The sequence below is a fragment of the Uranotaenia lowii genome, chromosome 2, assembly GCF_029784155.1.
Source record: "Uranotaenia lowii strain MFRU-FL chromosome 2, ASM2978415v1, whole genome shotgun sequence".
Lineage (NCBI taxonomy): Eukaryota > Metazoa > Arthropoda > Insecta > Diptera > Culicidae > Uranotaenia > Uranotaenia lowii.
The window spans coordinates 191,791,635-191,863,723 of NC_073692.1; the positions used below are offsets into that span (position 1 = coordinate 191,791,635).

The 72,089-nt window shown below is 35.2% G+C and overlaps 1 protein-coding gene across 6 annotated transcripts; it reads right to left on the reverse strand.

Moving 5' to 3' along the window:
• Positions 1–7,163: 7,163 nt before the first annotated feature.
• LOC129750138 (ELAV-like protein 3) lies at positions 7,164–35,712 on the reverse strand. Of its 6 annotated transcripts, none has more exons than XM_055745379.1 (8): positions 35,017–35,712; positions 21,362–21,950; positions 9,971–10,074; positions 9,753–9,906; positions 9,536–9,574; positions 9,244–9,472; positions 8,997–9,183; positions 7,164–8,612 (listed from the first exon to the last, which is right to left on the reverse strand). In XM_055745379.1, the coding sequence occupies exons 2-8, from the start codon at positions 21,561–21,563 to the stop codon at positions 8,451–8,453; spliced, it is 1,077 nt and encodes a 358-aa protein (XP_055601354.1). In that variant the 5' UTR covers positions 21,564–21,950; positions 35,017–35,712; the 3' UTR covers positions 7,164–8,450. The 6 variants fall into 6 exon arrangements, with proteins under 6 accessions (XP_055601354.1, XP_055601352.1, XP_055601355.1 ...); XM_055745377.1 differs by having other exon boundaries at positions 9,744–9,906; XM_055745380.1 differs by having other exon boundaries at positions 9,000–9,183; positions 35,017–35,711.
• Positions 35,713–72,089: the final 36,377 nt, after the last annotated feature.

The window sequence follows — 72,089 nt, forward strand, 5'->3', positions numbered from 1 at the left end:
TGAAGAATAAGTTGTCGAAATATGGGTCGACTACAATATTATCTGAAAATTCCTACCAATAATAGGAATTGAACAAAAATAAAAATATGAGTTGAAAAGTTAACAAATTTCAGTTTTATTGCTAGTATTTCGGTTATTAGCAGTCAGGTTAATCTCAGCTTTAGAATTTTTCCTGTGCTTACATTCTACAACGTGTTAACATTTATGTACTGACGAGAACACTTCGACAACGTCAGTTTCCTCCAGTACCTCACCACCGTACAGCTTATGGCCTAAACCACCCTATTGACAAGTGTTGTGAACTTTTTAATTTAGTGTATCATTTGTTTAATATGTGCAAAGGTCGTTTTATAATAGGTTTAAGCAAAATTTCCTTTATTTTAAGTCATCAGTGTGTACGGTAATTGAACTAAAGTCGAAATAAATAACTTCATATTCTGTGCGAACGAGAGCTTTTGATCGAAAGTAACATGGGAGTCAAAAAAGATGCGGGTAGTGCTGCGCAAGCGAACGACTAACAGTAGAAATAAAATTCCGGTTTGATAACAATCTTTATTTTCTATTCAGATGATATTAAATCCCTTTGAGGAAGACAAATGAAACCCCAATTAGGCTAGGCGATTTTTAACTTGTGTGTACATTCGTGTTCGGGTATCTTACAAATTCGTTTTAATGTTTAGAATAATGTTTGTCACTTACGTTTAGTGTCCTTCAACTGTAACTGTGCCTATCCTCGCAAGAAGCAACGATCCGAACTATTAATGACTGGTCAAATAACAATCACTTTTTAGTTAGAGTGCCTATAAGAAAGGGTGACGCCAACTCTCAAAATTGGAATAGCGATGAACTGTCAGTGTCATTCCAAACGAACAAATGACCTGTCAAATTTGGTCAAATTCAGCCTGAGAAGGCTGAATTTGACAGGTCATTTGTTCGTTTGGAATGACACTGACAGTTCATCGCTATTCCAATTTTGACAGTTGGCGTCACTCTTCTTATAGGCACTCTATTTTGAGTTTGTTCGTGCAATGTTTCACTCAACCGAACTAATCGTAGTAGTCTAATCTTTACTCCTACTCTCACTCACTAGCTATTCGGTAAACTTTTCCTACACAAAATTTTCAAAACGAGATGCTGTTTTGTTTTGGTCCTTTTTGGCGCTTTTCGCACGACCAAGATGATCCATAAAACTAGTGTTACCGTTGTTGATCATGAAGATTTCAACTTTATGTTTTAGTGTTCAAATTACGGCAAATCAGTCCAATTTTGTATTTATAAACGACGTATAATTTATTCCGACGTTTCGGTGTTTATTGACATCATCATCAGGGATCAAAATTGTCGTTTATTACTTGTTTTTTTTTTTGTAAAAACGTACTGTCCGGATTATTTTGTGCAGAATCAGATTCAAATTCAAAATTTTTCTCCAAAAACTTTGTATAAGAAGCACTACTGTTTTTGGAGAAAATTTTTGAATTTGAATCTGATTCTTCACAAAATAATCCGGACAGTATGTTTTTACAAAAAAAAAACAAGTAATAAACGACAACTTTGATCCCTGATGATGATGTATGTACATTAGACCGCTGCAAAAAATGACTTTTTGCTCCCATATGTATTTTCGATGCCTTTTGGGTCCCTAAGCATCAGTGTAAAATTTGAGATGATTCGGTAGATTCCTGAGTTAGCGCAACGCGTTTCAATTTTGTATGGAAATTTGTATGGAAGAAGAAATTTTTGCACATTAAATCATCCAGAAAAATCAAATAAGCTTGAAATGAAGTCGGTCTTTAATTTTTGGTTTTGACTATTCTTAAGCTTCATTTTTTGGTTACATGACAAGCAGCTAAGAATTTCATGGAAAAAGTTATAACAATTTCAAAATAAAAAATCTACATCCATAGAAACGTATTCAAAAATGGCAGACTTTGCTTGCTAGAGCTGTTAATAATTTCATGAAATGTTATGGCAAAGGTTACATTGATCAATAAATTCTCTGGCAATGCAAAGCAGTTTTTTGAGATTTTTTATTTCCATCCTACTGTTACACAGCTTTTAAACGAGCAGGTAAAAACGATATAATTAAAATAATGAATTTTGAAAACAAAAATTTTATATAATATTGAATATCTTTTCTGGGGTACAATTTGGGTTTGTGCTTTGTTTGCAAGAAATTTACTGCAAGAATCAAGGAACATTTTTCATCCACAGTTATGTTTTATGGAACTTTCAGAAAATCTCTGGCGATTTTTGAATGAAAAATTTTGTTTTCCCATACAAATTTCCATACAAAATCAAAACTCGTTGCGCTAATTCAGGACTGGATGGATCGCTTAAAAAAAAATATTGCTATTTCTGGCACAACCAAAAAAAGTTATGGGAGGTGTAAAAATTTAAGAATTTCAAGTTTCCATACAAAGCTTGCAGCGGTCTAATGTACATATGTATGTATGTATGTATGTATAGTTCCCCCATCGGTAGCAAGGTCCAGCCTGTGTCTGTGTGGCTTGGCCTTCGAATTGCTTCTAGGGCTTCCACGGCCGATGGTTTGTCGAGGGAAGGCATCCAACCAGAGCATAAATTTTTCAAACATCATAGTTGACGTGGTTGCTGATTTTTCTTCACCATCACGTTTCAGATCTCATTTGACTACTGGTCATGCTTCAAGGGACTGGAAAAGCTTGACTATCGCCATGGATTTCCATTCGCGTGACGCATGTTATTTTTCAAACGACGGTCGTCAAGCAAGATGACGGCGTCGGTTGAAAGCATTTGTGTATGATTCGAAAAATTTCGAGTATATGGATTGGGTTGCTTGTTGGACTAATTGCCAGTGTCGAAGACAAATGAAATTCAGATTTAAATAATACTACTAACATTTTGAAAGGCCAAATAAAAACCAAAAATAAAAGGAGGATCGTACAGCCACAAGGTCGATTTGTCCTTTTTAGTCCCTACGGAGTTCTCCTCGGTCGAGATAGTTGATATTTCGTTCGATTTCATCTCGGGCCTTGGCTACCCTGGACTGATCTCCAAAAACGGAAACTTAGTTGAAAACGTTTCCATTCCATTGTATGTCTATCTGAACCGAAACCGGTAACGGGTTTCAGTTTCATTAATGGCATGACTAATGATGAACGTGTCGTTTTCGGCGTCGTCTTAGATTTTTTTTAATCTAAACAATATCCCGTCACCGTCAAAAAGACGGCGATGAACTGTAGGCGACTATTATTATTCCGACGCTTCATTTGACTAGAGGTTGAGGCGAGATTGTTTGCTTGGTTACTCATTTGAAAGCGTCTGTTATGAATGCGACTGCTTTAATTTTTTCACAGTCACAGTTTTATGACTGATGACGGTGAAGTTTTTACGCTCTGCATCCAACCTTCACAGACCTAGAATGGTTGGCAATCCACTCCGCTTACAATAGTCTCTTCAGATTAACCCCAGATGCATTTCCTCTGAAATATATAATTATTTATACAATGAAACACATCTTACCTGTCGGCAACTTATGGGATTCGAACCCAAAAGTTTTCTTGCCGATACCGGGAATCGAACCCAGTACGCCTGGGTTACCAGACTCGCGTCAGCCTATTCACTAGGCCACATCAGCGCTCTAACTTTGATCCCTGATGATGATGTCAACGAACACCGAAACGTCGGAATAAATTAAACGTCGTTTATAAATACAAAATTGGACTGATTTGCCGTAATTTAAACACTACCTTTCGCTTTCAGTGGGTAGCTAGTATCGATCCGAGATATTAACCAAACAGTAGCGCTACAAAGTGCTCCATACAAGAGTTTAGAGAATTTGGGAAGCTTTTAGGAACAGGCATATAATTAAAAGGGAATTAGCGCCTAATAATTATCGGGCAAAATTTTGTCATGAAAAGGTACTTGCAAGACACGTCAATAAAAATACATTCGATTTTTTTACAAAAATTTTCGAAAAATGTGCAAAAAGCTCTCACATAGGAGCAGACATTCCAGAAGTGCACTTTTCATTAATGAAATACCACTCTTAAATGAATCTGTAAAAAATCTACAGTACCGTTCATAATTGTATAGAAATTGGAAGCGAGCGCACTGTCAATTCGACTGTGAGCTTTCATAACTTTTTACTCTGATGATATTTTTCGATCATTTTTTTGCGTTAGATAGATCAACTATCACACTATTATATCACTAAATTTTAGCTTTCTGGAGTTCGTGTGGCCTGAGAAACAGTAATTCTACGAAAATAGGACTTTTTGGACTTTTCTCATTCAAACTGCAATATTTCTGAAACTACGCAACATTTTGTATTGAAATTTTGCACAGTAATTGTTGAAATATGAAGCTAGCATGTCTGAAGTTTTCGAAAAGTTCTATTGATGAGATCAAAAGTTACGCGAGGTGCAATATTTCAGGCATGAACCTTGAAATGCGATTTCTATAGATTTTTGGACGATTCATGAGAACAATATCATTTCCTCCACCAATCAGACAAAAAATGTCTGGCAAAAGCAATGAAGAAAAGAAAAAATGGAATAAATGATCCATTTGTGTTTTGAAATCAGAATCTCGCGATATTGTTGTGATTTTCCGGTTGAAAAAGATTTACTGGTTGTTAAACAGAGAATTTGATTTTCCTATGAAAACATTCGTCCATAATTTTATAGAAATCGCATTTCAAGGTTCATGCCTGAAATATTGCACCTCGCGTAACTTTTGATCACATCAATAGAACTTTTCGAAAACTGCAGACATGCTAGTTTTACATTTCAACAATCACTCTGCAAAATTTCAATAAAAAATGAAGCGTAATTTTAGAGATATTGCAGTTTGAATGAGAAAAGTCCAAAAAGTCCGATTTTTGTAGAATTACTGTTTCTCAGGCCACACGAACTCCAGAAAGCTAAAATTTTGTGTTATAATAGTGTGATAGTTGATCTATCTAACGCAAAAATGGTCGAAAAATATCATCAGAGTAAAAAGTTATGGAAGTTCAAAGTCGAAGTGACAGTGCGCTCGCTTCCAATTTCTATACATTTATGAACGGTACTGTATATTATATATATATTTTAAATCTTCTTCCAGTACAAAAAACAACTCAAACACTCCATTGATTCCAGAAAAAAAACATTAAATTTGTTACTTTTGTTAACAGAAAACAGGATAAAATTCCAGTTTTTTCAACCCGGTTTTTTCCTTGTTAGAATGCTTTCCAAAACAGAACTTTCGTAAATTTAGCTTACAAATATCTCCTACTATTTTTTTTGAATGAATGTTTTTGTGAAAATATCACATTTTCATTCAAAAACTTTTAAAATACTAAGGTGTGTTTCCAATCGCAAGAAAAACACCAGTTTTTGAAGCTCAATTTATCGCTTAGTAGCTATCAATATTTTTTTATTCCCAGGCACAATTTTCCCGTGTGTTTGGATAACGTGCCGCTATCGAGTCAACCCTCTTCTGAAAAAACCGTAGAAAAATGAGTTTTAAATTCATCGAAAATTTACACTCTTTTGTTTTCCTTTTTTCCTAACTACAAAACGTCAAACATTTACCTGGCATCGCGGATGATGAGTGAGAAGGTTGTTGTTATAGGGGAGGTGCGTCAATCTACACCGTCGTGACAGGTAGTAAGAAAAAGGCTTAGACCAAGCCCACCAATGGTTGCTAAACCTCGAATCGAGTACATTCAGCAACATATCCATCAACCCATCATCGCACCAACAGTCGCTAACTTGATTCGAGAAATAACAATCGACCAGTAGGTTGTTACAGGATGCGTTTATGTAGCAACTCGGTAGCAACGCAGCCGGTCGTCGCTAGCAGAAAATAAACAAATACAAATATCTGGATGGCAACAATAGGGGTGAAAATCAGTATGTAAAAAAAAACGCAACTGATCAAAACATCTAAAATACCGACCGAAAACGCAACGCCCGGTGGGCTTGGTCTTATAAGACTTTTTATATCATCGGCGTACAGAAGTTTAGTCGAGTTAAAAAAGATAGCTTTGTCGTTTATAAAAAGCACAAAGATAAGCGGTCCTAGTTGACTACCTTGTGGAACATCAGATGGCATGTCGAATACTGTAGAAGGTGTTCTTTGGATGTTTAGCTTTGGCGTTTTAGTTGGCCATTTTATTATCCATGAAGGAAAACCGTCGTGTTCAAGCTTTGTTACTTACTGTACTTTGTCGGAGACCCTTGCTAAATCAATATATACATATATGTATATATTGAATCCACTTGCATTGTTTTTACATGTTGCGGTGTGCAATTTAGTTACATAGCACATCAGTTTTGTCAGCGTCGATCTTTTTTTTACAATTCCGTGCTTGTATTTGGTGAGTATCGGTTTGACTGCTAACAGCCTTTCATATATCAGAGACTTGAGCACTTTGGAAAAGCAGCACAGGGTTGATATGGGCCGGAAGTTCTCTACATGATGAGAGTTTCCAGATTTAGGAATTGGAGAAGCACTTTTTCAGTGGTTGAGAAAAGCACAATCATAAATTAATCGGTTGAAAATCATTCGTAGCGGTACGGCAAGAGATGCTGCGGCAGCCTAATGTTGTAGGTAGGTAGAAATTCGAAGTAAGCGTGAAATCCGAAGTTTAGTACGCTTAAAGTGGCTCCAGAGAGTAGTCCTACATTAGGATAGTAAGTGTCAAAAGAAAAACTAATGCATTTCAATAAACGTTTATTTGTTTATTAATAATTTGTTTGCGTTGATTGACTTGTCAATTTATTAAAAACATGCTTACCTACATAAACCTACTAAACTCTCTGGAGCCACATTTAAATGTAAAATTTTGTTCGCTATGATTTAGTTTACTGAAATGGTTTGTTTGATAAAAACAAACGAAAATACTTTAAATTTATGAACTCAAATTTTTAATGTAACAAATGATTTTCAATGTGGTTACAGTACCGTTTGTTGAATATCCTGATCCTTATTTAACCTGATGCCTGTCCTAAACAGTTCTATCCTTGATCCACCAAATTTTATTTCACCGTTCAAGCTTCCCATTAAATTTTAAAGAACATTAATCCTTAATGCCTGAAAACTTATGAAAAAATGAACAAATAAAAAATAATTTGAAGAAAAAAGGCGGTAAGAAGTAAAACACTAGATATTTGAAAACATAACGACACTTGGAATAATAAAAACAAAACGCTCGTAGCCCGACTTTCTGTCCTTTATTTGCCTTTCAATGAATAGTGTGTGTACAAGAACGTAAACGATACATCCTACACGATAACGATAATGGTAATTTTATAATCAAGTATAAAGGGGTTGTTGTTGTCATAATAAATTATGGTAGAATAAGAACGATAATAATAGTTGAATAATTAAGTAAGACATCAAAAGTGCAGAATAAACTTAGGTTGACACAAAGTGAATCGTACAAAACAAAGCGTACTTAGCGGCGCATCTACGTTCTTATAATCGATACAAATAAGTCAGCTCAAGCATAAATACAATGGTTAATTAAAACATGACGTTTTGTAACTTTGATAAAGACTAGAATTGGTTCGATCAATTGCAACCTATTTTTGGTTTGTTCCTTGACTTAGATGTACTCAGGTTCATTTTTTCTTTATTATTTGGTATATAAATGAACTTTTACAAAATCAAACTTAAACTAAAACCGAACAATGGATAGACTGCTATCCAAAGTATTAGTAAATCAAACAAATAAGAAAACAAGATACAAGACAAAGAAATCCTCGAAAAACAATCCGCGAAACGAAACGAAACCAAAACCTAATCCTAACAAACTCAACGAACGCAAAACTACCTAACTGTGGGAAAACAAAAACTCCGAAGAACGTTGATTGAATATACTATCAAAAATTAAAAAGCACTATCATCGGCTTTGCTAAAAATCGGTCGTCAATCCTTTGTTGTATACTGTTTAGGCGTGCATAGAGTAAGAAAAAACTTAACACCTCTCGGGCTTCTCATGCATCTCCACTGGCTTGATTCGTACATTTAAAATAGGTTTATAAAAAATCTGTCCTTAGCAAAAAAATATTTCAAAAAACAGTTTCGTTCCCGCTTTTTTTAATCTAAATGGATCCTCTTCTGGTTAACTGGTTCGTTTTTTAAGAAAACGTTTCGTAATCAGATGCGGAGTCTTGTTGGCGAATACAATCGCTCTTTGTTTGTATCGTTATTTTTTCGAAAAAGTTGGAATTGCGTTTACTTTCATCGTATGATCACTTTTTGCTTGAAGGATCTTGTTTGTTTCTATGTTCTTGGATGATTTCTTCTCTTTTCTCCTATCAACTGTTTCCCATCCTACTTTCTAAGATCCGAATACTGAGACAAAGTTGTTATCAAACTTAACCAATAGTAGTAGTAAATATCCCTCTCCTCACATATAAAATGGCGGCTTCCTCTTCCTTGGTATCGTTCGTTGTCTTTGAGGAATCCGATGTCGCGATTTACGAGTTTTTCGATTTGTTCGTTTTGAAGCTAACCTGCAGGACCCGGTTGCCGAGGGTGTAGCCGTTGAGCGATTGGATGGCTACCACGGCCTCGTCGTAGTTGGTCATCGTCACAAAGCCGAAGCCTTTGCACTTATTAGTCTGAAGGTCCTTAATCACCTATGGAATATGAAAAAAAATAATTTGGTTAAGCAACAAACATAAAAATATTTGAATATGTACAGCGAGTTTTAAGTTTCAATTTAATGTTACACAAAAATTGATCAAATAAAGGCACATTTGGATGATCAAGTAATTTAGTTTTTATAATTTTTATAGTTTTTATGTGCAAAAAAGTTAAGCTGGTAAAGCCATAAAATTATTTCATGCTTTGATAAGAAATGTCAATTTTTTAGCACATTATTATAAAATCTGAATAGCGGGATGTTTTGATTATCTTGGAATCACAAACTCCAGATTGTACAGATATCGAGAAAACAATAACCACTTTTAACGTTTTTTTTTCAATTTTTAAGACCAACTTCTTAACCAAAGATAACATACTACCTTAACCGATTGAACGGCCCCGAATGGTCCGAACAGCTGCCACAGAACGTTCTCCTCCGTTTCCGGCGCCAGATTGTAGACGAAGATGCACCATCCCGACCCATTGGCGATGGCGTTTGTCGGAATCATAGCATTGGCCAGCAGATCCCCCGTTAGCGGCGAGTACCTGTAATTCGGAACAGCACTGACCCCGACATGAAAAACATTAGCACGGGATCTACTTCTTTTTGGACCATGAACATACCTATAACGTCCCGTTGGATGATGAATCGGTCCCGGAAACCGTCTTGCCGCTTGAGGACCCAAATACGCCGCCAGGGGAAGCACCGTTTTCGTCGAGCTCGGATTGTTGGCAAACTTAACAGTAATCGGTTCGGAAGAACCCTTTGGAATCGTACCGTTCAGTTCTTTGATGGCCTTCTCGGCTTCGATTCGTTGATCGAACCGAATGAATCCAACACCTTTGGAAAGTCCTGGAAGAGAGAAACAAGGAAACTTTTAGTAAGGATGCTTAGTGTTGTCTTACGTTTACCTACCAGGTGAAGTGTCTCCAGATGGTGACGAGTAAGGCAGAGCTACAAAATACAAACGAAAAACGAATAAACCAATATTCAAAACCATAGAGTAATAAAACGAAAATCAAATCATGAACTAAGACTATAACTTAACCGTTAAGATTCAACGTAGCAGGAAAACAACGAATAATCTAAACTAAAAGCAAAACCGAAATAAATTATTACTAACTTTCCTCACCTGTTATGTTGTCGCACAGAATGCGGGAAGTGATAATTCGACCAAAGGGACTAAACAGTGATTCCAGATCCGCCTGTAACATATTCTTCGGTAGACCGGATACATACAAGTTGGCACCCTTGATGGCTTCGGAACTTGGTCGGGCAAATGATACCTGGAATTGCGATAAACCTTTATACATTCAATCCAAACAAACTTATTGATATTGTTTAAACAACCTTAATCTGCTTGTTTTGCAATCTTAGGCCGTTGAGGGTGTTAATCGCTTTGCTGGCATCTTCCACTCGCTGGTAGTTCACGAAACCATAACCTAGGCTTTGACCTACGAAAGATAAGAGATAATAGAGAGTTTGTAAAGTCAATACAAGAATGAGATAAAGTTTTGAAAATACAAAATTCTGTTGCTTAGCAAGCGAAACTCAGCTCAAGTATAAATTCACCCTAGTTTTCTCCATAGAAGTAAAATAAAATAAGAATGTTTTACAGCAGAAAGAACCTATTTCTCTTCATGCTACCATCAATGGAATAGAACAAGACCAAACTGAGTAGGTAGTAATAGAAGATTATTTTTGTATTAGGTATTTATAAGACTGAATTGGAAAGTTGGATAAAATAATATGGTGAGGATGAGATGACCTGTTTCATCAGTTTTTAAAACCCATGTATTGGATGATACCCTCCTTCATACCTAATGATTCCTTTTTATAGGATACCAGCTTTTAAGTATGTAGTCTGAATGAAATTAGTGGGATTTATTCACGTAGCGAGACTCACGAGATCTCATTTCGTCGTGCTGCGCTTACTCCAGGAAAAACTTCTGAAAAGAAACATATAAGTTCAAATGAGCTGCGAAAACCTATCACAGCTTACCACAGTCAACATTTGAGGCCTTCAGGGGTTACTTTTTTTTTTTTTTTTTTGTTTCGATTATAGTCGTTTTAACATCTGCATGTCATTCGCGACTTATATCAACGATGAAGTTGGCGGACAAATCATTGAAAAACTTATCCGGTACAACTGTGATCGATGTTTACTCTTGGGCTCGAACTCATGGACATCGGCTCAGAAAGCAACTGACAGGCCAACTGAGCTATATCACAAGCCCTCAAGCCCTGAAGTCACTATTAAGAGAAGAAATTTGGCAAGTCACGTGACTCTCTAAATCATCCTCAGAGCAAGTTCACTGGTGTTGGAAAAAAGTGGTAGAAATTTTGACATTTTGAAAATTTTACCATGCAAAAATGTTTTCAAGATCTTGGGGCGTTGTATTTTTTTACAACACTGTTTCTTTTTCAGCCGTATGTGATAGAAATATTGCTATTTTTGCATCACAGCATGCGAAAATACATCACGTGTTGTAAAAAAAACTAGAAGGCCACAGATCTTGAAAATGTTTTTACATGGCAAAATTTTCAAAATGTGCCGTAAGTGTCATAATTTCTACCACTTTTTCCCAACACCAGTGAACTTGCTCTCAGTCAGTTCTATTGGAACTGATTCTTTTACATATTGAATTGGTTGTTGGACAAAAGTGGGATCGAAGGAGTCAACGACAGGGAAATGACGTTTTTTCCAGCTCCAATTTTCTTAAGTTAGTTTGAAAAGATAAAATATTACAAAAATTAAGTGTTATTATCGATCAAGCGGCCTGGGGCTGGTAGTTGTTCCCTCCTGCCGGTTGAAGTCTTGCGGTACAGCATTGGCCATTTCTGCACACCATGTAAAAACTGTGTTCCGAGGGTCCTTTCAAGCCTGATTCAAATATGTTCTTGGAGCAATACTGAGAAGTCCTCAAACTACGTATTCAGTATTTTATCTACTTGTACATCTGTAGCTTTATCTATTGAAAAGGATCTCTTTTTTGTTTTGATTTCTTCTTCTTCTTCATTCTACTGCTGGACCGCCTGCTGTTTGGGCCGCAGTCCAAGTGGGGGAAGGGCCAGTGGTAAAGACTATGACCTGTTTTCATTGATTTTACGGATTAAAGGTCGATATTTGCTTTGCGTACAAAATCTGCGATTTGCTTGTAGAGCGTGATGTTTTTTGATTTGAAGAGGTCCTGTATATTTGCATATTTGCCATCAAAGTCGTACTGTGATCTCAAAGCTGTGAACGTGGGACATTCCATTATTACATGGTTAGCGGTTTCTGGTTTAGAGCAGTTGTCACAGTTTGCATCGTAAACAATTTTCATCCTTGCTAACCAGTATTTTGAAAAATCGTGAGTGGCCATCAAACGATTTAGGAGACGAATATCACGCCCGTTCATCTCTTGTCCTATAAACCAAGGTGTTTTTGAAAACACAGGTTGGAGGGAATGGAAAAATTTTCCTTTGTCCTCAGAATATGAGTTGTACCAACTTTTTGTTTTTTCGTCCAAGGTGCGTTTAAAGAAAATCATGCTATCTTTCAACATAAGGTAGTTTTCGTATATGTTAGCCGAATGAAGACCGTGCTTGGCCAGACCATCTGCGATTTCATTGCCACTAATAGAAACGTGACTGGGGATCCACTGTATAGCAACTTGATATAGGGAACAGATACGAAGGATTTCAATCAAAATTTTTTCGTCTTCTTTTGATTCCTGAGCCGTATGCAGCATAATACATGACGCCTTGGAGTCGGTATAGATAACAGAACGGACCAACGATCTTTCTTCAACCTCACGTTTGGCTTCTCTAATAGCGATTAATTCCGCCGAAGTGATACTCGTTTCTTTACTCAGTGCCATGGACAGACGATATCTTGCTGATTCAAAATACACGCCTATGGAGCACTTTGAGCCATCCTTGGAAGCATCCGTGAATATCCGCCCTCTTCCAATATTTCTGTCATTCATGACAAACAAGGCTAGTTGTTTTGCCTTTGCCGGGTTCGTGTTTTGTTTAGCCGTTAATAGTCCTTCCAATTCCGGGAAAATTTCAACAGGTTGCAATATTTCTGAGCGAATAACGGGTTGAATACGATTGAAGACTTCTTTATGGGTCCAGTACGTCTGTTCTAAATACGAGAACTTTCTCCAGCGATCGCTATCTTCTGGTAACTGAACAATTTTTAACTGATCAGCTACCACATTGTTTCGAGAAAAATGTCTGCATATTTCCTTGCAGGCCACGAACTCTTGGCGCAGAGCTACGGGCTCTTGGCCACTGAGAGCGATGATTATGTTTCTTGGAGTGGATTTCGTTAGTCCAGTAACCTTTTTCAGGCACTGATTGTTGAGTACAGCCATTGTGTTACGGTTTGTGATACTGGAATTGTTATATACGGAGCTGTTCATTTCCATAGTGGATCTAAAGAGTGCCATGTGTATTTTGAGCATTGATTGGGGGTGGGCGCCATGCTTGATACCACTGAGAACCTTTACCATGTTAAGACGATCTTGTACTTGAGACCTCAGCTCTTTTGATGTGTATTCCAAAGCTCAGAAAACGGTCGAAGACTACACCCAGGTATTTATGACTTCTCACAGTTTCCAATTTGGTGCCGTTAACAGAAATGTTAAGCTCTTTAACACCAAGCTGAAATAGTAGCGCTTTCGTTTTATCCGGGTTGATGGAAAAGTTCAGTGACTCTGCTATATTATTAAACGTACTTAGATAAGTCTGTCCCAGATCGTTGAGAGCATCGATATTTTTTGCCCGAATCAGGATGCCAAAATCGTCAGCGTATTGTACCAATGCAACTTCCGTATTAATATTCCTGTGCAAATCGATGGTGTAGATGTTAAACAGAGTGGGAAACAAAACATCACCTTGCGGGAGTCCGTTGTTTATAGTTTTCATTATGGTTTTGCTATTTGTGTGAAGGATAATTTGCCGATTGCTCAAGAAGGAAATTGTCCATTGAAATATTATTTTTTTTTTTATTTATATAGTATTCCGTCTCACGACATAACTTGACGAACATATTTCCTAAAATTCACTCGGTCCATGGCAACCGTTCTCCAATTCCTCGGGCACCCCACGTTCGCCAGATCACGCTCCACTTGGTCTAACCACCTCGCTCGTTGCGCCCCCACTCGTCTTGTTCATACCGGATTCGTAGCGAACACCTGTTTTGCAGGACAGTCGTCCGGCATTCTCGCAACATGTCCCGCCCAGCGTATCCGGCCAGCTTTCACCACCTTCTGGATACTGGGTTCGCCGTAGAGTCGCGCGAGCTCGTGGTTCATCCTTCGCCTCCACACTCCGTTCTCCTGTAAGCCGCCAAAGATGGTTCTTAACACTCGTCGCTCGAATACCCCGAGTGTACGCAAATCCTCCTCGAGCAATATCCATGTCTCGTGCCCGTAGAGAACAACCGGTCTAATGAGCGTCATATACAGGTTACACTTCGTGCGAGGGCTAAGTCTTCTCGACCGCTGTTGCTTGTGGAGTCCATAGTAGGCACGACTTCCGCTAATAATTCGCCTCCGAATCTCACGGCTGGTGTCATTGTCTGCGGTCACCAGTGAGCCGAGATAGACAAAGTCTTCGACTATCTCCAGCTCGTCGCCGTCGATCGTGACCTTGTTATTACTGGACAAGCGGGTTCGGTCGGTCTCGGATCCGCAGGCCAGCATGTACTTCGTCTTGGACGTATTAATCATCAACCCAATCCTTCCTGCTTCGCGTTTCAATTTGCGGTAGATGTCTTCCACCGCCGCAGATGATCTGCCGACTATATCAATGTCATCGGCAAAGCAGATAAGTTGACTGGATCTGTTGAAAATCGTGCCCCGCATTTCGCCCACCGCTCGTCGAATAACATCTTCTAGCGCCACGTTGAACATCATGCAGAATAGACCATCACCTTGTCGAAACCCCCTGCGCGATTCGAATGAACTCGACAATTCACACGAAATCCGCACACAGCACTGCGTTCCATCCATCCTCGCCTTGATCAGTCTGATCAGCTTCCCGGAAAAGCCGTTCTCGTCCATTATTTCCCATAGCTCGTTACGGTCGATCGTGTCGTATACGGCTTTGAAGTCGATGAATAGATGGTGCGTAGGGACTTGGTGTTTCCGGCATTTTTGGAGAATTTGCCGTAATGTGAATATCTGGTCCGTCGTAGACCGTCCCTCCATGAAGCCGGCCTGATGACTTCCCACGAATCTGTTTGCTTGTGGCGTTAGGCGGCGGAGTAGGATTCGGGACAACACTTTGTAGGCGGCATTGAGGACAGTGATCGCTCGGTAGTTCTCACAGTCCAATTTGTCGGCCTTCTTGTAGATAGGGCATATTACCCCCTCCTTCCACTCCTCCGGTAGCTGTTCTATGTCCCAGATCCGGACTATCAACCTATCAATCAGCTGCGATACCATCCTTCCCAGCCGACTTGTTTCTATTCAGCTGGCGAATGGCTTCCTTAACTTCACTCATCGTTGGGATTGGCTCCTCTACGTCGTTGGCTACGCCGGCGATTCACCTTCCCCCACCGTCTTTATCTCCTGCATGTGCGCCGTTCAGGTATTCATCGAAATGCTGCTTCCACCTTTTGATCACCTCACGATTGTCCCTCAGGATGCCCCCGTCCTTCAGACACCCAATCAAACTTTAATAATATTTGGTGGTGCTGTTGCTATTTTTTTTACCAACACCACTGTAGTTGGTATCGGTTCTCAAAATTAGATAAGCTTTTGTAGAATTTTTGCCTGTTGATTCAAACATATTAGCAACATATTAAATTTAAGCTTTTGGAAACAATGTTTTATCTATAGGTAAAAGATGCACAGACTTCAAACCTTAAATAACAATTCTGGTGCAAAAAAGCTAACAAATAACGATAGCATATAGGTTAGGGCCGTAGGAAGAACCACCTCATGGGGGGGCTTCGGTGATTTATTTTTTCTATGATATTTTTGCCTTAACCATGAATGAATTTTAAAAAATATATTTTTGGTATTTATTTGATTATTCATATTTAAATTCGTCTTTTAAATTAGTAGATTTTTGTATTACATAGTTACTTGTAAAAATACGTCCTAGAATCTTTAAAATGGTAAACTAAATTTGTATCATGAAGTCATTAGTAACTTAAAAGGGTAGCAACTTTCATTGGTGGTTATAGGCTTTGGATAAGCTCAAGAGTCTGGTTGATTAAGGCTTATGATTCGCCTTTTTTTTTTGAAAAAAAAAACAATTATTCTATGCTCATAGTTATTAAATAGCTAAATATTTACACCAACTCAACAACAACATGTTTGAACAAATTCAAACATTTCAACTATCTATGAAAATAAATTAATTTTCAAAAAGAAAAAGTAATAGCTGAAACTTTTGCGGTTCAAACACTGAATCTTGCAAACTTGATTTGGAATTAGACTTTTGAAAAAAAAAAAACGGCGATATTTATAGAGTCCATCATAAGAGCAGCTGTATCCGTGGTCTATTCTTGGGTCTAATTTATTCAAGAATTGAACCAACGAAATTAGATTCAACCCAGTGAAAAAACTGGAAATCCCACTCGTATTCCATGAACTGTCAAACAGTTTAAAACTGCGTCAAATTGGATCCAAATCTCATCAGTTTTGGAGCAATCCTTATACCAGTTCTAAAAATTTTTGAGATGAAACTGGTATAATGGAACACGGATGCGGTACCTTGGGTCGGAATTTGGGTCTAAATCGGCTATTTGGACCACGGATATAGAAGCTCTAATATCGAGGAAAAATAGCATTCCCTACATATTTTTTTATGTTTAGATTTCATGTTTCTTCATCTGCAGTATTTTGAAAATTAATTCCATAAATAAAATCCTTTGGATGATTTTTTTGATTGTAAAATCAGGTATTTTGATAAAACAACACTTGCAAATTTAAATTTAATTCTTTTTAATCTTTGTGATTCTCAGCTGAGTTGTGTATACAAACTGGCTTGGGAAAGAAATATTAAATTTTGAAATTGAATTAATGATCAAAGTTTTCAAATCTGCTATCTCTTGCGATTTGAATTCCTCAACAAAATAAACATCTAGATATTTTTATCCTGCTTGTAACTCAATAATATTAATTCTTAATTCGAATTTGGAACCTGAATTCAAGTTTAAATTTTGGACCTGTTTTCGAATTCAATAAATGAACCGAATAAAGAAATTTGTTTCCAAATCGACTCAATTATGATCAAGCATTCCAAATTGGCTGGACTTGCCCGGTTTTGCAATGAAATTTTCGATACAAGTCCGGTCCACCTTGAATTCCCGGATATTGGAGAAAATTGATAAAATTTAACTTTTTTTGTTTATTAACATTATTAGGTAAATTAAACATATACCTACATATTTCAAATTCAGTTTTCTTCCATACGTCCCAAAAAAGTTTTTTTACAAAGTTTGTTTCATCAAAATAAACCAATTTTTAACGAATCAAACGAATTGAACGCTGCAAATGTGCTTCGAAGAATAAATTTAATTTCATTTTTTTTTCAAATTTTCCTCAATTTATTTTGGATTGTGGCCTGGAATTTAACAAAAATTTGCCCAGATAATATCTGGGTTTTGGAATATTAAATTTAAATCAGGTAGGTATCGTGCAAGGTTTAAACGAAATTGACCGGAATTTCCCGGCCTGGCTACGTGCGAGAATAATGCTAGAAGGCTCAAATTTTGAACTTTTTGTTTTCAATCTGATTTCATAATTTCAATTAAGGCACACCGGGGTAAGTGCGGACGATGGCTATTAAAACAATACTGTGCACTATTTTCTCAAACTTTTAATGCAAAATGTTCAATTTACTTATAAACTATCCAATAACTGTGAAAAAGATACGATTCAGACAATAACGGATGTTACAGCGACTTTTTTGGAATTTTCTATTTTTAACTACGATGTCGAGTTGATGTGCATCTTTTTCAATTGAGTTTTTTTTTACAAAAAACTAAAATTTTGTCTAGAACCCCTGCCTGGGGTAAGTGTGGACGGCTTTAAAAAGACTCGATGTTTACACATTTCTTCAATTTTCTGTCCTTCATCCTCCATGAATTGTATTATTTAGCTATATTTAGCATTCGGATCATGAAAAATTGGGTAAAGTACTTGTTTGTTCTGTGTTTTTGATAAATTCGGATCTCTTGTGTTGCAACATAAATTACACACAATAATTAAAGATGCCTTACTAATAGTATCATGAACTGTTTTTCAAAATTTTGGACGGTTCGAGCAACAAAATAATGTTTTCAACCAAGAAAACATTTTTTTTTAAATTTTCTGAGAAATCAAAGGGAAAGTCTACCGTCCACACTTATCCCATGAAGCGGGGTAAGTGAAGACACCAGCAGTCCATTACAATTTACGTGATAACTTTTCTCGCTTTGCTTTTATCAAGCTCATCTCTTCAACGTTTGTAAACAACATGTTCTGCATCACATTGAATGTAATTTTATGAAAATTGCTCCACTGCTGATTTTTTAATGATTTGTTAAAGTTGAACTATACGAAATTTAAATATAAGGTACACCGGGGCAAGTGCAAACGATCAACTTTTCTCTGTTACAAAAAGAATAAAAAATATTTCTTCTTTTAGAAATTGTTGCTTAGGCCCAAACAAACAATCTGACATTGATAAACTTAACTTTCTTTAAATTATTCAGTAATAACACTGCACTGTTTGTTTACACACGAGTTCAAGTACGTACTAGACATAAAAAGTGTGTTTTTGTTTTGCATATTTTTTCTACACAAAAGGGCATTCGAATCCGATTTTTCGCTGAAAAGTGAGTGTTTGGGACTGATATTCAAGTGAAAGCAGAAAATTGATGATAAATTTTCAATACATCCTGGAAAAAATATTCACTCTTGACAACCCACACAGCGGGGCAAGTGCCTACGACACTACCGGGGTAAGTGCAAACGCACCTTTAAGCCATGTTACATCAGTCATTCTAGAAAATTCAACTCCAAAATGGTTCAGGATTATATTAGAATGGTCAGAAGGGGTATCCAAAGGGAAGTATTTGAAGCTGATATTCAAAATTCTGTAATGTCTTGGTAAGTGAAGGTCTTTTGCTCAAAACAACAGTCAGCAAAAATGGAGTTCCAAAAAGTAATTAATATTGCAGAAAACTGGCAAATATATCAATAAAAGTTGATAAAACGTACTGGAACATGTATTGAATTCGTTTTAGAACCGATACACTGACGCATCTGTGATTTCGTGCATACTTAGAATTTTTTTCACAAAAGTACCGTTACTTTGTACGAACATTTTTTAATATTTCACTTTCAACGGGAATTGGTTGAGAACTATGTTAGTGATGCAACGAACGATAATTGATAATTTTTGAAGATGTACATATTTTTCTAGGACATGTGAAAGTTGAACTATGGTGAAAACCGTTTGCATTTGCCCCGGTGTACCTTACATATAACGATTGAAGAATGAATTCAGGATGGTTTCTTAATTTTTTTATATATATCCGAAAATTATCGTCCGAATATTAAAAATGCATATGAGTTTCGAAAATCATGAATCAAATTTGGTAGGGAAGAGTGGGGTACCATGGGCCACTTTTTTTCTTTGCTTCATAGCTTCTTTATTATAAAAGATAAAGAGAAAAAAATAATAGAAAGGTTTTCTACATATTGAAGGTATTATTAGGCATTTTTTTATTTTTAAATCCATTAATTTCCCAAGTTTTGACTGTTTTAAAGAAATTAATTTGTTACTCAATACTAAGTTCGGCAGCCGAACTCGAATTTATCCTTTTTTTTCAAGGGTAGCTTATTTTCAGGGAATTAAAGGATGATTAAAATTTGTTCTACCCGGATGTTGCTGTTCCGGTACATTGCATTGCAATTACAGAGCGGTGGAAAGTTTTGACACTCCCGGTCAAAGAAAACTTCCGGATGTTACTTCCCACGAGAAGTAAATAACATCCGGAAGTTCCCGGACATAACACGCCGCTCACCATATGATGACAATGACGGACAGAATTTCATGCTGACACGGTGGACATTCCAATATGAAGTTCCTTCATAAAGTCTTCCGGTAATTGTTCCGGAGTGACAAAATTTTGCGACGTGTTCGTTGGTTGCTTTTCCGGTTCGAACTGAACTCGCAAGTGTTTTCAGTCCAACAAAGACAATTCAATTTTTAGTTCATAAGGTCGAACTCAGCTTTGCTCCCTCGCCGAAGGAAAAAAAGGATCAATTTTGAGTTCGCAGTTCGAACACCGTTTTGAACCATCGCAAGGAGGAAAATGGGTACTTACCTTTAAGATCATAGAATCGAACTATGTTTTGAACCTCGGTCATACTTAGTTTTAAGTTAAAAAAAAGGAGAATGCATATAATACGTACATAAGTCAACAACATAGAAAAACATGCTTACGCAAATCGACGGCAATGACAGTTGGAATGTGAAATTTATCTCAACACACAGCTGAGATATTTAGAGTGGCCCAAGTTTTCCCACTCTTCCCTATGAATTTCTAATCCAAATTTGAACCAGGAATTCAATACAATTTTTCATTCCTAATTTCTGATGATGAATCGAACCGAAAATCAAAAATCCGAATTTGGATGCCGTATCTAAAATATGAAAAAAGAAGTACAATTTTGATTGTTTTGGAACCAGAACCTCTGAAAGGAGGTATATTTCATTGAAAATCTAATATCCAAATTTAGAACTGAATTTTTATCTACAAGTTTTTTTTGACTTTTTTTTTTTTGAGTAACAATTTTGACATTCTGACATCTGAGTCAAATTTGTTACTATTAATCAAATAACCTTACATAATCATCCCAATTTTTATTAAGAATTTAAAATTTTGAGTGACGAGTAGTATACCTCGCTTGTATTTTTTTCAGGACTCTCATTAGGAGGTTTGACACCCAAATCCCCTCTCCCCTCTCTTTCCTACGGCCATGGATTCCTACGGCCATGGTTTCATAAATAGGGACGAATGCCTTCTGTGGAGTTGAAATTACCTTCCAAAAACCGTTTCATAAAGTAATAAATTTGCAACAGTATTTGAACTGATTAAGTATTTGTATGAAAAAACTGTATGGAATGATTTAAAAAATAAATATATACGAAATAAAGGGTTAAGACTTTCAATTGATCGCATTATTATTCCGAATCTTTACAAAAAAACATTCGCGATTTATGTAATTTGATTTATTGTTATATGATTTTAATCGCCGTAATTTTTTATGATTATAATTTTAATGGCATGTGCGGCGGAATGAAAACTAGAGAGAATTTATTTTATAGAAATTTGAAAGAAAGGTGGATAGACAGGCATTAGTGCGCCAATAGGAGAAAGCTTGATAGGTGTTGAAATTTTAGGCTTGAGGGCATGTTGATGAAAAGCTCCCATGAATTGCTCTCGCCTTTACTCTACACTAGCTAACTGTACATGAGAAACTCAGAAAGAGAATTCCCATGTATAGCGGGCCCAGTGGTTTGAGAGCGTGTTTTTACGCACACTGGCGCACTAATGCCTGTCTATCCACCTTTCTTTCAAATGTCTATAAAATAAATTCTCTCTAGTTTTCATTCCGCCGCACATGCCATTAAAATTATAATCGTAATTTGATTTATTATAAAAATACGAAACAAGAGGATAGAACTTTTTAAAAACTATAAGCTCAAATAAGCCTGTGAAATCTATATAAACGAACTCACCTGTAACTTTGTCCCTTATCAGTTTGCAACTCTCCACCTCACCGATGCTCGAGAACAACGATCGAATCTCCTCCTGGGTCATTTGCTGCGGCAGATAGTTGACGATCAGGTTGGTCTTGGAATCCTCCTGGCCACCTCCGCAGTTGCCTCCTCCACCATTCTGCTGCTGAGTACTGCTTTCACTGATTCCGTTTGCCATCATGACCGGAATTATGGGTTGACTTGTGTTAGCTTGTTTCAAAAATTCGTCAGAATCTAATTCGGGCGTGACGAGCACTGGTAAATGTTGAACGTAATTTATGGGATTTCTTGTTCCTGTCCTTAGAACTTCTTTGCCTATGCACAAAGTGACTTATATATTAAGTAATACTGATGATAGTCGAGCGATTTCTTGCTGAAAAACTCTGTCACTCGCTGTAAGAGGGATGAAATTATTCACCGGCAGCAGCTTCTGGCAATAAATTTCCCGGCTCACGTTTTGCAGCTGCAGTAACGAAAGATTGCTCTCCTACTTTGTCGTGTTAGTTTTTTCTTATTTTTTGGACGTTCGTTGAAGTTAGTCCGAAAATCGAGTTGTAAAGTTCCTTATCTGAAATGGAAAATGTAAAAATCTAACATTATTCATCGCATATGAAATAAGTAACAGATACGTGCTGTTTAATAGTAAAGAGAGAACTAAAGCTCTATAATTGGTAAAATGATTGGACGTTACTGTAATTTAGTTGGTACGAAGTTTAAACAAGAGAAAAAATAATCATCCTTCATTTAAGTAGTAAACTTGAAAAACAATTACAAAAAACTCCCTGTTAGTTCCATTATAGTCCCTTAGATGTCTTCCTGTTTCAGGTTGTTGCACTTAGCATTATCGCATGGGGAAAACGTATGCTTAGCATAATCGAAACCTAAGTACATATACCCCACCTGAATTTGTAGGTTTTCCGTCATTCACCGTCAACAAAAATATCGATTTGTGCAAACACCTGGCCATATGCCTATTGAGGGGGACAAATGCCACCTTTTAGCCTGTCATACCTGTTCACAGGACTGTTACGTTGAGTGAAATTGTTCCAAAATTGTAAGCCAGTCTGCCAAAACATCAATTAACCGCTAGTGAAACATTTTCTCCCTTTCACACAGTAGGGAAGCCTAGGCAAAGTCGGAAAATGTACCAAATAAATTTTCTCCTGCTAATGTCCTCCTACTTAACCTGAGCCAGTATAGCTGAGCTGATAACATTAACCCTTGTCATCATCATTTTTGTATCATTCGTAACGTGAGAGCCTGGCCCAGAAGGTGCAGATAAGAATGATTCGCTCAAAGCTCTCAACTTCACCCTCGTCCTCATACTTGAATGTTTCATAAATGTGGCAGATGTCCCGTCATTCGCTTTTGGCTGCATTTGTCCCCTTTCTCATGGCGAGCATCCAATATGCAGCATGTGGCACTTATGAGGAAAAGATATGCACGAACCGATACAATTTTATAGAAGGGTTAACGGAGAGACGTTTTATTTTACGAGGATACTTTAAATATTTTCGAACAAAATCAGGTGCGTGAGGTGAATAAATATCGAATTGGAATTTCATTCCACTTGAATAACGTTAATTCCAACGTTGAAAAAACACTGCATCATTTTGTAGACAAAAGAATTTGTTTATATCCAATGTTGAAAAGCGAACAAAAACAGATGAAAAGTCAAATGAGTGAATTCACGTCACAAAAAAGGAAACTTGTAAATTTTACGAGAAAATTTTGACATTTTCTGACATGAAAAATGATATATTCTTTGAAAATGATAAAACAATTCTAAAACACTAAATTTTATAGACATCGGTTGGAATCTAGATGAATGACAACAGCGCGAATGAGTGAATTCACGTTACAAAATTTGAAATTTGATATTGATTTTCGAATGGATGGTTTTTTTTTGAATTTTTAATGGTTAACGGCTTAGTTAGTCATATTTTCGAAAATCAAAACGAATGATTTTTACTAGTGTCCAGACGTTTCGGCAATTTTTTTCACTGAAAAAGGCAACAAAAATAGCCGAAACGTGTGTCACTCGTTTTGATTTTCGAAAATATGACTAACTAAGCCGTTAACCATAAAAATTCAAAATGAGGCTCTCAAAGCCCAAGGAGTATAAGTGACAAAATGGTCGATTTTGAGTTAATGATGCGAAATGATTCTACACATTACAAACTATATTTGATGATTTTTTCTGAATTTTAGAATTTTATTTACATACTTTTACATTAGAAAGAGAAATACAAATTCCCGAAAAATGTATGGAAAATGGAAAAACATACCATTTTAAAAGCTTGTTTTCTCGAAATAAGCTTTTATGCACTTATACCCCTTTGGCTCCAAGGGCCTCAAATAAAATTTGAATTTTTGTAAATATTCATAAGGAAAATATGCTTCAAAAGCTGTTTTTTTGTAAATTTTCATAACGAATATGCTTCAAAAGCTGTTTTGACCCTCCAGATGGTCGGAATTTTACAAATCAAACATAATTTAGTAGATTTTTTAAAAAGTTTGTTATTTTCAAATAATATAACAAACAAAAATTTAAAAAATCTATTATTTGATGAATCGGTTAATGAAGACTATTCAAGTGCCAATCAAAATATGGAAAAAGTCAGGTGTAGATACTGAAAATTTATGCTTGTAAAAATCGGAACAACCAAATGTCATTTTTAAACGTGCATATAAAATTTGAAGGCTCTAAATAATGGTACAGAATTATTTGATATTTCGTAACGTGAATTCAATCAACTACCCTGTTATGTTTTTTTTTTTTTTTTTTTTTTTTTTTTTTAAATATGTCTTTATTAGTCTTTTAATCATTACATTTAAGTTACATTATTAAAGTTAAATTAAAGTGTTCAGATCAATTATGATCAGTTCAACTCTTTGATACAGTTAATTTTAAACATTGTTTATTTGATTTAAATTTGCTTAAGCAATAAATAATTTGATTTATAGGAGAATATCCTGTTGAGCAAAAAAAAAATGTATAAACTTAATCCTAAATCCTAAAAACTAACTTAATTGTAAAGAGAACGAATCTCTGCGATGGAAGACTGCATCGATTTGCCTCTGAAGTTGGAGATGATGTTGTTGGCCATCTCTTCGATCGATTCTATGCCCGCAATCCGATGAAGATCTTCGGTGCTGTGCCAAGGTGGAAGCCGCAAAATCATTTTCAGAACCTTGTTCTGAATCCTCTGGATGGCTTTCTTCCTCGTCGCGCAGCAGCTAGACCAAATCGGAACTGCATACATTATCGCTGGTCGAAAGACCTGTTTATAGATTAACATCTTATTTCGCAGACACAACCTGGATTTCCTGTTGATGAGAGAATAAAGAGATTTAGTGTATTTATTACATTTAGATTGAATATCTTCAATGTGATTTTTAAAAGTAAGATTCCGATCAAGTGTAAGTCCCAAGTACTTCACGTGATCAGACCATTCTAATGAAACCCCATTAAAAGTTATGGAATGATTTTCATTAGGTTTTAAAAAATTTGCTCTTGGCTTATGGGGAAATAAAATAAGTTGAGTTTTGGAAGCGTTAGGAGAAATTTTCCACATTTTCAAGTAATTCAAAAAGGAATTTAAATTTTGTTGCAATCTACTGCGTACCACCCGTAAATTTCGACCTTTGGCTGAAAGCAAAGTATCATCAGCAAATAATCTTCTACCTTTTCCTTCTGGTACATCAGGGAGATCAGAAGTAAAAATATTATATAAAATTGGCCCAAGTATACTACCCTGAGGGACACCAGATCTAATGGGTGTCCTTTCAGAGCATGAATTTTGATAGCTTACTTGTAAGGTTCGGCTAGTCAAATAATTTTGAATTATTTTGGTGAGATATACAGGAAAATCAAATCGAGCTAATTTAGCTACTAAACCTTTGTGCCAAACACTGTCAAAAGCTTTTTCAATATCAAGAAGAGCAACACCAGTTGAATAACCTTCAGATTTGCTAGCGTTAATCATATTAGTTACACTCAAAAGTTGATGTGTAGTAGAATGTCCATGACGAAAACCAAATTGTTCATCAGGGAAAACAGAGTTCTGATTAATGTGAATCATCATTCTATTCAAAATAACTCTCTCAAATAGTTTACTTAAAGAAGGAAGCAAACTAATTGGTCGATAACTTGAAGGCTCTGAAGCACTTTTTCCAGGTTTCAAAATTGGAGTTACTTTGGCATTTTTCCATTTATTGGGAAAATAAGCCAAGTGAAAACATTTGTTGAAGATTTTAACTAAAAAATTTAAAGTGCTTTCAGGCAACTTTTTAATAAGAATATAAAAAATCCCATCTTCCCCCGGAGCTTTCATATTTTTAAATTTTTTGAAAATCAATTTAAGTTCATCAATATTTGTCTCACAAGAACTTTCAAACACATTTTGCTTTGAAAGAATATCATCAAATTCTAGGGAAATTTGAGCGTCAATTGGACTAACAACGTTTAAATTAAAATCATGAGCAGACTCAAATTGTTGGGCTAATTTTTGAGCTTTTTCTGAATTAGTTAAAAGAAGTTTATCCCCATCTTTCAAAGTAGGAATTGGCTTCTGGGGCTTTTTCAGAATTTTTGTTAATTTCCAAAATGGCTTTGAGTAGGGTTTTATGTCCTCTACTGCTTTAGCAAAATTTTCATTACGAATGAAATTTAAACGACGTTTGATCTCTTTTTGAAGGTCGCAATAAATTAATTTCAAATAAGGATCCCTAGTTCGTTGAAATTGGCGTCGACGAATGTTTTTCAGTCGCATCAAAAACTGAAGATCATCATCAATTAAAGGTTGATTAAATTTATGTTTAACTTTAGGTATTGAAGCGGCTTTAGCATTGACTATTGAAGTTGTCAAATTTTCTACAGCCAAATCAATATCTTCTATTGAATTCAGTGGAACGTTTACATCTAAATTACATTCAATAAAATTCATATATCGCTCCCAGTTAGCCTTTTGAAAGTTAAAAGTTGATTTTAAAGGGTTTTCAATGGGACTTTGGGATAAAGAAAATGTTACTGGAAGGTGGTCTGAATCGAGGTCCGCATGAGTAACTAATTGACTACAATGCTCGCCTAAATCCGTTAGAACCAAATCAATTGTGGAAGGATTTCTAATTGAAGAAAAACAAGTATGCCCATTAGGATATTCAACAGTATAATAACCTGCAGAGCAGTCATTAAACAAAATATTCCCATTTGAATTTGATGAAATATTATTCCAAGATCGGTGTTTTGCATTAAAGTCACCAATAATAAAAAAATTAGATTTATTTCTGGTGAGTTTTTGTAAATCTCCCTTCAAAAAATTTTTCTGTTCACCGCTGCATTGAAAAGGCAAGTATGCGGCAACAATTAAAATTTTCCCCATAGAAGTTTCTAATTCAATTCCAATTGTTTCTAAGACTTTTGTATTGAAAGAAGGAAGAAGTCTAAATTTGAGACGACTATTGATGACAATAGCTACACCCCCACCTTGTCGATCAAGTCGATCATTTCGTAAAATTTTAAAGAAAGCATTGCTTTTCAAGTTATTGTCTGGCTTTAAAAAAGTTTCAGTGATGGCAGCAATATGTATGTTTTGAGTATTCAAAAATAAAAAGAATTCATCTTGGTTAGCCAGCAAAGATCTAGCGTTCCAATTCATAATATTTAAACATCTATTTGGATCCATGAGGGAATCGTAAAGTCATAATAATTTTGTTAGCATAATTAAAAGAAGTTTGGAAAGCTTCAAACATTGAATTTGCTTTCAACATAAGTTGCATCATTTCCATTAAATTTTGATGCAAAAATTTTAATTTTTCCTCAGTAATCTCACCCAAATCAACAAAATTGTTAGGATCAGAAAATGAAGGAGAAGAACAAGTATTTGAATTTCGGGGATTTTCCCAAGCCTTCGCATGAACGTTGAGACTTGGTTTTTTCCCATTTTTATTAGTTAAACCTGAAGAAGGCAACCCATTTTCAACCACCTCTGAGAACGATAAACAACGAGTCTGTGGCGCAGAATCAGCCCAGGTAACATTAAAATCACTTCGGGTATTACCCAGCCGTGATTCCAATGTAGGCCGAGGCTGACTGCGAACAGGCAGGTTGTTTGCCGGTCTGAAGTGTGAAGATGAAAAAGAGGAAGGAGGAGAAGAAACTTTTCTGGAAACTTTGGGATTTTTCCTAGAAGCAACAATTTTTGCCCTAACGGGACAGTCTAGAGAATTCGAGGAATGATTACCTGCGCAATTCGCACACTTAAAAAATTCTGTTTTTGGCTTATCACCACCAAAAAGGCATTTAGATTTTTCATGATCGAATGAGCCGCAAAACATGCATCTGGCATTCATTCTACAATTTTTAGTGCCATGACAAAAAGCTTGACAACGACGACATTGCGTAATGTTTTGTAAAAAATTGGTAGAAGATTTACGAAAAGGTTCGAATTTGACTCGACAATGAAACATAAGACGAGCCTTTTCAAGAATTTGCAAATTATTAACCTGATCCTTTTTAAAATGGATCAAATAAAGCTCAGGAGCAAAACCAACACTACTGGTATTATTCGTGTTGGTTCTTTTCCTCATTTGAATTACTTGAATTGGAGAAAAACCTAACAAAGAATTTAATTCAGTTGTGATCTCATCCGGTGTTTGATCGCCAGTGAGACCACGAAGTACAACTTTAAATGGACGATCACTTCTAGTGTCGTACGTAAAAAATTGGTGTTTTTTATTATTCAAATAATTTAAAACCTTTTGAAAATCATTAAAAGATTCCGCCAATATACGAGCAGTTCCCCTTCGACCGATCTGAAAAGAAATCTTCACATCCTTGACGGAATTGACGATTTCTTTTCGAAAGGCATTGAAGTCAGGAATCGTGACCGTTATTGGTGGAATCTTTTCGTTTTTAAGAGTATAAGAAGAAGAAGGTTTCTTAGTACTCTTATCAGAATTAAATATGAATATTTCCTCATCACCGATGTTATGAAGGACATCGAATGAGTTGGAAATTTCAACTTTTTTGGGCGATGGACCTGAATTAGGCTCGGCAATTCGTTTCCTACCGGCCCTTGAGCCAGCCGATGACTTCCCCATGCTGGAAAGAAAAGAGAAAATATGAATAAGAGAAAATGAAAATAATTTTAGCACTGAAAAGTGCTGATTGAAATACAGGTAAGGAAAAAATAAATAATGTAAAATGTTCCTGCAGGTACACAGCAACGATACGATGCTCCGGCGTACGTGTTGACGGCTCAACGGTACAGATGGAAGTGACCCTGTTATGTTTAGACTGAGTGAATTCACGTCACAACTTCAAATGAGCATAACTTCGTTCGTTGTTGTTCAATCAAGAAGCTACGCACATCAAATTGTGGATAAATATTTTTTCTACAACTCATTCGAAGACACCAATATTCTATTTCCTCAGAGAGAACAGGAAATCAAAGTTGTATGTAATGAAGTCAGAAATTGTCAATTCTAGCGTAAATTCACGTCACAAAAGTAATCGATCATAACAAAAACAACTTTAATTTTGTAATGACCAAATTATATTCATTTTAAATTTAATTTAATTTGCGACCATTTGCTACATTTTTTTTTTTATTTTCAAGTAAATTGGTTGACTTCTAGAATGATAACGGATCATAAAAGTCCGGAAATGCGATTTCACGTCACGGTGGAATGTGTTATCTAAATTTTGTATTCAGTCTCCGAGATCTAGAAAAAAAAATCTTAGGAGATCGTGGGCTTGTAAAATTTCAATTCAGCGTACTGAAAAGTGATCATCAACTAGAGTCTACGTATTTCTAAATACCGAATGGAATTTACTAATTGTTGCTTCCGATGGTGGTTAGACGGGCAGCTAGATATTGGATACCGTCACCCTTGATTGATAACTAATGAGTCATAAGTAGCTGGACTATAGAACACGTCTCGTTTGATCGCATTTTTAGACTTCGAAACAATGTTCAATTGAGATGTGAATAAAAGACTTTTTCATCGTTTTCAGGCTATGAATACCTATTATTCAAGTTATATTTGTTGCAAAGCAATGAGTTACATCTTTCTTCTTAGAGACAAATTTCAAAGTCTAGTTTCAGGTCAAAAATACTGATACATTTTTGAGAATTTTTATACAACCTGGCTAATATTAGGTCTATGAAGCGATTCCAGAATCAGATCACAAATTTAGTTTCAAGAAAAGCACCCTGTTTTCTAAACAACAGATCAACATTTATGGTGGAAAATTTACCAACATTTAGGGAAGAAAAGGGTATAATGGACACCCTATGGAAAACGCTTATATAACCGTACAAAACACTTATACAATATCTGAATTGCGTCAGTGGATCGTTTCAGACTCTCAAGATGTTCAGAAAATCAGTAACTGTGTGGGGCGAGTTGAGAGTCTCCTGGGGCAGAATGAGCTTTCTTTTTAACATGTAAATACTTGTAAGGTGCACAGAGGTTCTAAAACTATTCACATATTCATACATTATCTATACTATCTTTGCACATATTCACACATACAATATGACCCATAAAAATGCGGAAAATTTTAGAAGTCTGTTTTGGGTTGTTTTTAACGATTTTTGAGTATATTTTTTTAGGGTGTATTTGCTTTTAATTTCATCTGTCAATCGACGTAAACATTGAAGTATTACAGTATACGCTATATCGGAGAGAAGTTCATAAAGATGATAGTGACTAGATCGTATCTCGCCAAGAATCTTCCAAGCAATTTGCGGCGGCTGTAGCAATGTAGCATGCCATCTAGCGACTTAACACAGCGTGAAACGTACTCTCCTTGATGCACCATGTCCACGCAAACCGGAAAGCGGAAGACCACGGTCTTCACGCACTGTAAAAGTGGTAAAATCGATCAAGACGAAAGTGAAGCGGAATCCAGTAAGATCAATTTGGAGGCTGACTAAGGCAGCGAATATCTCGATTTCTTCCATGCAACGATTCGTCAACGATGACTTAAATGCATCATCAATGGCGCGAGCAAAGCGCCATATAATAACAGAACTGATTAAAGCGCTGCGACTTGAGCGCTTGAAGTGATTGCTATCTACGTTGGAGAAGTAGCAGCTGATCGTTGTGTTCTCAGAAGAGAAACTTTTTTCGATACATCCGGTGTCCGGATCGGTATATTTCATCCATGGAGCCTGAGGATATTCCAGAGAATTTGAAATTCAAGCATACTTTTAAGAATCCCATCAGGGTCATGGTATTTGAAGCAGTTGCTTCGAATAAATTGGAGATGCCTCTTGTTTTCATAAAAGCTGGAGTAAATGCTGGGCTTCCATCTCTGAGGCTTATATTGTGGAAGTATGCTCCCGATTCAGATCTCGCCTGGAGAATGTAGTTTAGAACAAAATTGAACACATCGCTTGATTGTTTCTTAAAAAAAAGTTTTGAAATCATGTCAACATGATGATAGAGTTTCGTATTTTTTATGGGTCATACTGTAAATAAAATAATTTCAATAGAATCAGTGTTGAAGTTCCTTTGCGACTGGCGTCAGCTATAAGAGAGAGGTTTTTTTTGCAGAGTTTCAGTTGTAATGAGTTGTCTAGGAGAGACTTGGTCCCCGAGGAAACAAGTTCTATCGGTGGTGGTAGTTCCCCCTAAGGCAAAGGTCGGGGAACTTTTTGAATCATTACCCCAAAACATTTCTATTTAAGTTGATATTACCCCATGACGGAGAGCAAAAAAAAACCTATCCGTAAACACTAAGCGAGCTCTCTGAATGCCTCAGGGAGGAAATGAAAATATACACCTTTCACTCACAAAATATTCACTGATACCCTCAAGAATTTCACTTTTAACCCATTTGGGGTAATTTACCCCGGTTCCCCAACCGCTGCCCTAAGGAGTGTATTCGAAAAAAATACAACATTTTGTTTTGTAAACAACTTCTGCATGCATGAATGGAAATTGATGAAATTTTCAGTGAACTTTCCTACTAGTGTAATGTTTACATGTGCGAATTTGTGCGACGTTTTGTCTAGTGGTTTTTGAGATATCGTCTAATACAGAGGGTCATTGACCAAATTTTTTGGGCAGGATCGCGAAAAATTCAGGGAATTCCCAGTGGGAGACCCAAAAACTGCTGGAAATCAACTATTCGACCAAAGTTCATATGGTAAATCGCTCATGGAGTTCTAGAGAATCTAATTCTGAGCCAATTCATTCCAAATTTTCACTATTCTAGAAGCGAAGATAAATGATTCCATGAAGGTAGGGACTGCTAGTGGTTTTATCAAGCGCAATCCAAAAATTTCGAGAGACAAAAAATAGTTTTACTGGCTCGTCTAGCTGACTTATAAACAGGCCTGACTTAATTTCTGTAAGATAAAAAAAAAGCTGCCCGCCGTTTAAATAAAGAAAATACGGTGGTCAAATCGTGCGCGAAATATTGGAACTGCTGATTTTTTGAAAAATTACATAATGGACAGCAAAACGAACTCTTTAGCGGGCACTTAGCAGGTTTTCATACAAAAACTTTTCGTAGACAAGTCTCGCCTGGATGTTCCGGAAATAAACAAGGAGAATAAATTGAAAAATTCGATATCTAGCACTTGAGGTGGCTGACGACCTCCCGACGAAATACGCCCGTCATTGTGCAAGTGGATCGGGTAGCAGAGCACTAGGATAAAAAAGGTCTGAGAATTGAAACGAACATTGAATCCAAGAAGTAATTGAAAAGTGATTTAAGATGCCACCGAGGATAACACCGGAGTCGGAGATTCCGGTTCCAACAAATGAAAACTCCACACTAAAGGTGCTGATCTACATCCGTGGATTGGCACACCGGAACGTTCAGAGAATCCAAGCCATCGTCATACAAGCAGAGAGAATCACTCAAGGCTGACCTCAGCTCAGCTTAAGGTGTACTGGAGAAGTTAGAGGAGGATGTCTGTTGTTACGACAATAAAGACACGCCCAACGCACAGCTGCAACATCCCCCCGAGCCGTTGCCAAGTAAAATTTTTGATCTGGGATTTGGCCGAAGTCAGCCTTGACATAGGTTTCATCGTCCATCAGAAGACACTCGTCGATCTTGATCAGTACCAAGGTTGCCGAAATCAAAGAAAAACCTGTAATTTCACATAATTTTAAGCAAATTTTCATCACATAACACAGAATTTTGAAAAATTCACAGATTTCACAGAATTTTCGAGTTTTGAATGGATTTTCAAAATTTTAATTTTTTTGGCCAATATAAAATTTAGGTTTTTTTCTTTTAATTTAAGAAGTATGATAAGATTGTTAATTTAAATTGTTTTTTCCCAAACTTAAATGTAAAGCGACCCAATTTATCATCAATTTTCAATTAAATTACAGGAAAAAGCATCACAGAAAACCATCACAGAATTTTTGGTTAAAATAACAGAATGTCTGATTTTTTTTCTCAAAAACACAGAACTTTTTTTCGTCTACCTTTATCAGCACCTTATATAGCTTCCGAGCACGGATTTTGGCCACACTATTCTGTTTTATGGTCCGATTTGGCTGTTTGCTAGCTAGATACGACTTGATTCCTTCCCGGAGTCGAATTCTCTTCACGGTACTATGGGCAGCACCGAATTTTCTGGCCAAATCGGTCCGACAGATAGGAATTCCTCTTAAAATCTAACCACGTAGTTTCCGCTCGACAATTCCACTGCGACGACTGATTTGAGGCTTCCGAATCGTCGTCAATGTTTCTTTACACCGTTTGATAACGCGTCATACGGTATTTCTGGGCAATTTCAGCTGTTCAGCTAGCCTAGTTGCTGACCACAGTGGATTTTCCAAATAACTGGGCACATCTTTCCCCTTTTTTCGGCTTCCATGTTTACTGTTTTTGTTCTAGTCGATTAGAAAATTTTTTATCTTTAAATTCTTACGTACCTTTCACATGTTTGCAACTCATGGACTGATTAAAACTTCTGATAATCTTTTAAGACATATCTGGCAAAAATATTCCTAAGATTTCAAATAGTATTAATGACTGGATTATGACCTGGCCATCCCGGAAAATGATTCTTTCTCTTGAAATACTCCTAAAATGTTTCCTAGGGGACAATAATTATGGCATTATTTATTTAAAATAAAATTAACATCCATAATTCCTTCCGTAAATAGGGTCAGTACACTGTTTAGCAAATCTGTGTAGTTATTTTTCATTGTGATTATTTGAATTTAGCCTTTTTGCAAAATTTTTTATCAATACCACGAGACTGACCCCTCTGAAGTTCCAATCAATAGGGACCATAAGACAAAATTGTGCATGATTGTTACTTTCGAGAAAACTTATTTCAGAGTTTTTGTACAGATTTTCCAAATATTGTTCGTAGAATTGTACCAATTTTTCACTCAATGAAAAAAGTATGAAAAACCATTTAAAATGAACGAATTATTTTAAAAAAATCTTTTTTTAATTCTTATATGTAACTATCTTTCGAAAATCTAGTCAAATGGTTGAAAATGTCAACTGTGACAGGGGTCGGCATATTGTCAAAGAGCTTTTTTTTATTCACAAAATTATCAAAAAGCTGTCCAATTGAAAGCTTGTGTAATGTTCACTGTGATAAAAAAAATGAAAATTTGTTCCAGAGGATTCCAAGCTTTACGAACACAAACATTTAATAATGGTCGGGAATTCCCGAGAATACAATTATGATTCCTGGGAATACCCAAAATTTTCACATTTCCGAGAATTCCCAGTCGGGAAATCCCAGGATGAACACTCTATCAATGATATCATTTGAACTTATTCTAGTACTGAAATTCGATTTCAATAAGTATAGATTAAAAATAAGAGTAACTTGTCTTTTTTCAATTAACGGATACAATTATTATCGCTCTGAAAATAAAATAAGTAACAAATTTTGTTTAAATATACGCTGCAATAAGTAATTTTTAGTCATTATTTTTGTAGGTTCAAATATTAGATCAATTCTTATTTACACAACTGAGATTTCAACGTTCGAATTTTCAATCATTCTGACATGGATTTTTCTGAATTTGGCGTTCCAAAATCCTTCAACTATGCCGTTTGTTTGGTTACCTATACAACCATGATAAGAGAAAACACTAAACCGAAAAATTCCCTTTCCGAGCCCCCAAACTGCCGATTGACATTATGTATCACTTTGGCCTAATTTCTGTACGGACCACGAACAGCTGTTCATCGCTGTTCTGTTCCGTGACATGTTCCGATGTCCGCTTAAGCATCTACGCTCTAAGCTAAGCCAGTTGCGAGTAGTAAATGCGCGCGCGTCTTCGGAAAATTTTTATAAATATAAACCCCCGCAACAAGAAGCAACCAAGCAATAAGAAACAGATTGGGTGGTTAAAAAGAGAAAAAAAAATTCCCAAAAAAGATGAATAACCATTTTCGCTTCTTTTCGATACTTGTGGCCAGCTCAACGATGCTCTTTCGAATGGAAAAGTGTGATGGGGGTTCAAAAATTTTCCGATCCGATAAAATACGTTTTTTTCTGCTACACAGTCGTCGAATGCGGGGAATTGCAAGGGTAGAAAATAGAAGTCGAATTCGAATATATGTATGATGATGATGATGCGCGCAACGCAAACGGCTTCGCGCGCGCGTTAAAAATAAAACTCACCTACAATAATAAACAACTTTTTAGAACAAAAGTAATAACCGACCGGGGTCTATATTTAGTTAGGGTTCGGGGCATAAAATATTTCGCTCCTCTCTCTCTTTTCGCTGTTGGCTCCTTAAATTAAACGTATGTTTTTTGGTACGTATATTTGCACTTTTCATTCCACGCGCGGCTTCAAAGAGCGAATTTTAATTTTAAATTTGATTTTTTTTTCAGCTTCCCGTATCAGTTTTCGAATGTTTAGACGAGCGTTTTACATAACACAGTGGTGCATTTCAGGTTTTTCTTGAAGTTGCGTTTCTTCGGACAGTTTTTCACTTTCACAGTTCCAGGTCAAACGAAAGAAATAAATCACTTTTACTGCTTCCTGAACTTCTCGAGTTGCTCCAAATCAGCCTCTGTGAAGTTATCGGTACTTTTTGGGGGGGTTTAATACTAATCCCCTTTTGGGAAACGTGGGAAACACAAAGTCAAAAAAGGAAATCCGAAACGGAAACCGACGATAACGATGACGAAGAACGCAAACAAACGCAAAACGAAACGAAAACGAAGTAACGAAACGGATAAACCAAATCAATGGAGAACCCAACAGAACGAAATAAAGACCAAAAGACGCGACGCGCGACTTCTGAAGCGACCCTCTGTTGTGGCGCGGTGTTGTTGTCTGCACTCGACGGAGAACGAAATAAAATTGAAAGTATTCTACTGGGAAGGAATAGCAGTCAGCCAGCCAGCTGTCGAGGGAAAACCATTCGGAAAACTTTTCGGATTCGGAAAAATTCGACGCTCTGCGTGCATGCTGACTGTGGCTGGTGGGGAGAAATTATGAATGAAAATGAAACGGGGAGAACAGTTGCTTTGCAAGAGTGTCCTAAATCTATCTAACTGAGAACTTTGAAGAAATCATCGAATTCTATTCTATGGAAAGCCAAACAAGTTTTTCAGATGTTATTTATTATTTTTATTAATATTTTGAAGTAAGGTACACCGGGGTAAGTGGGGACGGTGGCTATTAAAACAGTACTGTGAACTATTTTTTCAAACTTTTAATGCAGAATGTTAAATTAACTTGTAATCTATCCAATAACTGTAAAAGAGATACGGTTCCAACAATTGCGGATGTTTACGGTGACTTTTTGTAAATTTTATATTTTTAACTACGATGTCGAGGTGATGTGCATCTTTTTCAATCGCAAATTTCTCGTAAACTAGCTGGCTCTTGACGAAAAACTCTACATTGAAACAATCCTTACATTCGAAACAACCAGTTAGGAAAAGAAACGACGGTTAAAAATTGAGAAAAAGAGTTTATGTGCCAAAATCTTAAATTTTGTCTTCAAACCCTACCTGGGGTAAGTGGGGACGGCTTTATACATACTTGATGTTAACACATTTTTTTTCAATTTTCTCTCCTTCATTCAATACAATTTAGCTTTATTTGGCATTCAGATCGTGAAAAGTTGGGAAAAGTACTTGTTTTTCCTAAAATAAGTATATATTTTCGATAATATCGTATTACACACAATATTCATTGAAGGATGCCTTATTAATAGTACCATGAACTTTTTTCAAAATTTCGGACGGTTCGAGCAATAAAGTAACGTATTCAACCAAAAAAACACAAATTTGTTGAAAATTTCCGGAGAAATCAAAGGGAAAATCTACCGTCACCACTTACCCCATAAAGCGGGGTAAGCGATGACACCAGCAGTCCATAACAATTTACGTGATAACTTTTTTCGCTTTGCGTCTATCAAGCTCATCTCTTCAGCATTTGTGAACAACATGTTCTGCATCACATTGAACGCGATTTTATCAAAATTGACCCACTGCTGATTTTTTAATGATTTTTTTAAGTTGAACTATACGATAAACCGTCCCCACGTACCCCGGTGTACCTTATTACTTAAATCGTACAAAGGCAAAAAACCACAAACAAGTTTTTATATGAGTTTTATACTAATTTAAAATTTTAGTATTTTTGGTTACAAAAATGGTTCATAAAAAGTTACAAACAAAAGCAGTGCTCCCATATTAAATCATTGCATAATCTGACAGGAACATTGATATGATTTTTTTTTTCAAATTGACTCGCAATCACATTTTGACTCAAAAGATTTTTTTTTTAAATATATCTTTATTAGTACCAATTCATCATTACATTTATATTACATTAATACATTAAATTAGGTGTTCAGTTCAATAATGAACTTTCAGAGCCCTATAGTTTAATAATCACTAAAATTTATTTATTCGACTTAAATTTGCTGAGCACAATCAAGCATTTTTATAAAGGAGAACATCCTGTAGTGAAAAAAAAATATTTTAAACTAAAAACTAAAGCTATCCTAAAATTAAACTAATTGTAGAGAGAGCGAATCTCTGCGATGGAAGACTGCATCGATTTGCCTCTGAAGTTGGAGATGATTTTGTTGGCCATCTCTTCGATAGATTCAATGCCTGCAATCCGATGAAGATCTTCGGTGCTGTGCCAAGGTGGAAGCCGCAAAATCATTTTCAGAACCCCCAGCCATCCTCTGGATGGCTTTCTTCCTCGTCGCGCAGCAGCTAGACCAAATCGGAACTGCATACATTATCGCTGGTCGGAAAACTTGCTTATAAATAAGCATCTTATTCTTCAGGCACAGCCGGGATTTCCTGTTGATGAGAGAATAAAGAGATTTAGTGTATTTATTACATTTAGATTGAATATCTTCAATGTGATTCTTAAAAGAAAGATTCCGATCAAGTGTGAGTCCCAAGTACTTCACGTGATCAGACCATTCTAAAGAAACCCCATTAAAAGTTATGGAATGATTTTCATTAGGTTTTAGAAAATTTGCTCTTGGCTTATGGGGAAATAAAATAAGTTGAGTTTTGGAAGCGTTAGGAGAAATTTTCCACATTTTCAAGTAATTAAAAAAGGAATTTAAATTTTGTTGCAATCTACTGCGTACCACCCGTAAGTTTCGACCTTTGGCTGAAAGCAAAGTATCGTCAGCAAATAATCTTCTACCTTTTCCTTCTGGGACATCAGGAAGATCAGAAGTAAGAATATTGTATAAAATAGGCCCAAGTATACTACCCTGAGGGACACCAGCTCTAATGGGTATCCTTTCAGAGCATGAATTTTGATAGCTTACTTGTAAGGTTCGGCTAGTCAAATAATTTTGAATTATTTTGGTGAGATATACAGGAAAATCAAATCGAGCTAATTTAGCTACTAAACCTTTGTGCCATACACTGTCAAAAGCTTTTTCAATATCAAGAAGAGCAACACCAGTTGAATAACCCTCAGATTTGCTAGCGTTAATCATATTAGTTACACTCAAAAGTTGATGTGTAGTAGAATGTCCATGACGAAAACCAAATTGTTCATCAGGGAAAATAGAATTCTGATTAATGTGAATCATCATTCTATTCAAAATAACTCTCTCAAATAGTTTACTTAAAGAAGGAAGCAAACTAATTGGTCGATAACTTGAAGGCTCTGAAGCACTTTTTCCAGGTTTCAAAATTGGAGTTACTTTGGCATTTTTCCATTTATTGGGAAAATAAGCCAAGTGAAAACATTTATTGAAGATTTTAACTAAAAAATTTAAAGTGCTTTCAGGCAACTTTTTAATAAGAATATAGAAAATCCCATCTTCCCCCGGGGCTTTCATATTTTTAAATTTTTTGCAAATCAATTTAAGTTCATCAATATTTGTCTCACAAGAACTTGTCAACCGGCTGAGTAGCTCAGCTGCATGATAAAAATTTATAACAAAATTAAGTACGACCGGAGGAGATAAGTAGCCTTACCCCAGACAGTCGCTAAGGTTCGCGACTCAGAGCAAAAGAACAATACGCAAAACTAATCCCGACTCAACCCCAGATCAGAAAGAAATGCCTCAATATCACAAAAAAATATTAGGTTATTTTAGTGGCTTGGATTTATTCGTTTTCCCCCCTTTGTTAGTACTTAAGATTAATGGTTTTTAGTACTTATCTAATGTGTGGCGTGTGTAAAGTCTGTCATGGTGTATCCCTTCGGCGCTCAGCATCGGTGGTACCACCAGAAGAATAGAACATCTCAGTCCACGACTGAGCCGGTCCGCAAGGTATACTCCAACATGGCTTCTGACTAACCACATTTCACGAATGCATCATGGGTGAAATAAATAGGCCTGTTTCACGGGGATCAAAAAGCCAGCATTAAGATAACGCTTATTTTTGGCAAACTTTAACATTTAGCTGAGGATCTTACCGATCTTCTTTTATCCCCTTTTGGCACCTACTCCATCATACGCATGCTGTATATCGCCAAGAATTTTAATCTACTATGAACAAAAGATATTAAAATTATGGCGTGGTCTTACTATTGGAGGTTTTACCTCAGAATGATCAGTGTCATGCACAAATTATTACACCGATTTCTCATGCAATTTCTATAGGATGGTTTTATCATGCATCCAATGTATCACTATGATATCACTGCAATTAGAATAACTTTTAGCAAATGCACGAGATTTCAATATTATATCTCCTCACGTTGCAAAGTGAAGCGGCCAACAATCAAAAAAAAGATAATTGTGATTCTCACAATTTCACAACGCTTCCTTTACGCTGAACTTGCAACTGTTAAGGCGGTTGAATTGTGCAAATGGTTTTATTAGGTGCATTATAGCAACCGTATTCACCACCCATTGTTCGCATAATTTTGAGAGTAAGAACTTGCAATACATCTTAGTAGAGTGGAGTGGAGTAGATGATGCGATGATTTCATTTGCCATGATAATGTGTTAAAATTTATAGTGCACACTTTTGTCACTCAGAGTTGATCGCATTTGCCAATTTAGATTATATTTGAGTAGAGGGGAGTGAAGTAGGTACATGATGCGATGTTTTATTTGTCGTGATGAAGTGCAAAAGTATAAAAATGCACACTCTTGTCACTCAGAGATGATCTTATCGGCCAAGTTGTATAGGTTAGTAGTCTTCCGATTATGATTGTTCAGATGGTGATCTTGTATTGGAGTCTGCTCTCTACGCTGGACCACAATAGTGTACTCGGACCCACATGCAGTACACTAGGTATCAGTTGTCGATTGGTTTACAACTGATATCAGTCGACGATGGGTTCTGTTGTTACATGTTGTGCAGTGTTCTGCTACAAGTGATCAACTATTGTGGCTATTCGTTCGATCTGGGGGATAATACCCTTTTCAAGGTGACGATACTAAACCTGTAGCATGCTACCTTAGAAGCAGGTTACAATACCCCCACACCAAATGGCAACAATCAGTCAAATGCATTCAAGCATAACTGATTGTTGACAAATGTACAGTGGTACTCAGTTTTATTCAAACTTTATCATACATGTCATCAATTGACATCCAATTTCAAAAAATGCAGGAGAACAAAAGTTCAAAATGTTTCTCAGTTTTGTGTTTTATTTTTAATTTTTTTTTTTTTATTTTAGAGAATTGTAATGTGGAATCAATCTGTTTTTTTTTTTTTGTTTTTTTTTTGTTTTCTTTTTTTTTTTTTTTTTTTATTAGCTTGGAAGAAGAGTTCAATGTTTTTTTTTTTAAAGAAAGTTTTAACTATTTATTTTTATTTATCAACTCATGCTTTTATCTTCAAGATATTTTCAAACCAATGTGCTGTTTTTGAAAATTCCCTAAGTGTTCTCGTAAAATAGTAAAAAAAAATCATGCAGGTATCAAATCTTGTGCTGCAAATATGCCGATATTTTTGCCTTCATCATCTTGTAACCCATACGATGTGGCTCCATGTCGCGATATAACTTTACTTGGAACATAAACGGGACCTAGTTTCGCGGAATAATTTTCAGCTGCATTTGAAATTTTAAAATTTTTCTTATATACCAACTGTCCAATACTAAATTCATTTGGGTGATTTTTATGTTTGCTGTCATAAGACTTTTTGTATTTTTCATATTGCTTCTTGTTGTTGTTAATAACTTCTTGATATAATGGACCTAATATTCTTGTTCGTTTCTCAATAAACCTTTCTTCCGATACATCTTCTTCTTGAATTTCATTATGATCTTCTCCATTTATTGTTGCTTCGAAACCGTGAACTAAGTAGAAGGGAGTGAATCCTGTTGAACAATGTTTGCTATTGTTGAGTGAAAATTCTATTTCTGGTAATTTTGTGTCCCAAATTTTATGATTATTCATACAATATGATCGAATGCATGCTAACACTACCCGATTTACTCTTTCAACTGGATTGTTCTGACAGTGTCTTCTACTGTTCAAAAAATGATTAATCTTGAATCGTTCAAAAAGATTTTTGATAGCCACCGACGTAAATGTAACCGCATTATCTGATATGACAGTTTGTGGAACTCCATATTTCAAAAACCATTCCTCATATAAAATCTTCGTAGTCATTTCAGAATTTATTTTCTTAACAGGAAATAAGCGAACATATTTTGTGAAAATATCAAGACAGACTAAAAGATCATTACTTCCATTTTTACTACGTACAAACCCGCTCAAATAATCCATCGCAATTACTTGAAACGGTCTAACTGCAACTTTCTGTTGTCCCATTTGTGGCACTGTAGCAATGGTAGGATATTTCGATTGTTTGCATATTGAGCATTTTGACAAAATCCTTTTCACATCTTTGTTCATCCTAGGCCAGTAATATTTTAATTTAATTCTGTTCAATGTTTTATCTAAACCTAAATGCATTAAGTTGCTATGCTGTTCTTCTACTACACATTGAATTTTATCAGGTGGAACTAAAATCTTCCATTCAAATCTTCCATCTTCCAGGTCCGATCTGGTAGAGACAAATTTCATAACACGATTATTTTGTATTTTAAAATTGGGATATTGTTCAGGGTTGTTCTGTATTTTTGTTTTCAAATCTGTATACCAAGTTGAAGAAGAATTATCGAATATAGCACAAACTGCTCTGCTAAGTGTGTCGCATACCACATTATCACGTCCTTTTCTGTGCTTCAATGTCAAGTCATATTCTTGTAATTTCATTGACCATCTGGACAATCTTGAACTCGGGCGCCATTTCGAACTACAGATGAACGTAATTGCAGAGCAATCCGTTATTAACGTAAAGTGTGATCCCTCAATATATGACCTAAAATGTTCAATGGATTCTAAAGCAGCTAAACCTTCTTTATCCGTTGGCCCATATTTTTTTTCACATGAAGTAAGTTTTCTGGAGAAATATGCTATAATGTGTTCACCGTCATTTAAATTTTGTGTGAGGATGCCAGCAATCGCTACATCACTGGCATCTGTTTGCACTAAAAATTCTTTAGTCCAGTCTGGATTTGAAAGTATAGGCTCAGCCATAAGACATTCTTTGAGTTTTATAAACGCTTGTTCCGCATCTTGTGTCCATATTATTTTTTTAGGTTTCCCTTTAAGCAGATCAGAAATTGGAGCTGAGATTCCACTAAAGTTTGGTATGAAGTTCCTGTAGTACCCTGCCATTCCCAGGAAACGACGAATCTCTTTTGGTGTTTGTGGACGCGAAAGTTTTGAAATTGCACTTACTCGTTCTGGGTTTGGTTGATAACCATCTTCCGACAATATGAATCCTAAATACTTAATTTTTTTAACACAAAATTTACATTTTTTTAAATTAATTGACAGATTAGCTTCTCTTAAGCAGTCCGCGACAATTTTTAAATATTTTATGTGGTCATCAAAGTTCGTTGTTGCTACTATTATGTCATCTAAATATGCAAATATGAAAGGTTCATACTTGCCCTCTTTCAGAACTTTATCTAAGATTCTTGACATAGTGGCACTGCTATTTATCAGGCCAAAGCAAAGTCGTTTGTACTGAAAAAGGCCCCTTCCAATGACCTTGAAACTCGTAAATTTTCTACATTTTTTTGCCAAATTAACTTGCAGAAATGAATCTTTTAGATCAAGCACAGAGAAATATTTATTTTTTTCTAGATTGCTCAATATACGCATTGAACTAGCTAATGGGTAAGCATCTTTGATTGTACGAGCATTTAACTTTCTAGCATCTAGACATAATCTTAATTCGCCACTTTCTTTTGTTACAGGTACTACATGGAGCGACCAATCTGATGACGATGGTTCTATAATTCCTAATTTTAAAAGACGATTTATCTCTGCATCTATTTTTTTCTTTATAGAAGGTGACCAAGGATGAGGTTGAAGATGAATTGGTTTGTCATCTGTTAGTACTATTTCGTGTTCCATTATATTGCAGCAGTCTAATTGATCCTCTCGAAAACACTTGAATTGAGATTTTATAGTATTCAATTGATTCATTTGATAATCACTTAATTTATGCGTAACATTCATATCATTGATTATATTAGATTGATCTGCTTGAAAAATATCCTTTGAACTATCAACCGAACAAACAAAACAGTTACTCGATGTTGACGAACTTTCTTCATTTTCGTAGTTTATTTGGAATTTAATGTTGAATAACTTGAAGAAGTCCATTCCCAGCAAACATTTATCGTGGAGTTTTGGTACCACTAAACAGGGAAGGATTTTTGTTACGTTATTCACACTAAATGGTATATCTACGTAACCTGTAATATCCAGCCTTTCACCGCTAGCTGTTGACAACCTGATATTGTGATTAAGTTTTTGAATTGCAAAGTATTCTGTTAAATTTCCAAATTTTGAACCAATTAATGACACTTGGCTACCACTATCCAGAAGCCCGATTAATTTTACTCCTAAAACTTCAAATTTAACATATATTCTTTCATCTCCATCAGTTTTTATTTTTATCTCATTGACTTCACTGAAATATTCATGGCACTTGTTTTTTTTACATTCTTTATTGACCGTTTGTGTACTCTTGTTGTAATCTGAAAAGACAGTTTTAGATTTGGAGGATATTCTCTGTTCTGGGAAAACAACCTCCTTCATTTTTCCCTGCTCAAGTTTTTTTCCTCACAAAAAGGACATTCTTCATAGTGGAAATCTGGTAAACCACAACTATAACAAAATATCTGCCGTCTGAAAAAACATGAAGTAAAATGATGTCCTTGTTTGCGACAATTGAAGCAAATATCCTGATTCGGTATTTTGTAATATTTTAAAATTTCTGACCTAGATAAATTTTTCCACGAGTTCTCAATGTTTTTGTTTTTTTCAAAGTGAAATTGTTTGTTTTCATCGTTTGATCGATATCTTCTATCTTTATTCCAATTATTGTATGGGAGTCTATTTTTATTAAGATTAACATGTTGTCTGATTCTGAAATTTTGATTATCTTTGAAATTAGAATTTGATTGATTATCGTTGTAATATGAATTGCCATTATTTCTGAATTTTCCTTGTTGTGATCTATATTTAACGTTATCTTCATTTCTATGCTGAGAATACTCGATTTGATTTGCATTCAAACATTCACTCTCCATTTCATTATCATTTTCTTCCTCAACTTCAACTTCATTAACTCGTATATTATCGAAATCCACTCTATTAGTTTTTTTGTATTCATAATCACTTTTATTCCACCTTCTATTCTCAAAGTTGTTACTCAACCTATTAATAAGAGCTTCATTATTTGAGTCTATTCGATCACATAGCTCTTCTAATGTACTTAAATTATCAATATCAATCAATGCAAACTTATCTCTGTATGTTGGTTTCATGGTATGCCAAATTATTTCAAATTTTTCATTTTCAGTTAAAGGATTTGTCCTACATAAAAAGAATTGTTCCATTCTGACTAAATAGTGTGAAAAGAACTCATTCCTTGCTTGAAACATATTCATTGCTTTCATTTTAACAAAATGATCAATGTTTCTTGGTAAAAATTGTTTTCGCAATGCATGTACAAAGTAATCCCAATTTTTTGTTCTTATTACTGGCCATTTTGTAACAAACCAAATGCTAGCTGGCCCAATCAATAATTGATGTATCGATCTAAATAAGTCATGTTTTGACATGCCTTCAGAAGCTGCAAAAAATTCCACCTGGCGAAGAAAGAGGTTAAGTCCTATTCCATTATCATCACCTGAATACTGAATTGGCCATTTAGAAATTGGCAAGCACTGTCGCGAGTGATTATTGACGTAAAGTCCATAGGTCAGTGGATCTAATCTATTTCGTAAAGGAAATGGTTCTGATATATTGAAACCTGGTGGTAGGATATTTTCATCATCTAGTCTGTAATTAGGTACTATGGGCATATTATTCTCATATCTTTTTCTTTGAGGTAATCTTGACTCATGATAATCCTGTTCTTGTAAATAACTAGAATCTTTGTAATTGACAAAAGGTACATTGTTCGTGTTTTTTTGATAAACTTCAGATTTTTTATTGATGGTTAAAATTCTGTCTAAATAGTCTCTTTGATCATGATTGAATTTGTTTTGGCGACTCATAATGAACTCCCCATCATCACAACTAATTGTTGGGTCCGGGTTTAGCGAGTTCATATAATCTATTCTTTGCTTTCTATTGTAGTTATTCGCGAAGAAATGTGTTTGGGTGAATTGATCTTCGAGATCTGGAAAATTAGGCGATCGACTGTTAGTCAAACGTGAACGTGGGATTGGAAACTCCCGCTCTTCTGAAGTTATTGTAGAATTTTGTTGGATTAGTTTTTTTTTATTTACTTTTTTCTTAGTTCCTGTACGTGCAGAATCCTCATCATATCCGTTAGAGTGTATTTCATTCCCGGTATCAAAATCATATCTAGTGGTTTCTTTTTCTTTTAAATCAATTTCTACATTAATTGGTTTTTCTTTTGGCTTGCTCGTTATTTTATTGTTCAAATCATCTGGAGACATTTGAACTTTTGAAGTTAACGGTATAACTAACTCGCTTTTTTTTTTAATTTCATTTTGAACATCCATTGCTTTTTTAACAAAAACCATATTTAATTTTTCGCGAAACTTCGGAGATATAGTGAGCCTTTTTCTCTGTTGATTGTTCATTTTTTTGACACTCATAACTGGCTCCTCTTCACTTGAAATATCCGAATCGTCGGAAAGCACTTGCTTTTCATTACTCATGTTAATAAAAATGAATAACTATCTTAATTTTTTAAAATGTCCACGAACGTATTTTTAATAAGACACTGTCACACTTTTTTTTTAAATTTTAAACACAAAGGGATGTTTGAAGAATCGGCCTATTATTTCCCAATAATGCATAATAAAAAACAAAAATTAAGATCAAATTTTTAAACCTAATAAGTTCTAAATAAAAGTTAAAAGATGAAATGAAATTATTGATCCTAATGAATACTAAATTAAAAGTCAAAAAGATAAAATCAAATAAATAAACCTTACGAGAACACTAAAAGAATTCAATTTATTATTCCTACCTAAATTAATATTAATTTGTTGAATAAATATATAATTAAAATCAAATAAAACTTAATTTAAAACTCAAGCATTAAAATGGAAATAAATTAAACCAAGCTTTTTCAGAATTTTGTGCCAATGAATTTTTTGGACACTATTCTCAAAACTAAAAAATCAGATCTTTTTCACAGAGCACTGGGTTGCTTTTTTTTTTTTTTTTTGAGATAAAATTTTGTATGTTAATCTCCAAGCACTTTTTAAACGTTGGGCGCCATTTGTCAACCGGCTGAGTAGCTCAGCTGCATGATAAAAATTTATAACAAAATTAAGTACGACCGGAGGAGATAAGTAGCCTTACCCCAGACAGTCGCTAAGGTTCGCGACTCAGAGCAAAAGAACAATACGCAAAACTAATCCCGACTCAACCCCAGATCAGAAAGAAATGCCTCAATATCACAAAAAAATATTAGGTTATTTTAGTGGCTTGGATTTATTCGTTTTCCCCCCTTTGTTAGTACTTAAGATTAATGGTTTTTAGTACTTATCTAATGTGTGGCGTGTGTAAAGTCTGTCATGGTGTATCCCTTCGGCGCTCAGCATCGGTGGTACCACCAGAAGAATAGAACATCTCAGTCCACGACTGAGCCGGTCCGCAAGGTATACTCCAACATGGCTTCTGACTAACCACATTTCACGAATGCATCATGGGTGAAATAAATAGGCCTGTTTCACGGGGATCAAAAAGCCAGCATTAAGATAACGCTTATTTTTGGCAAACTTTAACATTTAGCTGAGGATCTTACCGATCTTCTTTTATCCCCTTTTGGCACCTACTCCATCATACGCATGCTGTATATCGCCAAGAATTTTAATCTACTATGAACAAAAGATATTAAAATTATGGCGTGGTCTTACTATTGGAGGTTTTACCTCAGAATGATCAGTGTCATGCACAAATTATTACACCGATTTCTCATGCAATTTCTATAGGATGGTTTTATCATGCATCCAATGTATCACTATGATATCACTGCAATTAGAATAACTTTTAGCAAATGCACGAGATTTCAATATTATATCTCCTCACGTTGCAAAGTGAAGCGGCCAACAATCAAAAAAAAGATAATTGTGATTCTCACAATTTCACAACGCTTCCTTTACGCTGAACTTGCAACTGTTAAGGCGGTTGAATTGTGCAAATGGTTTTATTAGGTGCATTATAGCAACCGTATTCACCACCCATTGTTCGCATAATTTTGAGAGTAAGAACTTGCAATACATCTTAGTAGAGTGGAGTGGAGTAGATGATGCGATGATTTCATTTGCCATGATAATGTGTTAAAATTTATAGTGCACACTTTTGTCACTCAGAGTTGATCGCATTTGCCAATTTAGATTATATTTGAGTAGAGGGGAGTGAAGTAGGTACATGATGCGATGTTTTATTTGTCGTGATGAAGTGCAAAAGTATAAAAATGCACACTCTTGTCACTCAGAGATGATCTTATCGGCCAAGTTGTATAGGTTAGTAGTCTTCCGATTATGATTGTTCAGATGGTGATCTTGTATTGGAGTCTGCTCTCTACGCTGGACCACAATAGTGTACTCGGACCCACATGCAGTACACTAGGTATCAGTTGTCGATTGGTTTACAACTGATATCAGTCGACGATGGGTTCTGTTGTTGCATGTTGTGCAGTGTTCTGCTACAAGTGATCAACTATTGTGGCTATTCGTTCGATCTGGGGGATAATACCCTTTTCAAGGTGACGATACTAAACCTGTAGCATGCTACCTTAGAAGCAGGTTACAAACTTTCAAACACAATTTGCTTAGAAAGAATATCATCAAATTCTAGGGAAATTTGAGCATCAATTGGACTTACAATGTTTAAATTAAAATCATGAGCAGACTCAAATTGTTGGGCTTATTTTTGAGCTTTTTCTGAATTAGTTAAAAGAAGTTTATCCCCATCTTTCAAAGTAGGAATTGGCTTCTGGGGCTTTTTTAGAATTTTAGTTAATTTCCAAAATGGCTTTGAGTAGGGTTTTATGTCCTCTACTGCTTTAGCAAAATTTTCATTACCAATGAAATTTAAACGACGTTTGGTCTCTTTTTGAAGGTCGCAATAAATTAATTTCAAATAAGGATCCCTAGTTCGTTGAAATTGGCGTCGACGAATGTTTTTCAGTCGCATCAAAAACTGAAGATCATCATCAATTAAAGGTTGATTAAATTTATGTTTAACTTTAGGTATTGAAGCGGCTTTAGCATTGACTATTGAAGTTGTCAAATTTTCTACAGCCAAATCAATATCTTCTATTGAATTCAGTGGAACGTTTACATCTAAATTACGTTCAATAAAATTACTATATCGCTCCCAGTTAGCCTTTTGAAAGTTAAAAGTTGATTTTAAAGGGTTTTCAATGGGACTTTGGGATAAAGAAAATGTTACTGGAAGGTGGTCTGAATCGAGGTCCGCATGAGTAACTAATTGACTACAATGCTCGCCTAAATCCGTTAGAACCAAATCAATTGTGGAGGGATTTCTAATTGAAGAAAAACAAGTATGCCCATTAGGATATTCAACAGTATAATAACCTGCAGAGCAGTCATTAAACAAAATTTTCCCATTTGAATTTGATGAAATATTATTCCAAGATCGGTGTTTTGCATTAAAGTCACCAATAATAAAAAATTTAGATTTATTTCTGGTGAGTTTTTGTAAATCTCCCTTCAAAAAATTTTTCTGTTCACCGCTACATTGAAAAGGCAAATATGCGGCAACAATTATAATTTTCCCCATAGAAGTTTCTAAATCAATTCCAATTGTTTCTAAGACTTTTGTATTGAAAGAAGGAAGAAGTCTAAATTTGAGACGACTATTGATGACAATAGCTACACCCCCACCTTGTCGATCAAGTCGATCATTTCGTAAAATTTTAAAGAAAGCATTGCTTTTCAAGTTATTGTCTGGCTTTAAAAAAGTTTCAGTGATGGCAGCAATATGTATGTTTTGAGTTTTCAAAAATAAAAAGAACTCGTCTTGGTTAGCCAGCAAAGATCTAGCGTTCCAATTCATAATATTTAAACATCTATTTGGATCCATGAGGGAATCGTAAAGTCATAATAATTTTGTAAGCATAATTAAAAGAAGTTTGGAAAGCTTCAAACATTGAATTTGCTTTCAACATAAGTTGCATCATTTCCATTAAATTTTGATGCAAAAATTTTAATTTTTCCTCAGTAATCTCACCCAAATCAACAAAATTGTTAGAATCAGAAGAGGAAGGAGAAGAAAAAGTATTTGAATTTCGGGGATTTTCCCAAGCCTTCGCATGAACGTTGAGACTTGGTTTTTCCCCATTTTTATTAGTTAAACCTGAAGAGGACAACCCATTTTCAACCACCTCTGAGAAAGATAAACAACGAGTCTGTGGCGCGGTTCAGCCCAGGTAACATTAAAATCACTTCGGGTATTACCCAGCCGTGATTCCAATGTAGGCCGAGGCTGACTGCGAACAGGCAGGTTGTTTGCCGGTCTGACGTGTGTAGACGAAAAAGAGGAAGGAGGAGAAGAAAATTTTTCTGGAAACTTTGGGGTTTTTCCTAGAAGCAACAATTTTTGCCCTAACGGGACAATCTAGAGAATTCGAGGAATGATTACCTGCGCAATTCGCACACTTAAAAAATTCTGTTTTTGGCTTATCACCACCAAAAAGGCATTTAGATTTTTCATGATCGAATGAGCCGCAAAACATGCATCTGGCATTCATTCTACAATTTTTAGTGCCATGACAAAAAGCTTGACAACGACGACATTGCGTAATATTTTGTAAAAAATTGGTATGGGATTTACGAAAAGGTTCAAATTTTACTCGACAATGAAACATAAGACGAGCCTTTTCCAAAATTTTCAAATTATTAACCTGATCCTTTTTAAAATGGATCAAATAAAGTTCAGGAGCAAAACCAACACTACTGGTATTATTCGTGTTGGTTCTTTTCCTCATTTGAATTACTTGAATTGAAGAAAAACCTAACAAAGAATTTAATTCATTTGTGATCTCATCCGGTGTCTGATCGCCGGTGAGACCACGAAGTACAACTTTAAAAGGACGATCACCTCTAGTGTCGTACGTAAAAAATTGGTGTTTTTTATTATTCAAATAATTTAAAATTTTTTGAAAATCATTAAAAGATTCCGCCAATATACGAGCAGTTCCCCTTCGACCGATCTGAAAAGAAATCTTCACATCCTTGACGGAAGTGACGATTTCTTTTCGAAAGGCATTGAAGTCAGGAATCGTGGCCGTTATTGGTGGAATCTTTTCGTTTTTAAGAGTATAAGAAGAAGAAGAAGGTTTCTTAGTACTCTTATCAGAATTAAATATGAATATTTCCTCATCACCGATGTTATGAAGGACATCGAATGAATTGGAAATTTCAACTTTTTTGGCAGATGGCCCTGGATTAGGTTCAGCAATCCGTTTTCTTCCGGCCCTTGAGCCGGCCGAAGACTTCCCCATGCTGGAAAGAAAAGAGAAAATATGAATAAAAGAAAATGAAAATAATTTTAGCACTGAAAAGTGCTGATTGAAATACAGGTAAGGAAAAAATAAATAATGTAAAATGTTCCTGCAGGTACACAGCAACGATACGATGCTCCGGCGTACGTGTTGACGGCTCAACGGTACAGATGGAAGTGATGACTCAAAAGATGATTTATTCAATTGAAAGACTCATCTTACTTTCATAACTTAGTCGGGAGGGTGTGCCTGATTTCGCTTTTTTTCAGAGGTTTTAAGATTTGATAGGAGTAGGCCAAATCTTCAATTGTAAGACATACCTAATATTTTTTTGGTAACTAAGTTCAAAATTCTTTATGCACTCGGTGAAAGTTAAAAACAATCATTATAAGCTGAAATTTTTGAAAAATAATATGTTTTTTTAATTTTTGTTGATGTTCCTAATTTGGCACTAATTGTTCCTAATTGTTAACATATGTGTTCCTAATTATAAATATATAAAGAAATAGTTTATCGGCGTACCCAGATTCTGCATATGGTTATGTTGCTGATAAGTTTAATGAGAAAATTCTTAAAACTCGCTTATTTATCATAACTTTTATAATATTTTTTCCTCCTCATACTCTATTTTTTCATCAATTGCTTTTGTGATTTTGTTTATGCGGTTTTCAGCTGATTTCTATCATCAATTTTTTCTGTAATTACGATTTTGTTTTTTCTTTGTGGTGTCGAGTCTTCGGATAAAATATTTGTCATAGTTTAGGCTTTAAGAAAAACCGTTTTCAAAAGAAATCGGCCGAAGGGTTTTCGTCCCCAAAGTCATGAAAAACTGGATTTTCGTGTTCCTCCCGAACAAAATGTCTCTAAATCCCATACAAACTTTTCTGTAATTACGATTTTGTTTTTTCTTTGTGGTGTCGAGTCTTCGGATAAAATATTTGTCATAGTTTAGGCTTTAAGAAAAACCGTTTTCAAAAGAAATCGGCCGAAGGGTTTTCGTCCCCAAAGTCATGAAAAACTGGATTTTCGTGTTCCTCCCGAACAAAATGTCTCTAAATCCCATACAAACTTAATGCTCGTTGAGCGACCCCTTCCCGTGATCCGATCTGGCCCAAATTTGGCATGAGACCTTGTACTAGGCCTAGGATCAATTTAAGCCTGCAGCGCATAACTTTTTCAAATGTTGGGTCATTTGGGGCACTCTACTGTGCACTCACTCCCAACTTTGATAAGCTGCCATTTCTCGCTCGGTTGATATTTTTTTCATCAAATTTCCACACAATTTAGTTCAACTGTTTTACTAACGCTCTACAAAATTTGAAGTCTTTGCAATGACTGAAAACTAAGATACAGCTATTCCCGTAAAAAAGTGAAAATTGGAATTGCTTCATTAAATTCGTTGTATGTATTTTCATTGAATAATCTTGAAATTGTTTACAAAGTTGAAAAATTGTTTGTGCCTGGCCAAATTTCATAAAAATCGATCAACGCGATCAAAAATGGTGCCGATTGAAATGAGATTTATTATAGCGCAACAGACAATTTCATTCTTTTTTGGGCGGGTGTTTGTATGGAAAACATCAATTTTTGTTTTTTTGGTTTTTTCCTTCACAAAATTAAAATTTATTCCAAAGCATGATGTAAATTGATAGAAACCTTTTTAACGCAACTGCAGCTATGAAATACACTAAAGTTAAACAAAAATTATCATGTTTTAGCTTAAAACTAGTGATGTACCGAATAGTCGTATTCGCCGAACAGCCGAATACCGAATATTGACCATTTCAACTATTCGGAGAAACGAATATTCGGCCGTATATTTGGTCGAGTATTCTGTTGGATTTTCAAAAAAAAAATCGAAAGGGATTTTAATTTCTTTCTATTTTTTCAGCTTAATGCCCCTCATGTTCTTGAGTCGATTATTTTTTCAACTAGATTAACCAAATGATGTATTAAAATATCTTTTTCAAGTAGGGTCTTTCTTATTAAAAATACTTCACCAATAACTGAAATCACATCAAATGACTTGTGGCTTTTAGGGCCTTTACAACCAAAGAAAATGAGTTCCTGTGAATTCTGGGACAAAATACGTCGAAACAGGTTATTTGATATCGAATAAGATAAATGTCGAATTTGAGCAAGACATCTTCAAAATAGTTGTTAAAAAGCACGATGATCTTCAACCTCAAGGAAAGTGAAAGAAAATTAATTGAATTTCAAAGTTTTCATTGAATCACAGCAGCAGTATTAAAATCGAATCTAAGAATTGAGAAAAACCATGTTCATTTTGAAATTTAAACAATTTTTCGATCATTTTTGCATTAAAATGTTGAAATTTCCAAAGAGAAATTTGAGTTATTTATTTGATTTAACAAATAATTTGAATAAAGCCGGGCATTCCGACCAGATTAGACTTATCTCGAATTCTTGGGTTTATGGGCAAGCCTGGAAATTTCAAGAAAATCTGAAATAAACGGGTGCATCTTCTATCGAAACACCAACAAAACGGAATAAACGATAATCCAAATATATAGCGATACTTGTTAGCATTCTCCTGTACGATCTAAGGTACACGGATATACATACCTAAGATGTTCAAGTGAAACCACAAGTTTTTGATGATTGTGTAACTTTTTCATCATTACTTTTAGATATTTTATAAATTATCCAAAATCATTTGAAAAGTTTGACAAGTCTGTTATTGTACAAATTTAAAAAATAAATATACGGCTTATTCGGCCGAATACTTACACAGAAAGAAAAATGTAATCTTACAGTACACTTTTTCGTCTCATCGCCGCAGAAAATATGAAAAAGAGTATAGCATCTTGACATTTGCGATGAAATTATCTTGCAATTTCATGTAAATCTCAGTGTCTCAACCTTCGTCCGTGTTTTGTTGTACCTGTTCGTGTGCTGTTTGCTGCTGATCGAGTTGGAGACTCCTCCCGGAGGTGGATGGCACGGAATTATTTAGTAAGGTAACTAAAAATATATTGAAATACTTTTTTGAGAAGTAGTTACAATGTTGATTAACTTGTTCCATTTGTTATTTTTCAGAAATTCGACATTTGCTTTCGATGTCCTCCTGCACCTGTCATCGTTTCCGTCGCTGAGGGAATCGGAAAACACCAACCGGCGTTTTGTGACAGTGAATAATTCAGTGTGTAATATTCAATTTGATAAAAATGTTAGCTTGTTATCATTAGATGCAGTTTTTGTGTTAGAAAATAAATGTATTATAAACGAGAAACCCAATCATTTTCTTATTGGATAAATAGCCACATATAAGAGTGACATTTGAAATGTAAACCTACAGTAAACAAAGCAGTTGAATGCGATGGGAAGTTTACATGAAACAAGCGGTACTGTTGCGTGTAAATGCCCGATTCCCTTCTACCCATGCTATTGCATGTAATGTTACATGGATTTTTCTAAGTGTGCACAGATAAAAAAAATGTAACCTTACAATACAAGTGATTTTACATTTTGACATCGCCAATTGGAAAATTTTGAAAAAGAGTATAGCAGCTCAACCATTTCTATGAAAATTACATGTCAATGCATGCTAATTCCAGCGCCAGTGTCAGTTTGTCAGTTTTGTTTTGTTTTCATTCCTGTTCGTTTCCCGTCCCGTGCTGCGTCGGCAAAAGTTATTAGTTTTTTGTAGATTTAATTTATCGGCCTAGCGGTGAAAAGTGATGTCCTTTTTAGTAGGGACATCTAAAGATTATGAAGTATTTTTATATAGGTGGATAGAAGGTTAGATGAAATGAAAGATGTTGAAAATGAGCGGGTACATATATAGAATTTATTTGGAAGCATATCATCACATATCAAATTTTTGTTCCTCACTCAGCGATCACATATCATCTTTTTGTTCGTCCGCACTGCAAGTTTTCCCTTGTGGGGCGGACCACGCTTGGCCTACTAATATGTGTGGTGGTAGATGCAACTCTATCAGTATCTACCGCTTCATAGTAGGAGGCCCGTGAGGAACAAAAATTTGATATGTGATGATATGCTTCTAAGTAAATTCTTCCCGCTCATTTTCAACATCTTTCATTTCATCTAACCTTTATCCACCTATATAAAAACACTTCATAATCTTTAGATGTCCCTACTAAAAAGGACATCACTTTTCACCGCTAGGCCGATAAATTAAATCTACAAGTATAAATTACGGTGATTAATCCTTCATAAAGTTATTAGTTTTTATTAACCAGACCGTGGTTGCTGATTAAAGGTGAATCATTATTGAAAATAACTGTGATTGACTTAATAATTTCACACTAATTGCTGTTATTTACAGGAAATCGATGCAGAATCCCCAAAACATCATAGCCCCAGCTGTGTGACATCCAATTTTCTGCTGTCTTATCGCACCAGCCGTCCTTTCCGTCGACGGGGGAATCGGCTACGAAAATCAGTGCAAGTTTTGTTAAAGAATCAACAAGTGTGATCAATGTGAAATAAAGGTTTTTTAACTGCATCAAACCGGTGACTTTTTTATTTTGCGAAACTACTCCCTGTCCAATAAGATTCGTGAGATGTGCTAAAGAATGTAAATGTACATCAAACAACAGCATTGAATGCTACCGGGAATTTACATGAGATGTGCAGTATTATCACTTGTAAATAGCCGATTCCTTTCTACCCATGCAGTTGCATGTAAATCTACGAGGATTTTTCTAAGTGTGCGGAATACTTCACTTCTGGGCCTCCGATCGATGGCCAACCGTTCCTCGAAATCCACCTAAATTTCATTAAATTATATCCAACGGGTAAAAAGTTAGTCCATAGGATGGAAATTTCATCGTGGACACCATTTAAAATTGTTTTGTGTTACAGTACTGAATATTAAGCTAAAAAATGGCCTCGTATACAGTAGAGGGTTGATTTGTCATACGGTAATCTTGCAAAAAAGTTTTTCACATAGATTCTATTTTCAAGCACTTATATGTTATTTACTATTCAAAGCCTTGGGTAAAAGTTTAATTCTCCCCGTATGTTTAAAATAATAAAAAAAAATTATGATCTATCAAAATCCCGAAAGCAAGTGAAAAACGTGGATAAGTTACGTACAGAATCTACGTTAACAAAACCTGGGAAGCTTTATCTTACATCATTTATCTTATTTTATCAAAGTCGTAACAAGAGGATGGCTCTGTTTATGGTAATTCAACTCAACGTTTTTTTCGAATTATTTTTTTTTTTACTAAAGAAGATGCAAACAAGCAGTTTCCCATACTAGCCACTTCATTTTTCCATTCAAATTTTTACTCAAAGAAACGATTTAAAGAAAGGACGAAAACGACAACGACAAGTACGTATAGGTATGCAGATCCAATATGTATGTATTATGGAAATATTGATGCTGGAAACATCTCCTCATCGATATCTGTCAATCAGTGCCGGCCGAGTGCCCGATTCGATAATAAAGCAAGGCAACGATCTATGCCACCTGTTTTGCATCGACGACGATGCACGGAATCTGAATATTGATGGCAGCATATTGAATCTGACTTTGAATGGACTATTGGATGAAATAGAACTCCAATTTTGATTGAGCTGTGACTAGCTAGACGATTTGAAAGTTTTAAAATTAAAAAAAAATCTACCTAATCGCAATAGTAAATTATATGCTGAACCAAATCACTTCTATATTTTTTATTCTGTTTTTAGTTCCCTTGAAAAATGATTCAATATTAAATTAATTGTATCACGTTATTTTCAAATTCTGAATCCAGAATGAAAATAAATCGAGTGTCTATCACATTCTCCATCTCTAATTCGCCAGAGTAAACTATATCATTCCATAACTGTATTAAGGGGGGAGTAGGGTCTAACACTTTCAAAAAATCGATTTTTTTATTTTTTTTATTTTCTTATTGTAAAACATTTTAAGAATGTTGTGTCAAATTTTCAAGTCAATCGAAGCAAAACTGTAGAAATTATAGGCCTTTATCTCCTCTTATCTAATACTGCAAGAGAGAGAGAGCAGAAACTTCAAACGCGTTTTTCTCGAAAGCACATTTTTAAAGTCCGTGGACATCGTCATTTGAAAACTACTTCTCCGATTGTTTTCAAATTTGGAACATATTTTCTACATATAAAATACCAAACCCCAACGATTTTCTTTCATTTTTTTTACTTTGGGGAGATTTTACAGATAAAAAATAGCGGATTTCTTCGTGAAAAATCTTAGTTTTTACTTCAAACAGACACAAAAATTTCATAAAAAAAATTTTAAGTTAAATAAAATCGTTGGGGTCCAGAAAAACATCTATTGAAAATATTTTGCTCTGATTTTTTGACTTCAGATGATTCTGTGCTGAGATACAGTGTCCACCGCAAATCCTGTTTTCTAAAAGGCATCCTCGAAAGTGCTCCGTCACCGGCTCATTTTAAAATTTTTTTCTACGAAAAAACTACTAAATGTTCTTTTAACAATGCTTTGTATAATGCAAAAAATTTGAATACATTGGTTTGAACGATAGCTCTAAAAAAAATTCGTGAAAATGGTGTTTTTTTACCCGTTAGACCCTACTCCCCCTTAAACTCTTATTATCTCCTACATTTTTCTCTCTTTGTGTGCTTTGGTTTTTTTCTCATTCTTTTGTCTATTATACTAACGATGTAATTTTTGTTTCTTAAGTTTTGAATTGTATTTTTTTCGTATAAGGGTAAGTGAGCCCTATTCTTACCCCCTTTCTTGGCATGCCAACATGCCTTTTCATGTTTTTCAGGTCCAAATTGAGTTACAAAGTTTTGAATACATTTTCATCGCAAAGAGAATAATTTATCTGAAGACTGTGCATACCGATTTTTTTTGATAGATTGCAGTTTATTAGAGTGGGTATTTTTTTCGATCTGCATATGAGGCAATTATGTTGGAAATTTGTCAGATTCTTTTTTCGTTTCTCTAAGTCATCATGATTTTCTTGTTTTAATATTTTCTCTAGTTCTCTTCTTTTTTTTCAACATTTTATTCTTACTTTTAAAACTTTTGTACACTCTCTTCTTCTACTTTTTCATACGCTTGTCTCTGTTTTCCCACACATGTTTCTGCTCTCTCAGGCTTTTATTTTGCTAATCTTTGTTATAAGTTTTTCTCTCATTCTTTACAATTTTAAATTTCTCTTACTATCGTCCTCTTTTTTTTTATTATTTTATTTATTACTCATAAATCTCACTTTTATCTCTTTTCCATCTCTTTTATATCTTTCCCTCATATCTTCCCTCATATAATCTCTTTTTTACGTTTATTTTTTTATTTTTTAAATCTGTTTCTCATCTCCTATAATCTTTTTTTAGATCTTTCTAAACTCTTTTCCATCTTTTTTATAAATCTTTTTCATCGCTCTTCTAATCCTCTTTTATTTCGCTTCTACCTCTCTTTTATCTCTCTTTTATCCTTCTCTTCTTTATCTCTATTTTATCTCTCTTTTACCTCTCCCTTTTATCACTCTGTTATCTCTATTTTATCTCTCTTTTATCTTTCTTATCTCTCTATTTCATCTCTGTTTTATCTCTCTTTTATCTCTCCTCTATCTCTCTTTTATCTCACTTTTATCCCTCTCTTTCGTCTCTCTTTATCTCTCTTTTATCTCTCTTTTATCTCACTTTTATCTCTCTTTTATCTCTCTTTTATCTCTCTTTTATCCTTCTCTTCTTTATCTCTATTTTATCTCTCTTTTACCTCTCCCTTTTATCACTCTGTTATCTCTATTTTATCTCTCTTTTATCTTTCTTATTTCTCTATTTCATCTCTGTTTTATCTCTCTTTTATCTCTCCTCTATCTCTCTTTTATCTCACTTTTATCCCTCTCTTTCGTCTCTCTTTATCTCTCTTTTATCTCTCTTTTATCTCTTTTATCTCACTTTTATCTCTCTTTTATCTCTCTTTTATCTCTCTTTTATCTCTCTTTAATCTCTCTCATATCTCTCTTTTATCACTCCTCTATCTCTCTTTTATCTCTCTTTTATTTCTCTGTCTTTTATCTCTCTTATATCTCTGATTTATCTCTCTTTTATCTCTCAGTTATCTCTCTTTCAATTCCCTTTTAACTCCCTTTTGTCTCTCTTTTATCGCACCTCTTTTATCTCCCCATCATTTCTCTATTATCACTCTATCATCTCTTTTTTTTCTCTTTATCATCTCTCTTATATATCACTTTAATATCGTTTTTATATTTATTTTATCTCTCTTAATTATCTCTCTTTTATTTGTCTTCTTTCTCTATGCATATCTCTTATTTATCTTTCTTTTAACTCTCTTGTTTATCTCTCTATTATCTCTCCTTTATCTCTCTGTCATCTCTATTTTATCTCTTTTTTATCGGTCTTTTATCTTTCTTTTATTTCTCTTTCATCTCTGTTTTATCTCTCTTTCATCTCTCTTTTATTTCTCTTTTATCTCTCTTTTATCTCTCCATTGGCAATCTTTCATCTCTCTGTTATCTCTCTTTTATCTCTCTTTTATCCCTCTTTTATGTCTCTTCTATCTCTTTTTAATCTCTCTTCACTCTCTATTTTATCTCTCTGCTATCTCTTTTTTACCTCTCTTTTATCTCTCTTTTATCTCTCTTTTATCTCTCTTTTATCTCTTTTATCGCTATTTTATCTCTCTGTTATCTCATTTTTTTCTCTCTCTCTAACTCTCTTTTATCCCTCTCTAACTCTCTTTTATCTCTCTCTCTATCGCTCTTTTCTCTCTCACTCTCTTTTAACTCTTTTTCATCGCTCATTGCTATCTCTTTTATCTATCTTTTATCGCTGTTCTCCATTTTTTTTTATCTTCTTTTTATCTCTCTTCAAATCCTATTTTATATCTCTTTAATCTCTCTTATATAGCTCTCTTGCATCTCTTTTATCTTTCTATTATCTCTCTTTTCATATCTTTTATCTCTCTTTTATACCCCTTATTTATCTCTTTTCCATCTCTATTCTATCTCCTTTAGTCTTGCTTATTTATCTTTTTTTATTACTCTTTTATCTCTCTTTTATCTCTCTTTTATCTTTCTTTTATCTCTCTTTCATCTCTCTTTCATCTCTCTTTTATCTCTCTTTTATCTCTGATTGAATTCTGTTTTATCTCTCATTTATTTCTCTTTTATATCTCTTTTATGTCTCTTTAATCGCTCTGTTATCTTTCTTGTATATCTCTTTTATCTATCTTTTATCTCTCTTTTATCTCTCTTTTATCTCTCTTTTATCTCTCTTTTATCTCTCTTTTATCTCTCTTTTATATCTCTTTTATCTCTCTTTTATCTCTCTGTTATCTCTCTTTTATCTCTCTTTTATCTCTCTTTTATCTCTCTTTTATCTCTCTCTTATCTTTCTTTTATCTTTCTTTTATCTTTCTTTTATCTCTCTTTTATCTCTCTTTTATCTCTCTGTTATCTCTCTTTTATCTCTCTTTTATCTCCCTTTTATCACTTTTTTATCTCTTTTTATCTCTTTTTATCTTTCTTTTATCTCTCTTTTATCTCTCTTTTATCTCTCTTTTATCTCTCTTTTATCTCTCTTTTATCTGTCTTTTATCTCTCTTTTATCTCCCTTTTATCTCTCTTTTATCTCTTTGTTAGCTCTCTTTTATCTCTTTTTTATCTCTCTTTCAGCTTTTTATCTATCTTTCATCTTTTTTTATCTCTCTTTCATCTTTTTTTATCTCTCTTTCATCTTTTTTTATCTCTCTTTTATCTTTTTTTATCTCTCTTTTATTTTTTATCTTTCTTTTATCTCTATTTTATTTCTCTTTTATCTCTCTTTTATCTATCTTTTATCTCTCTCTAATCGATCTTTTATCTCTCCAGTGTCTCCTTTTTCCTCTTTTTTAACACTTTTCGTTTTGTCTCTTTTTCATTTGTCTTTTATTTCTTTTTCATTTCTCTTTCATCGGTTTTTCAACCCTCTTTGATCTGTTTTTATTTCCCTTTTATCTCTTTTTCATTTTTCTTTCATCTCTTTTTCATATCGATTTATCTGTTTTTCATTTCTCTTTTATCTATTTTTCGTTTCTCTTTTATCTCTTTAATCCCTTATTCATTTCTTTTTTTTCTATTTCATTTCTCTTTCATCTCTACTTTATTTTTTTATGTCACTTTTGTTATATTTCTTACTGTGTTGTTAATCCATTTTACCCTTCTGATGAGTTTTTTCATTAATATGTATTCGTTTTTTTTTAGTTTAGTTAGCTAGTGAGTTAGCTTTTCTTATTTTATATATTTAACACATGAACACATTGAGGACCGCAAAGAAATCTAAGCTGAAAAACACCGATATTCGTCATTTTATAACCACTGCACTTCATCAAATTCTACAAATTGAATATTTTTGTGTTATCGAAAGTGTTGTGTTAAATTTTGTAGAGTAAAGTTTCATGATTAAATTTATAACGTTTGAGTTATATTTCTGAGTGTAGCACATTAGCGGCAAGCGAAAAGCGTGATATCTTGTATTTGGTCCAAAATGCGTTAATACAAATTTGATTATTTCAAATAAAATTTACCTTGAGAAGTGAAGTTCCTCTTAAGCTGCTCAGAATCCAAATCATGTTTGAAATCCTGTTCTCGATTAAATCATTGAATAAATTTCAGAAACAAATGCCCTGAAACCGATAGACAACGATTGTGGTAGCTGCGGTTTTCCCTGGAAAAGCAGATGAAACCACAAAACCGGTGTGAACATGACAACAATTTTCGTTTCTGAATTTTCCACACGATTAAATCGACCGGTGACAGTTGCATAACACGGGATTTGCTGCTAATTATTTGACCAATCTGCTCAAAGGGTTTTCAATGTATCTCTTTTGTTTTCTTAAAATAATTTTTAAAAATCATGGTTGCGTCACAATTTTGGAAATTTTTCAAAATTCCACTCTTACATAATAATTTAAGATAATTTGTGACTTAAAGTTTAAAAACGGCTAAAATGAAGAAGATGAGTAAAATTCACATCATTTTTTTCCCAAATAATCAAGAAAATTTCAATTCCAGCAGTAAAAATCTCGTCTAGTTTCAATGTTTTAGGCAGCAGAAGCCTATCGATTGCACTCATGATTATGACGACGATGATGATGACGATTATGCTGAAAAGTTCAGCTCCAGTTCCGGAACCAGATCATGTTGCCATTCAATATCAATTTTGGACCGGTGCCAAGCTAAATTTCTTGGGGAGTGGCAGAGAAGAAAAAAGCAACTCACACAACAGTTCGGTTTGGCAGATAAATTTGGCAGGTGGCAACAGCCGTAATGAAAAAATAAATAATAAACAAGAAGTCTTCGCATGGGCTTTCCACATGATGGGTATGGTATATTCCCGAAACGTGATGCATCCGAATATTGCATTTCGAGAGGGTCTGACACCAGAGAATGATGAGCATTCCCAGTACAATCTGTTGATGGGACTCATCTGTTATGCTGATGAACTCAATTAGTACGATTGGAAACAATTCTGATTGTATTTTTAAATTGTTAAAAAGAGTTGAAACTTCGAATTCAACTTGGTAAAAAAATAATTTAGTCGTGAAAATCAAAATTAAACAAATTCCTCTGCTGTGATAACACAAAAAAATTCTTCTCGAGATGATGCTCATCTACGTAAGCAACGATTAAAACAAAGGCGTTAATCATTATGAAAAACAAGAAAGAGAGCGATGAAAAAATCACTTTACCAAACAAAACCCATCATCTACAGGACCTAGAAGATGCGAAACGAGAGCCTTTCACCGACAAGTTTTATTAAACAAAGCTCGAATAAAGTCCGACCACCTCACCAGGAAAAGCCAGAAAAAAACGAATGAAAATCAGCAGCAGCGTATCGTAACGAAAAGCCTTCGAGGATTAATTTAAATTTATTCAGCATTAACAACAACCGAGCGGAGCGGAGAAAAATCTTCCGGGTTCCTAGAACGTTGCCTGGCTTTTAAGCACAAAAAGAAAGTGGATTGCGGGATCGAGTAAAAGGAACAAAGCTTATGGGCGAGAGAAAATAAATAAAAATGTTCAAAGGGTGTACCTACTCGATAAGAAAAAAATCAATGCACAAGTAAAGTAAAAAATCTGTGTCACAAATCATAGTATTTTTAAAATTTTCAAATAATGCACAGATTTTCTAAATTTTGTATAGATTTGCAAAATTATAAATTTTTATATCACTTTCAACTTTCAATTTTTGACTCTAAGTCAAAAAATATAAAAACAAGGTAGTGTACATTGATTTTTTTTTCGGTTAAAACTATAACTAATTTCCAGTTTGTTGATGTTTCACATGATTTACCTGAAAGAAATCGTCACAGAATTTTAGGTTCAAATCAATCCAGAATTTTTTTTTTTTTTGTCAAAACCACAGATTTTTTTCGCAACCTTAGTGACGGCCCTATGACAAATAACCAGATAATGTTCAGTGTCTCGGTTCTGTAAATAGGACACGCTTAATTTATAACAGCATTATTTCAGATTAAACGGCTCGCTTCGAAACAATTAGTGAGGTTGTGAGTTCTGGTTGAAGAAATGAAGGTATCCAAAAAAAAAAACTATGTGAGCCATAAAATCAAAAAATAACATATCAAAACACCAAAACAAGAAGCTATACAACATTCAGCAGTTCAAATGTTACAAAAATAATGGCAGTACACGGATACATACAGTACCGTTCATAATTGTATAGAAAATGGAAGCAAGCGCACTGTCACTTCGACTTTGAACTTCCATAACTTTTTACTCTGATGATAGTTTTTGATCAAATTTTTTGCGTTAGATAGATTAATTATCACACTATTATCACACAAAATTTGAGCTTTCTGGAGTTTGTGTGGCCTGAGAAACAGTAATTTTACGAAAATCGGACTTTTTGGACTTTTCTCATTCAAACTGCAATATCTCTGAAACTACGCAACATTTTTCATTGAAATTTTGCACAGTGATTGTTGAAATATGAAGCTAGCATGTCTGAAGTTTTCGAAAAGTTCTATCGATGAGATCAAAAGTTACGCGAGGTGCAATATTTCAGGCATGAACCTTGAATTGCGATTTCTATAGAATTTTGGACGAATGTTTTCATAGGAAAATCATATCCTCTGTTTAACAACCAGTTAATCTATTTCAACCGAAAAATCACAACAATATCGCGAGATTCTGATTTCAAAACACAAATGGACCATTTATTCAATTTTTTCTTTTCTTCATTGCTTTTGCCAGACATTTTTTGTCTGATTGGTGGAAGAAATGATATTGTTCTCATAAATCGTCCAAAATTCTATAGAAATCGCATTTCAAGGTTCATGCCTGAAATATTGCACCTCACGTAACTTTTGATCTCATCGATAGAACTTTTCGAAAACTTCAGACATGCTAGCTTCATATTTCAACAATCACTGTGCAAAATTTTAATAAAAAATGTTGCGTAGTTCCAGAGATATTGCAGTTTGAATGAGAAAAGTCCAAAAAGTCCGATTTTCGTAAAATTACTGTTTCTCAGGCCACACAAACTCCAGAAAGCTCAAATTTTGTGATATAATATTGTGATAGTTGATCTATCTAACGCAAAAAATTATATCTAAAAATATCATCAGAGTAAAAAGTTATGGAAGTTCAAAGTCGAAGTGACAGTGCGCTTGCTTCCAATTTCTATACAATTATGAACGGTACTGTAGCTGACCTATAAAGTTTCATTACCGAAGTTGAGAAAAACTTCTTTTAAATTCGCCTCAAAGTGGGATGAGTTTTGAATTTTCTTATAGAGTGGCTTAATTATTTTTATAAAATCTTTGTGAAGAGAGCCGCATTATGTTGAATAAAGAGTTGGAAAATCATTCAGGGGCTCTCAAGACCTCGATACTCATCGATACTAAAACTTTCGACAATTAAATTCTAAGTCTCATATACTGGACAAAACCCACAGAATTCTAAGATATTCGAAATAATTGTCTAAATAAGTAGTTTGTTCAGGAATCTGAAAATCTGTAGTTTTCTGGCGTTCCTGGCGGTGGAACAAGTTGTCCACATATTTTTTAGATTTTCCTCAAACTTGTTGATGGCTTGAAATCATTAAAAAAAACTCAAGCTTCTGAGCAAATTTAAAAATTACTTCCCTCACAAATTTGATATTTAAGAATCTCAAATCTTACCCGATAAAATTTGAAAACAGATAAATTTTGTCAATGGATGTACTGCTATCTCTAAAACATTATTGAGCATTAGCAAACACAAGGACAATAATGAACATCTTTGCTGTGTTCCTCATTGCTTTTTAGTGGAATATAAATCGAGCCTAAACAATCAGTTAGACTTATTTCTTCGTTGACCCAAATAGAATTACTCTGTTTGATCTCGAACGTATTGGTCACCCTGGCCAGAATGAATAACGCCTAAAGGTAGACAAGTAGATAGCATCGCTATAATGTTGCCAATCCTTTTATGTAGTCTTGATATTTGAAATAAAAACAAAATAAAATCTCTCTTCATTTTAAGTCGTCGACAAGAAAAGGTGTTCATCTTTACTAATCCGAAAAGGTCTGAACCAACATACTCTCTGGAGCCACTTATTGCGAAACATAATTTTCTTTATAGAGCAAACACTTGTTCCGAAAGCCTGGAAACTCTAATTAGAATCCAGACATCTGAAGACTTTTTTCTTCTAGTTCAATCTAGATTTATACTTTTACATCATATTTGTTAAAAAAAATTAATGATATTTTGAATGGAACAGTGACGCAGTAAGTGGTTTCAGAAAAACTTTTCACGAGTAAAATATAATTCTTTTAAAAACCATTTTGGTTGCACACTTCCTCACGCCGCGTGTTTGAATTTCTAGGACATATGGTCCTTCGAGTTGTCCGACCTAAAATTCTCCACCAGGCCTAACGTTTACTTTTAAAAAAATGGACTCGGACACATAAAAAAGGTGAAGTAAAAATATAAACATACTTTCAAAAAAAATTGCGACTCTGCGAGTGACCGTCCGGCTGGAACATTCAAAATGGCGATGAAAAACATGCGTGTAAAAATGCTCAATGAGCTTGACATATCTCTCTTCTAACCTTAATTACTTTTTTGTCGTAACTCAAGACTCAAGTATCATCATACAGTCTTCAATGGAAATGTGTGGAATTATGTCCAGATTAAAAAAAATCTAATTTTTAGAGCTAAAGTTGTTTGTGCATAGAAGAAACCAAAAAAAGTGGATTTTGCAGTTTAGCTAGAAAAAATGATCGCGTTGAGCCAAGTTCAGCGAACCTTTAGGGTTAACCAAATGAGCTGAAATTTGGCATGGAGCCTTCTGGGTGGCTAAGGAATAATTTTAGTCCCAATATTTTGATTTTAGAACCCCTTTTTCGGCTCACCCTAGGGAACATGCAATTGGTAAAATCAATTTTCTCGGTGATTTGTAACATGACGGTGATAATGGGCGATCCTGTCCCACCCGGGATAGCAATGACTGGCAAGTCACTTCGTATTTATCTTCCCATGATACGTGTTTTTGAAGTTCACTTTACGCAATGTTCCCCTAGAGTACCCTGGTTTGGATGACAATCAACAAGAAAAGAATGTCAAAACCACTTTTCTTTCGCTCCGCACTGACCATGAACGAGAAAATTTATAGCATGAAGTGCCAGCCAGAAGTTGCGTAGTTCATCGAGAAATACCGTAAAGTCGAAACACTGTATTTTTGCCAGATCTGGCGTCGCCCTGCTCCACAAAGCGATCGTAGGAGGCTGCATATAGAAGTGATCCTTTGGTTGGCGCGACCACCTAATAGCCCCTGTTGCGTTCCACCGAAAATTTCTTTTTTTTTTACCAATCATTTTATGGCGAAAACTAGAAATTAATTTATTAATTAACTTTCCCGCGCCGATCCTCCGGTGCATAGGGCCGTGAAACTGGGAGAAAAACTGGAAGGAATCGATAAATTAGTCGAAGGTAGAGCTAGAAATCAAGCCAACATGTATGATTTTGCCCATAATTCGAATGTTTCGGTTAACTGCCGAAAGGTCACTTGCAGGTTCGCAGATTTTTTTCAAGTAAGTTTATATTATTACCTTACATGGTAAATTTTTATGTATTTCACTTTTTTTGCATTTATTTTTTCATGGTAAATTTACAGAACTCAATTACCTGTCTTATTCTTCTGATGTCACCATTCGAAACAAGTCAATTTTTTAATGCATACTTTAGACCTACAAGGCAAATAAAAACTGAATCCTTTACAACACTGAAATTGAAAACTTTGAATATTACATGACGTCGAACGCGATTTTGTAAATTTACAGATTAACCCTCTAAAGCCGTTCGGGTCGATATGACCCGAAACGCAAATTTTTTTTAATCAAATAATATTTATTAGGCCATTTACTTTTTGGTATAAGTTTTTGGGGGCCGAGGGTCAGGGTTTTTTTTAGGACTAGGGGGAGTTGGAAGGTGTTAGGAGAGGGTAGAGATCGGTGAAAGGGAGGAGGAGGGTTGAGGGGTTATCCGTTTCCTAGGAGGAGAGGCTGGTTTGAGGTGAGTAATTGGTTGGTTCGAACGATCTCATTTAGTTTTCCTGGCTGGCTAATCGAGGTGTTTAAAAGATAGGCTCCAGTGATAAACAAAATGTATCATCACTCGTGTCCTTTAGATTTAGGACAAAAGCCTCATTTAGCTAGGTGGTGCAAAACACAAAATTGCCGATGCCTTTTGTCATCGATTGCCGCGGTTAGTTTTGGAATGTGCTATTAGTTAGTGGGAGATCACACTTTATTCTGGTAGATTTGCTCAGCGTGGAAGGTCTTGTGAGTTTTCTCTTGATTAGTCAAAGCTGCAGGCTAGTTAGATCACCAGTGCAATTGTGACTTCTAGTTACCGTGAGTATTTTAGTGGTTTATGCTACAGCCCTGGTAATAATATACTAAATCACTTAGATATTGCGTACGATAAGTTTTTGTGCGTGAGGGACGCAGTTTGACTATAGGAAAGCTCAAATAGCATCTTCCAAACTTGGATAAAACCAACGTTAGTTGCAGGTAAGACTTTTTAAGCACAAATTATTGTAAGGTGATAATGATAGAAATCGTTGAACAACAGGAAATCCCACCGTTCAACGTGGGTGCAAGTTGGGGCCACCGATACCTGTCGTCCATTACACGTGACAGCAGACATCACTCAGAACACTGTTAGCTTCAATAGTTCGTCATCGCTCAGTGTCACGAGTAATCACGCGTCGGACAAAGCCTTCCTATGCGTAAGCTTCAAGGTCAATTAATCGGAAGTGGAACCACGTGCTCGTCGCTAAACAACTCTAAGCGTCGATAGTGACTAAGTGGACCGCTACCAGTCCACAGTGGGTTACGTTATTTCGGCGGCAGGAAAAACCGCCCACCCACACTTATTTAGTCACTGGTGGTTTTATGTTCGACGTCGACCGCGCCAGCTGTGGGCCAGTTGTGATACTCGAAGGCCACAGTTCGTTCTGGCTCGATTCACGACATCAGAGTCTGAAATAAGTGTGCCAAATACCTGCCCGCCAACTATTCGTGACACCAACCCACGTGTGCTCGACTATCATCGTCTGAGTTTGGAACATCGTTTGGAGTAAAACATCGCCTGAGTTCAACGAGAGCAGCTTCCGGTGGTTGGATAGCCACAGTAACTCCAGAAATACCAGGTTCGCTAGAATTAGGAATAATGTATGAATTCCTAGGATTTTACAGATAGTAAGTGACATCACTATAGGCTTCAGGGAATGAATCTCTTGAATACAAAACTAGAATTGTAAACGTAACATCGTTTTTCCCTGAGATCTGAAGTGTTGACGTTTTTGCTGGTTTCGTGGTGTGGTAAGGGTTGCGATTAGCATTTGGTTGTTCCGCATAGTTTTGGGTTCTGCATCGCCTTTCAAATTGGAATTAGGAATTAGGGATTCACCATCGTTTAGTTGTTGGGAAAGCCAAAATGAGTTTGGATGTTTGAACTATACTTAACCCGCCCTGTTTCAAGTCTCAAAAGCCGTGCACGGTAACACGATCAACAGTCTCTCGACGTTCGAGAGTGGCGCTTAAGCTGTTGTTTGTTCGGGAGCAACTACATTCGTTACAAACGTAGAAGTGCCAACAATTCCAGTGGGAGTTTTCTTTGTGATCCTACGAACGTCGATCACAATTTGAGACGACAATTCCGATAGGGGATCCTTATCATTCATTTGGTCCACTTCATGACACGTTACAACACATTTTCTCTGGTTCAAACTTGGGCGACGATCGATAACGATCGGCGTACCATCAATTAAAGTTTTTGAACTTGTCCAATTCAGTTATCTGTTCCTTGCTTCTGGATTTGATAACATAGGTACCACTTATTTTTTTCTTCGGAGAAACCTTCTATTTTCCCGTTTTTTTCCACAGACCTCCCTATAATAAAAGGGTTTTGCGGAAGATTGTGTCCGACTGCTGCTTTTAATGTCAAATAATGTAGGCGTCCATGCAGCTTATGGGGGTCCATCCATTCCGGTATAGTCCTATCTGGGGATTCACCCGGCGACGGACGCATCGCTTCACTTTGTTACTTCACACCGTACAAGTTCGAAGAAAATCAATAGCCTTTGTTTCGCGGGGACCGATTACTAGAAGACCGATCTCGTTCGAGGCTGAAGAGGAACTGAAGCGCAGATTCAAAGCATCTTAATCATCATTCCAATATACTGAAGAACTGAAATTTTTTAGAGATTAGGTAAGTATGTTCTATAAAAATGACAGAAAAATGTTTTTATTTATATCGGTTCATTGGGAAATGAAATGCAGAGAAACAAAGACAAAATTGGATATCTTGGTTTTCAGTAAATTTTAATTTTCTTCCGAATAATCCGGTAAAGAGATCAAAATGTTTATTGGACGCCCACATATTTATACATATTCGGAAAATTCTGGACAATTCCAAAAACCAAAGAAGCGCACAAATACTGCTAAGTTGTTAGAAATTATAAGCATTATAAAAATAAAATTGTTTTTTGGGACTTATTTCATTCGGAACCGACTACAGACAACCTGGTAAAACAAATTAATTTCATTTTGAAATATTTAAAAACTAGAAAAAAAATCTGTACACAGTGAATCTGATATCATCAAAATCGGTCAACATTTGCGGCCACGGGAATAATAACAAACTGCAAATCAAATTTCCCGGAAAGAGATAATTTGCTTTGGGAGGTTAAAAAAAAGTTGAATTCTTAAAAGTACTAAATTCTGATGACCCAAATATTACTCGACATGAGACATGTAATATTCAACTCGCTCTGAAAATTTCATCATGTGTGATGCTTCTTTTTCGTTACATCATATGTGATGTTATTTTACAAATTTTTTGGTCACACAAAATTCTTAACATACTTTATTAGAAATTTCTTAAAAGTACACGACATGGAATGTGATAAGGACATTGAGTTTGAATTTAATCAATATTACAATACACTGAACGTCATTGAAATGTCATGTAAAATTATAAACTGTAAAGAACAGGACCAGTAAATTTTAAACAAAGTGTTAAGTCAAGTCGTACACGAGAGTATTTTATTTAAGCAGTTTTTACGCGAGAAAGTTAATCGATTTTGTTGGTTCATGGAGATCTTTGAAAATCTATACCAATAATTCCTCCTCCAAGCAAGTTTATTATTGGAGTAGAGTCTGATTTGTGGGTGTATCCATCGTACCTTTTAGAATTTAATCAAAAAAAAATCTGATAAGAGAAAGAATGTCCGGTATTCAAATTCCGTGAAAAATATAAAACCCATTTTGTTATTTTCGACTCATAACTAACTATCTTTTTTTTAAATATAGAAAACCTAAAAAGTTTAAATAAGCTGATTTAAATTGTATCAAAACATATTTATTCCCCCCACCCTTTATCTCCCCACTGCCAAGAAAAGTTTCCATCTGACCGAGACAAAAAGGACTTCCTTCAGCTGCCAAGGAAAAGGCACAATCTCCAGATGGGGTGGTGGAAAGAAATTATAAACTCGGCCCGCTCCGAGAGAGGCACAGATGATTAAGTTTTCATCAGAACGAACGACATTGCCCAAAACGGGAAGAAGAAGAAAAATAACTAGATAGGTACCTGACTTCCAAAACGTGAGAAAAGCTACTTTCTCGGGTCGCTGGAAACTATCCGTTCGAAACAAAAATTTTCACGGAAGCCTAAAAAAAATTCTGAGAACTCGAACGCGGCTGATTTGTGCTCGGTCAATGAAATTTATTCAATTATCTCATTAATTCAATTCTACTGATTTCAAAGGTTTTCTTTTATTTAGTTTGTAATAAGAAGGTAAGATATACATACATTATATGTACCTTACATTGACATTTTTTTTTTGAAAGACTACTGGTACTGGCTTCATTCTAATTAATTATTTCTATATAGATATTTAAAAATATATATATTTCAAAGCTATTTTATTAAGCCATTTCAACTTTATGAATCGAATTTCTCTTTCCAAGAATTTTCTATCGGACTCCGTATTTTTAAAAACCTCAGTCTATACAGCAATAAACGAAGGAGAGCGTGAAAAATCACGTACTCAACGGGATTCAAATATAAAAAACAGATACACCCAGAATGCAAATTACAGCAGTTTTACAATCGAGGCAAATAGAGACACCAGATAAGGTAGTAAATAGAGCAGCAGTCATCCTTTGAATGTGTGTCAAACCGGAAGTACCCATCACGTCGCGACTAGCCCACAAGCACCACCCCGGCAGAAAAGAAAACTAGTGGAAGCGAATATTCGATGTTTCGAAATGGCTGGTTGGCTAGATGGTTGCCTATTTTAATGGGAATATCCCGAGAAAAATACAAATGTTGCGCGTTTTTTTAAGCTTTCTTGTGTCAAATGTGGGTTCAATATCCTTCTTACAAACGTATCGGGATTTCGAAATTAAGATTTCAAATTACATACAGAATTCATAGCGAAATTTCTTTTCTAATTTTTCTAATACACAAATGCAAGAGTACAAAATTAAACTTATTTATTCAGAATTTAAGTTTAAAAAATTTAACGTAGGGCAACACTGTCCAGCATCATCGGGACTTTGCCAGATTCCAAAACAAGGATAAGCAATAAAAAATGGAGCATGAAAACAGCAGCAGCAATAGTCGAACGTAGTAAAAGTGGTAGTAGCTGTAGTAGTTGTTGTAGTATAGGAGAGTAGGTCAAGCCTCACCCGGTCTCAAAAATGTATGTACAGGAAAAACTGTGGGTGAGTGGGT

What these genes read in the sequence shown, in the direction of transcription:
- LOC129750138 (XM_055745376.1), bottom strand. Translation starts at nt 21,563, where the DNA reads ATGATGGCAAACGGAATCAGTGAAAGCAGTACTCAGCAGCAGAATGGT. An exon ending in GATAAGGGACAAAGTTACAG is followed by an intron (nt 10,075 to 21,361) that starts GTGAGTTCGTTT and finishes TATCTTTCGTAG; the next exon opens with GTCAAAGCCTAGGTTATGGT. An exon ending in TCTGTGCGACAACATAACAG is followed by an intron (nt 9,473 to 9,752) that starts GTGAGGAAAGTT and finishes TCTCTCTTCCAG; the next exon opens with GACTTTCCAAAGGTGTTGGA.